General features: G+C 37.5%; 1 protein-coding gene across 1 annotated transcript; it reads left to right on the forward strand.

Moving 5' to 3' along the window:
- Positions 1-6811: 6811 nt before the first annotated feature.
- ZFYVE28 (zinc finger, FYVE domain containing 28) lies at positions 6812-54384 on the forward strand. Its single transcript, XM_010148393.1, has 8 exons — positions 6812-6946; positions 25798-25935; positions 28801-29003; positions 30716-30805; positions 32781-32870; positions 36092-36193; positions 43548-44912; positions 54276-54384. Exons 2-8 carry the CDS (start codon positions 25828-25830, stop codon positions 54382-54384), a joined length of 2067 nt encoding a protein of 688 aa, XP_010146695.1. The 5' UTR covers positions 6812-6946; positions 25798-25827.
- Positions 54385-67371: the final 12987 nt, after the last annotated feature.

Below are 67371 nucleotides of genomic sequence, written 5' to 3' on the forward strand. Positions count from 1 at the left end.
TCGGTTTAATTGACTTAAACCTAGTTACAAGCAACATCAGTTGTAAACTTTAAAAATAGTATGTTGCCTCATCACTGGCTATATTTAAAATGCGTAGGACCTAATTCTGCCTTGTGGTGCACAGGGCATGTTGTCATCTCATGTGAGTAGTTTTCTGAAATGTTCGGTGGTGTTTTCTGCATGCTGCAGAGTAGGGGCGAGTTCTTAACCTCTAGCTTTTCCCAATTCCCATCTCAAATGGTATGTGCTTTCACTTAAAGAAGTCCCTTTTCTGGTTTCTGTGCTATGCAGTCATTCTTTGTGTTTGGCACTAATAGCAGCATTTATTTCAGAATGGGAAGTTTGGGGTTGATCCTTTGTCTGGGTATATAACAATGTACTTCTTTGCTTTCTCTGATAATACAGCAGACAATGGATTTGGACTGAGAACAACTGGGCCCTCAGTAGTAGACGTATTTATACCACGTTTTCCATCACAAAAAGGGGAGTCAAAGAAGCTACATAATTCCAGTGAAGTGAATGCCACAGGCTTTTTCTAAAACTTTTCGCTCTGTTGGTTAGAGTTGTAGCATCAGTTGTATCAGAATGGAAATTGTTGAGCAGGCAGTTGATGTTTGTAAACCTTTGTGGCTAATGAAGAGTAGCATCATGGGACACCTATAGCAATGGAAACTACCACACATAAAATATCACCCAATATGGTCCCGTGATTGATTGTTGATGCAGCTGCTGCAGAATGTAATAAAGTATGTGTACTTGGCAGTGGTTAAAGGTGTATTTTTTATACAAGTACTACTTGAAAAGTTACCCAATGGATGTAGGTTTACTTTGTTCCTTTGTCAAAAAGCAATTGGGATTTACCACTGGCAAAATGCATATAATTAATGCTTTTCTGTATAGTTTCTTTCCATAGGGATCAAGTTGGGTTTTCTGAACATGTGGGAGAGATGTAAATGCTTAGTGCTGGAAAAGTGCCAGTGAACAAGGGAGATCTTGAGCCTTTCATCTTGGGTCCATGGATTTTATTTTAAGCAGTGTTGGGGTTTAGCTGTTGTTCTGAAGCCTTTAGATCAGCAATTCAAAAATGGTGAATATTTTCCAGAGGATAACTGACAGGCATCAGAAGATAATTATATCACTCGCTGGGATCTTGCTCATCTGTATGGTTCCCTTGCTTCAGTCTATTCTTTGACTCATATGGGATGATGATGTCCTCTGTCTTTTCTTTTTTGGGGGGGTGGGGTGGGGGTGGGGGTGTTAGGGTGTGTGTGTCAGCGTGGCACACTGTTCTTGTTATGTTAGTAGAAGAAAAAGCCTGAACAACATCTTTGCTTTTCTACAAAGGGTCACAGAAAAGAGAAGGGTTCCCTTTGGTGTTCAAATTATGGGCTGCTGTCACTTATCTTTATAGACGCATATTTTATGTGTTAGTTGAAAAAGGGGCAGTATTGATACTTGAAAGCTGTTGTTGAAAATCACACAGAAGACACTTGTGATTTTGCTTCAAAATGAGAAAATCCTCTCCGAAAAGAGTATTTCTGCAAGTGTGATTTTTCAAGACAATCCTTAAATTCCAGAATTACTGAACTGTTTGAGATGCTGGCTTCTCCTTCTAACATCATTTTTTGGTGTAGCTGTTTGCTTCTGTGCTAGAATTCCTTTTTCTCCCAGTTAGTTGATGCTGTTTTTTAATGACAGCTTCTGGTTTTGAAACACCACTTTGCTTCCAAGATGTGAGAAGAACATCTTTTCATCTGTTAACATGTAATAAGTCATATTATAGGCCTGTTGCTTATTTAATAACCTGTAACTAACAAATGTCTTAAGATGTTTTCCTTTTAACATTTTGTATAGTCCATATAAATCCTGATTGAAAAGTCAAATTGGAATTATGTTATGAAGGGAACTAACCTAATCCTGGTCACTATTCACTGGTAGGACTTCATGGGCAAAAAACGTGCGTAACTGGTTCAATAATAAATACAACCTTTTCCACGTGGACAGTTTTATACTGACTTTTGGATGGCAGCTAATAGTCTTCTGATTTTGATCTCTGACCTACTAAGAGTGGTACCTAATAAAAAGTAAAAGTCATTAAAAGAAATATTCAGTGAGCTATCTTTCATAAAAAAGATATGAACAATGTGGGATTACCTGACATGACTAAATTAACTGTGTGGTATGTTGTTTCCTGGTTTTGTACTGACTGGAGTGATAGTGTATATCACACAAATGGGCATAGTAAGTTATGACCCACGCATGAAGTGGTGATTTTAAATCTGTGGACAATGTGCTCCAGTGGTATGGTAAATTATGTGGTGGCAGTATAACTACACAGCATAACCCAGACCATTTGGTGGGCTGAATCCTTTTGAATGTCAGATGTGGAATATAAAGAAACATCAGACAGAACTGTGGAGTGTTCTCATAGAATGAGACTTAGATAACTATAATGAGACTACCTGGACAGCTCACATGCAGGAGGGTGTTGGGATGATAACGGTTTTAAAATAACAGCATTGCCACACACAATCTTCCACACTCACCTCAAAACCCCAACCAAACAAAAACCTTCTCAAAAATCCCAAAACCATGTGTGCAATCTGCAGTGATGATATGGTTAAAGCGGCTGCTGCAGTCTGTGGATACAGGGTAGGCAAACAGAAGTAACATTTAGTATTCAATGTTTTAGAGGGAATGGGCAGAATGAGCAATATCTAGAAGTTGAAGTCTAGCAAATTAAAGCAATAGATGCATTAATTGGGTAAATGTGATCAATTCCTGAAACAGACTACCAGGATAAGCAGTAGGTTCTCTGTTATGTGCTTTCATATGAAGTATTTCTAGTAATTTGAGCAGCTGAGGATGGGAATTACTAATTCTTATTCTGCCAAAGAATAATAAATAATTTGGGTGGTATTATTTGAACCATATTTTGCATAACCTGAAAGTAAAAATTGGTGCTGACCATGGTGCTATCTCTTTTTTTGCTACAAATTGGAACAAACTGTTTAAAGTTGTGCCTATTTGCTTTAAATGGTCCCCTGCTAAGAGATTGAGTTTCATGCAGATTTAGGTTGCTGGGGACCATGTATGATTGACACAATTAATCAAAGATCGTGCTCCTAATCCACACCAAACATAACACAGTTGAGAGAACTCAATTAAAACTTTTGTTCCTCCAATTTAAAAGATCAGCCACGTGGGAGCAAAGTATCTCAGCCTTACTTGTTTAGCTCAAGACCAGTCTTAATAAATTGCCTTATTTTCCTTTGCAGTGCAATTTAGATGCTTATAAATCAGCAGTCATGGTTCACCAGAATTCCACGCGTGAACTCCTGCATCTTTGTTTAACAACTTTACCTAGAATGTTTTAATGGATGTAGTTGAATGCTGAAAGAAAATGTAAAAATCTGAAATGATAAAAACAGAGCAGGGGAAAAAGGTAAAAGTGCGTTACTAACCCTTACTTAATAAATACAGAAATTGAGAAGTAAACAAAATTAAATTTAGTAGTTAAATTATAGGCGCTCTCTCTTCTTAGCATTCATTTTGAATTTTGTTTGTTACCCTGACCATATATCACAAGCTTTATCCTTCTTCCTGGGCACCTTTATATCAAGGCTACAGTGAAGACATTATTCAAGACTGTAAACTTTTGACAGCTTACACTTAGGGTACTACAACTGCTTAATAAAAGACAACATCGAAAGGATTAAGAGGAAGAAGCTTGTGATTGCAAGGGTTCTCAATTTTGTAGAAAGGGGCTGTTTAAATAAGAAAAAAAACACGGAGAGTTTTGTTACTGCCTGAAAAGGTGTTTCATTACTGACTTGAGAATTTGGGTGGTGTGAAGTAGTGATGTAGGAAGCTGTGGGGCAGTGTCATGGCTTACAGCAGTGTTAAAGGTAGCCTTAAATTCACGGTGTTCATGCACAAGTAAGGCATGCAGGAACAGGAGTCAGTGTCTGTTTTCAGGGAGGAATGTTGTTGACTGGTTAAACTGCTGCCTGAAAACCAATCCAGCACTAACACTGAGGCAGCATTTAGCATCACTTATAAGAATAAATCTTTTTCTCTAAGTCTTACAGCAATAATATGCTTGCAGTAGATAGCTCCTTGATCTCATGTGGAAGATGTATACTGTTCTCTTCAGAAGGTGTAATACTTGGTTTTTCCTTCTCAGGGACAAAGCTGTGCAGGTTTTAATGCTGTTGTACTATGAAGGCCTGAAAGGTTTTTCTGAGGCATATGTGTCTTGTGGAGATTGAAATAGGGAGTTTCACAATATGTTGTGGTACTTTCTGTTCTAAAAAAATTTTTGGGGGTTAGTAGAGAACAAAAATAACTGGTTTATTTCCAAGTATTCCTGATGGACATTTATTATGCTCCCACCACTTCTGAACCTGTGTTGCAGTAGGCAGATGTTTGCCACTATGTATGTGAATCTTAATGCTTTAAACATATGGTTTGCTAGCGGCAGCATTTGTGATCCCACTGCATCTGTATGCCCATCCTATAAGAATGTTGATTTTTTTTTTTTTTTATCCTTTTATGGTAGTGGAACTGTTTTGTTTCAAATAGGAAATGTTAATGGTACACAACATATACTTCCTCGTTGTGTCCTTAGTGGTTTTGTCTTCTGCCACTTGCTGCATTTGTTGAGGTTGTCTTTTAGGATGATGTTATCTTCTGGTTTGCTGTTGACTAATTTCTTCACTGTATTACACTTGTTGGTACATGTTTTTGCTCTAATGTACTTATCTTGTACCTCTTCATTAGTCCTCAGTTAAGATGTGTTGCTTCTTGGTAACTTCTAAGCTTTTTACACAATGGTTTTCCTCACCTGGAAGTTCTTCCTTAGGTTGATTTCTTCTTGTCTGCACCACGCCCCGCCCCTGCCCCAATGTTTGTCTTACGTAAATTGCTTCTGTGCAACCCGGTCTTTATTTTTGCTGTTTGTATACATAGTCTAGCCCTTCCAAAAGTATTTTTGTGTTGTTTCTTTCTTCAGCGCATTAAGAATCAATTTCAGATACTGGGCAGCTACTTGTTTTCTGTAGTATCAGGCATCTTTTCTTTAATGACAACTAATTGTAATTCCCAGTCAAGAGTTAATATAGTCTTAATGTTTCTTACACTGTGTTTAAAACCAGTTGTTCTCATTTTATACACATTTCCTTGTATGTTTTACTGATGACTACTGTAAAATAAGAGGATGTTGTTCTTATCCAAGCCCATGAATCTTTTACCAAGTTGCTGGTACCCACAAAAAGCTACTCCCTCACTCCTCCCACTTGTATCTCCCCTCTCTTTTAGCAGTCAAAATTCTAATCTCCCCCTGCACTGATCTATGTTGTTTTTCCAATATTTTGATGAAAGCTTTCATAGGGATCAGGATTTCCAGTTGTTAGTACAGAATTTTCTTTTTACACAATGGTTTTCTTCACCTGGAAGTTCTTCCTTAGGTTGATTTCTTCTTGTCTGCACCACGCCCCGCCCCTGCCCCAATGTTTGTCTTACGTAAATTGCTTCTGTGCAACCCGGTCTTTATTTTTGCTGTTTGTATACATAGTCTAGCCCTTCCAAAAGTATTTTTGTGTTGTTTCTTTCTTCAGCGCATTAAGAATCAATTTCAGATACTGGGCAGCTACTTGTTTTCTGTAGTATCAGGCATCTTTTCTTTAATGACAACTAATTGTAATTCCCAGTCAAGAGTTAATATAGTCTTAATGTTTCTTACACTGTGTTTAAAACCAGTTGTTCTCATTTTATACACATTTCCTTGTATGTTTTACTGATGACTACTGTAAAATAAGAGGATGTTGTTCTTATCCAAGCCCATGAATCTTTTACCAAGTTGCTGGTACCCACAAAAAGCTACTCCCTCACTCCTCCCACTTGTATCTCCCCTCTCTTTTAGCAGTCAAAATTCTAATCTCCCCCTGCACTGATCTATGTTGTTTTTCCAATATTTTGATGAAAGCTTTCATAGGGATCAGGATTTCCAGTTGTTAGTATTTCAAAAAGAAAAAAAGAAAACGCAACACATCTATAGGGTAAACTTTTGTTGCTATTTCTCACTGTTTTTTCACTGTGTTTCTTCATTCTTCTGTTCCATTATAAATTGCGGGTTTGTTTTAATATGGCCAGAAATTCATTGTGCCAATTCTGTTCACTGCCACTTGGAAGACTTGTGGTGTGGTTTTCTCCCTGTAATGCTTTGTTTAGTCATATTATTTGCTCTGTGAAATCTTTACCTATATTTGGACCTGATAAACCTAGTAGATTCAGTACTGTTGCCCTTCTGTGACTTGATTCTTGTGATCCTCAGAGTGAGAATTCTGACCAGATAGCACTATGCACCGTTTCGCAGGAGTTGCCGAAGTGCTTGATTGGCTGCCACATTGCTTGGTAGATTTTTGGCATTTTGTTTGCTTGTTTTAACTTGGGAAGCAACTTGGTCTTGTCTTGCCTAGAACTGAAGTGTACTTCTGTTTAGCAATCAAAACTTACGATTCAGTTTTTTGCTCCACCAGATGATTATGCCACAAGTATTAAGAATGCTGGGATGGTTTTAGAGATACTGATAACTGAGTAATGTCCCAAGTTTGTTACATGAGATTTGTTTTCAAGGTCAAAAACATCTGTAGTGTGCGCAGATATCTCAAGAGCATTCTCTTCTGTTACCACACTAGTCATCTACCTTAAATGTAAAGAAAAACTTCAGTGCATATAATTACTTGAAGGGGGTTTTATTTGCAAAAATAATGTGATGTTGTGTATGTGTCTGTTTTCAATGCAGAGAACAGACCCACAGCTCCTTGCTCAGTTCTACTATGCTGATGAAGAACTAAATCAAGTAGCAGCTGAACTGGACAGTTTGGATGGAAGGAAAGACCCACAGAGATGCACGCTGCTAGTCAACCAGTTTCGCTCTTGTCAGGTAATCAAAAGAGCACCTTCCTGATTTCACTGACATTTTTTTGTATGTTACATCTAGTATGTTATTTCTTGTGTTAATCAGTTTTTATTGTCAAATCCCTTAAAAATAAATCTTTGTGTGTATGTGCCTTTCCTTTGTGTAAAGGGTACATTTTTGAAATCACTATTCATGAAGTAAATCTACTACATCTGATTTAAGTGTGTTGATGCTTTACCTTAAATAAGAACATATATTGAAGACTTTAAAATAAACATACAGATCTTACTAGAACATGAGAAGTATTTCAACATTTCAGGCAGTATAATGTAGCTATGTTATTTGTAGATGCTCAGCTTTCATATCTCATGAATCTGATAGCTTTTCATTATTAAATTAACTGTGTGAAGACAGCTGGTAGCTTTGATTTTTTGGAAAATATATTGTCTGCTTCATGTAAGTAGTCTTGAAGATGAGAGGAACTGCTGAGGAACCACGCAACAGGGGTTTTATGTGTAAATTACTGCCAAGTATGCATCTGTTTCCAAGTCCTGTTGTATAATCTAGCTCACCTAAAAAGAAGATTCCTTTGAATATTTGCTGAAACTATGGTTATACTTTGAGTGAGACTTGAAGGGAGAAGAACCGGAGACTGCCAGGATCAGTTCAGCTAAATCTAGCACCCTGACTTGGATGGTTTTGTGATTTGATTTATTGAGGAAAAGCAAATCAGAAATTCAAAACAATTGAGAAAACATAACCTTCTCTGTCACTTTTTGCCATTCCAGACCAGGTTTTTCAGTAATAATTCAAATTTGTGGAGGTAAAAAATACTTTTGTGGTACTCCTTGTACTTGCACGAGCACTTTTATACCTACCCTCCTAGTCACACCCAAGAAAACCACTTTAAACCAAAGTAGGCTCAAGTCCAGAATACACCATGCTCAGGTGGTAGGAGTATTTTTGTGTGAAAAGTGAACACTTGCTGTCAACTCAGGAGAATTATAAGTGAAAATACCATAGTAATAAAGATTCCCCTACTTCTCCACCAAGTGAAAAATGGCAGTGAAGTGTAAAGGATGTGTTTTCATTCACCCCTTGCGAGAATTTCTTACTGTTGCTAATGGTGAAATGTACCAAACTTCATTATGTGGAAAACTTTCATAACAAATCAAGTTGAGTTAAGAACAGTGCCCTGATCATCCTAGCAAATGTTTGCATTAAGTTAGCTGGGTCTCTTGAAAAGTGTCAGTTTGCTTGCAAGCAAACTGAATGTTAAGACTGCAGTTTTTCTGATGACTGCTTTCAGAGAAAGTGGTGACAGTCAATATATTGTTTGGTCAGTAACAATTTTAATACTTCTGTCTACTTTTAATATCTTCAGTTTCCTGCTCTAGTGTCACTAGAGAAAAATGCCTAGTTTAAGGGTTTACCAGAGTGGAAACTGAGTTTAGTAACAGTCAAAATTCAGTGACTTGGAGGGGAAAAAAATAGCAGTGACAGTTATCCTGAAAGGTCATCACTCTTCACAAGGATTTCTGGCTTGTTACTATAATCTTCCAGTAATGGACATTCCACAAACTTTCTAAGCAGTCTCTTTTCAGACTGTTTGTTAGGAAAGGTTTTCTGATAATAATGTGGTGAAAGCTAATCTCCTTGTTGATTGTTTTATCCCTGGAGGTGACAACTTATTCCCTGTTTCTCTGCAGGTGCACACCCTTTCTGATTTCTTGCTTGTAGCCTAGGCAGACCTGAGGAGCTGTTCTTTTAAAAAAATAGCTTCTGGGAATGTTTCATCTGTAGGAATGCAAGAAATGCAGGCTCAGATAGCTCCTTGGTCATTTTGCTGGGTTTCTGTAGTGACTCACCACCTTGTGACTCTTAATATCTTCTGATGCCTCTTAATTTCTTCTTTTCATTTGTCAAACAGATTGCTGTTACTAAAACAATCTGTTGCTGGAGCTGAAAGAGATGGAGATGGCTTTATTTTTTCCTGTAGCTATTTTTGTCATTTCTAATTTACAAAGTTCTGCAGATTAGGTCAGATCATTGTCAAATGTGTCAAAAATGGCTTTGCTAATTAGGATTTATATTGTTTTGTTGTTGTTTATGTAAAAGCAATGGGTTTTGTGTTTCTTTCCTTCCAAGAATATCATGTCAATGCCAAACAAGAGAAGGAGCAGTATTTTAGTAATGATTTGGAATGTAGACGTTCACTAATCAAATATTGCATGGTAAGAGGGGAAATCGGTTTTAGCTTAAGGTGTGGTGGAGATTGAGGAAGATGGAGAACCAACAGCCAGCCTGGGCTCAAAATGATTGTCAGGGAAGATTGTGCATGTGGAATTAGGATAGCAGTTGCATTGTGCATACCTCTGATGTGACTGCTGTTGCAGATAATTTTGAGGCCTTTTTTTTAAGGAATGTGTTCTTTTTGGCTCTTGAAGCCATCCTTTTGAAAAGGAACATGACCACACAACATAGTTAACCAGACTCGCAGTCTTTGTTTGATTCCTTTTTTTTCCCCATTTTGTCCTTGTTTTTCCTTGGTTATTCCCGATTTTTTTTTTATAAAATTTACAGAGGCATAGTCTTTCCATCAGATTTTAGTGTTTTCGAAGGACAAAGATTTCTAACAACTATTGACCTTCTGCCTTTTCATCTGTTTTTTAAATTAATTCATGGTTCCTGTGTTAGTTTATTTTCAGATAATTTTACTGATAGTGTCAGCTTGCTTAACAGGTGATGCTTTGAAATTTTATTTTGATGTATTGACTAGAGGAGAGACATGTCTTTTTCCAGAAGACCAACAAATCTTACAAACTGTCATTCTTTTTAGAGAGCGGTTTTGTATCTGTATTTTCAACTTCTGGTAGTATTGTTAGAGCTCCAAGTTTGCTACAGTATGTGAACAGATTCAGACAGAATGAAAGGACTCTGCCTAAAGCATGGCATGTTTTGTAGTGGAAATACTTAATGTTTTCTAGCTTAACCAAAGCAGCAGTGTTAATCAAGGCAAGTTGAAGGTACAGCGCAATGTGGTGTTTCCATGGATATGCAGATAACTTCAATCTTCAGGACTACTCATGCTTCCTTAGTAAAGAACTGCACCTCTCAATGTTGTCTTATAGTGGTGTGCCTTAGTACTATTTAATGATCAAGATCAAACTTTTTGTAGTAAATTAACTTTTCAAAACTTTTGAAGACCTTGCAACTTGGATTTTATATGCTCTGTGGGGACTGTATAGCATGATGCTGAGTAGCATGTCTTTTGAGTAAGAAGCAAGGTAATGGCTTTCAAAAGTTCACTTTTCATTTGCACATTAATGTAATTTAACACTTTCTTCCACTTATGGTAGCCTGTTAGAAAAATGATATCCCTTGTTTTGCTTTGAAGTTTGCATGTCACTGGTAGAGTATTATAAAGAATGTAATATATCTAATAGTAGTGTATCCTGCATGTATTGTGTGGCTGGTACCTATCCAACAGAATGTACCACCTCCTCTAATAGTTTCTCTGAAAATTAACATTATCATAAGTGTGCAGAAATGCATGATAAGCTATGTAATCTTTTCTTAAATGAAAAAGAAAGGGTCGGTAAGATGTCATACTTTGGTTTGAACTTGATTGATGGTAATACAAGGAAAGTACTTTTTTCTTAAAAACATGTTTGCATCTGTGAATCTTCACTGATGTGCAATGCTGGTTCATCTGAGTTTTTCCTGCAACACAAATGATTAATTGAAGTATTTTTATATTATGGTTATAATAAGGTGTCCTTTTCTGTGCTGTTCCCAGCACCAGACAGTATTGAATTTCCTAAGAAGTAATGGTATTTTGTGTTTTAATTAATCACTCATGCATTTGCAATCATTCTTTAAATTAATTTACCTTGATCATTACTATTTTCACATTGATTAGTATCTTGTTACTTAAATTGGACAACTGGTTTAAAACAATTTCCCAGCCAATTAGATGGATTTAAGTTTAATCTTACATGTTACAGAACTTCATTAGTTTTGTTTAAGAGTAAAAGTAAAAAAAACCCCTTTGTTTCTAACCCAGAGATGTTGTGAGGACTTCATAGGTAAACACTGAACCTGTGTCTAACCTATATATCACTTTACACTGTAAAAGTGTTTTCAGCATCACAGCACTTGCATGCTGTTTCAGTAGGCTGAGAATTATTTATCCGTATACAGTAGCGAGATCTCGGAATAGCATATGAGTCAGTTCCCAGCATGGCTTTATCAAAATTATTCCTTGAACTGCAGATTGTGTCTCAGCATTGTGTAATATGATCTGCCAAAGTGCACTAGGAAGGATTTTGCCCCTGTCAGGCCACTGACTTGAAGCAAACCATCGACTTGCCTGGCTGTCTTACCCCTTGTGCCATGCCACAGAATAGTAAAATGGAGAATTTATGGTATTTGTGAAACATGGCAGTTTCTGGCTTAGTGATAGGAGTGATTGACTCTGCACTGACTGGCAGAATAATATACTGGCTCTTTGCTCTTTCTCTGCCATCTGCCTCTTGGGGAAGCACCTCTTGAATAACTGGAATTGGCAGTCCAGCATTTTAAAGTTAGCGATCAGCAGTCTGTTTGCTGTAACATTACATATTTAAAATGTAGCCTTTAGTGGGCTGCTTCATACACAGGTCACTCCTCCGTATAGTGGGTGAGAAGCAGATGCCTATGAATCTGCACCTCATTATCTATCACAGTATAGGTTAATCTTGCTGAGGAATCTGAGCCCTTAGAGAAAGCTGAAGCATATTTCAGTGTTGTGTTGTTATCGCTTGTCTGTCTCAACTTCTGTAGCCATATAAAATATGTGGTAAATGTTGTTTAAAAGAAAAAAAGCTATTTTAACCAGACATAACTCTGTATTTCTTCCAAATCAATTTAAAAACTGAAAGCATCGTTGAGATGAGTTGAGATTCAAGTGGCAATGAAAACAAAGCTTTGCCCTTATCATTCAGGAGTTTGTGTTAGAGTGGTTTGAAGCTACAGTCTGAAGGAGCTTACTGTAGAGTGTGTAAAGAAGGTAAAAATGGGCTGCGGGAAACAGTGAGTAGTAAGATGGTAGAGGGCAAAATGCTGCTGCTGTGAGCCCATCCTGGGATTTTTCTTTGTCAGAGTGGCATGCTAAAAGCATAGAATCATGGAATGGTTAGGGTTGGAAGGGACTTCAAAGACCATCTAGTTCCAACCCCCCTGCCATGGGCAGGGACACCTTCCACTAGACCAGGTTGCTCAAAGCCTCATCCAGCCTGGCCTTGAACACTTCCAGGGATGGGGCATCCACAGCTTCTCTGGGCAATCTGTGCCAGTGCTTTACCACCCTCTCCAGTAAGAATTTCTGATGTCCAATCTAAGTCTGCCCTCTTTAAGGGGTTTGTAAAATGCCTAGTACAATGTCCTGAGTGGAGAAGAATCATGACTGAGCTGCACTGAACTCTGTCATAGAACATGTGTGGATTTTCCTGAAGTGGGAAATAGAAAGGATCTTCAGAGTGTGTTTTGAATTTTAATACATTTATATTTTAAAATTAAAGTTGGTGTAGTGTGAAATGATAACACAGGTAGTAATCAGTAATGTACAAGGGTGAAACTGAAACTAGGTTGACAAATTGCTAAATAATTAACTTAACTTTGTATACAAAATACATACCATTTTTTATCAGTGAAAATAGGGACGTGATTATATTAAATAGTGTGTGCTGGGGAAGCCATAGGTGGTTATTGAAGGAACTGTGATACACAGTTACGCTGCACCGTCTGCTGACAGTGACCACATTCATTGCATGCCAAGTCCTACAGAAAAATATTGTCTTTAGATGGAGGTAGTCATTCATTTAAAACATGAGGAGATAACAAGAGAGCAAGATTAATATTTTATGTGTACTACAATTAAAATGGTATTCTTTTTTTTTTTGGCCAGATGTCACAAGTTGTGTTCAAATTAAAAAAAGATGGTGTTTTTGTTCTTTGTGATTTATTCTTTGTGAAAAAGAATCTGTCTACAGAAGGCTCTTAATTTCTGAGGTTAGGAAGTCATCTAACACTTTATTTGAAAAGCTAAGATGATGTTTTGTTACTTAATGCATGATTATCTGCCTTAGATCATACTTCTTATATTAAGAACAGCTGACATGTTGGTATCTTGACTGAATATTGACATAGTGAGCCTGAGACACACTGATGTAATTCCCAGAGCATTTGAAGGCTAAATGAGGTTGGTGGACCCAGGTAATTTTAAAACTGACATTTCTCAGCTTTTATTAAGTATGAGACTATACCAGATCCACTTCTGTAGGAATTAATGTAATGTGACATGTCTGACTATCAGGGGCTTTATAGTTCTTCCAAATTCTTCAACGGTGCCATCAGAGGATTCCTGTCAGCTCTGCTATATTTCCCCTTCTTTTTTTTTTTTTTTACTGATGCAAAGAAAGAAACAATTAAGTGGCTTATACTAGAATTTAGATCTAGCCTTTTGACTTAGATATGCTGCAGTTTGCCTTCTTACCTCCATATGCACGTGGTGGCACCATCCTCGCAAGATTAACAATACATGCAAATAATTTATTTGGTGTTATACTTGGGGATTAAGTCTGGTTTCTTCTGTTAGAAGCTTTTTCACTTGATCATATAAGAAAAAAAACCCTTTCTTTGATTTAATTTTTCTTTAATACTGGGTAAGTAGGGTAAGAAAGACAAGAAGGCAAATAATTTTTTAAAGACAGTTCTTAAAGTGCAATTTAACTTTCACTGTGACCTTAACATACTTAAAAGTCAAAATAATGACTGACTCTTTCTATACTAAATTAATAAACGCTTAACTATTTTATCTATTTTCAAGGGATAAAACACCAACACCATAACACTATGTGTATACATGTGTTTCAGATATGAATAATGAATTATTATGAAGAATATTTTGTGGGATGTTGTGCAACCTTGTTTTCTCATGTGTCAAGTAGTCATAAGTAAGTTTATATTGAACAAAAGGAAGCCTTTAAATGTTTACCTACATATATTATGCATTGGGTGCAATAAAGAATTCTACATACTAGAAGGAGGGATTGCAAAATATTCTGGAGATTCAGAGAATATATGAATTTCAGGCTGCCCCATTGTAACTATTAGTGTATAATTTAACAATAAACTATCAGCAGAGTGGCTGGAGTTCAAGGTGATGGGAAGAAAATAAACTGTTAAATATTAGGATAACTTTTTCAGCCACTCTAACTTTATAATTCTACAAGTAAAGGAGAAGATTAAATAATTCAGTCATAACTCCAAATTACTTCTGTGGTATAAAGATACAGTGACTGTCTTTTGCCACAAACTCACTCTTCGGAAAGAAGTTGTGTTAGCTCATTGCAGCACAATGTTCTTGGTGGAAAAAAACACACAGTTTAAGACAGGAATTAAAAAGAAAAGTTCATTTTTGGAAGAATTACATGTATTAAGTTAGAATTGCTTCAGAGAAGTTTGAAATGGTTGATATGAAACCAGCATGTGCGAAGGAAACGCTTGATGTGGGAGAGCAGGCATCGGCTAGTAGGGTTTGTTACTACATGCTTTTGCATGACTTGTACACTAACACTTCCCATTTTAAAGGCTTTGGGAAATAAATACTTGTGTGAAATGAATTATGCAGAAAGTGTGCTGTGTTGGTTAAGCATGCCTATCTTATTGCTTATGCCATCTACTCTCTCCTGCTGGATTTTCAGTTTTTATAGAGTAGTGCTATTTTTAAAACACTTTTGAAAATAGCGTTGAGATGAACAGCAGCAGTATTACCCTAAGTACACGGTGATTTCAGCTCTGAAGCAAATAAAGCTAACTTTTATATGCTGATACTGCTCCTTGTTCCATAGTTCAGAAAGAAGCCCAGACTTTCATTTATAAAATGTAGTGCTCTTGATACTGCCTTATGATGTACAGTTCTTTGGTTTTGCCCTGAGAATACATTTCAGTTTTCAAGGTTTCTGTGAAGGATGATTACTTAAGCAAATACCAAGCAACAGATATTTGTGTTCTTTGATTTCTCATGTACAGGGTATCTGTAACTACTAGTAAAATTGTTGTTCCACTTATATAGTGCTTATAATAAAACAGCTTAGTAGCTCATGTAGAAGCATAAATGCTCATCTTTAGGCTACAAAGCTTGTTGAATTGATTTGTGCAACTGAGGCACTGAGATAAACTGTCTTATTGATGTGAGCTCTTGTAATTTTTACTTTAGAATTGTTCTGGTACTGTGAGAGGGTTGTCTTTGTTGTTTTTCTTTGTGGTTTGGTTTTTGGTTTTTGGGTTTTTTTTTCCTGGTTAGGTCTGGTGTAGTCTCATAAATAAACAAGGGTGAATTCTAGCACATTTAGTCATGGCTATTTTGACTTATGTGATAACTGCAATTAAAAAGTGTTCTTTTCACATATTCCTACAAACATTTGGCCTCAGTGTCAGCCCTGTTTATTATTTGCGCTATTGTCCTCCATAGAGATTTTAGCAAATTTGACTGGAAAAATAATTTAACCCTATAGCTGGAACGTGAAGAGTTCTCTCAGTAGCTCTAATAAACATCGTTGTGGTTGTGTTTCTTATTCTGCAATGCAAATAAGAGTCTAAAAGTACGTTATATTTTATAATATACATTATACTTAAATCATGCAGTAGATTTATTTTCTCAATTATAAAATATAAACTTTGAGGATGTTCCTCAAAAAGGAAGACAGCATTATCGTCATACAGATTTTTTAGGAGATCCTGAAATCACTCATTTAAAATGTACATATACTAGAAATGATCCTAGGCCTGAACACTGTTAGAATAGAAGTCTCCAAAGGTTAGGGCTCTGCAGTTTTGAGTTGAATTGTTGGTGGTGATATAGCACCATATTGGCCCTTCTTTTTTTTACCTACAGCTGCAGAACTTCAACATACCTCTCCCAATTAACTGTGTTCTGTGACATCAGATTTGCCATTGTTTTCTAAGGCAAAGTGTGTTCTTTCTGTCTGAGCACGTACAGGCTTTTAAATCTACCAGTGCCATGGATTAACACTGCTAGGTTTTATAACTATAATGATGGAAATGATCTCAGAAAAAGAGTATCTACATAGATATGGGTGATTGTTGTGGTTTAACCTGTCAGGCAGCTAAACACCACATAGCTTTTCACTCACTCTCCCTCCCAGTGGGATCATGGAATGGATTGGAAAAAAGGTAGAACACGTGGGTTGAGGTGGAGATGGTTTAATAGGACAGAAGAGGAAGGCAAAATAAGTGTAATATCAAAAAAGTGATGCACAATGCAGTTGCTCATGACCTGCTGACCAATTCCCAGCCAGTCCCTGAGCAGCAACTGCCCACCCTCCCAGTTAACTCCCCCCAGTTTATATGTATACATTCAGCATGAAGCCATGTGGTGTGGACTGTCCCTTTGGTTAGTTGGGGTCAGCTGACTGGGTTGTGTGCCCTTCCCAGTGTTTCACAAAGAAGAAGCCAGGAACACAGTTGCAGCATCAGAAACTGAAAATGTCCTTGATGTGTTGCAAAGCAGTGTTTACATTAATACATGTGTGTTATAAACTTATCGGTCATCATCTCATCCCAAATCCAAAACATGGCACTGTGCCAGATACCAAGAAGGAAATAAAGTTAATTTTAGCTGAAACCAGGACAGTGGTTTTGGTCAGAGCCCTAGGAGAACTTTAGCAGCTGTGCATGTGAATTGCAGAGTTTTTGATTCAAGCAAGCCCTTAGGCACTCCATAGAAATGTTATCAATGTCTTGGTTTCAGTAAATCTCTTAGCTTTATTGCTTGGATATGTGGTTGAGTATGGGCAAACACGATAAACTTTGATTTTTATAGAAAAACAACTTCACGCACATGTCTGTTATCACAGTTTGTCAGGTGTAATTCCATGCTCTATTGTCAGTGTCAATTTAAAGGTTTTCCATTCCCAATTTACACTATTCTAGTTCCTATACCCACACTTCATTACAGCATACAAACACACACCCCCACCCCCACCCCAAAAGCACAGCTTTCCAGTAGCCTAAACCAATGTGAGACTGTGCTGCCTTCAGAAGAAGCTTTGTTGTCCATCCTTCCAGCACCAGCCTGTGTACTCCAGGAACCTGGCTCATGTTCCAGAAGTGAGTGAACAGCAATGGTGTGGGTGGGATCACCTGGAAGCCTGGCTGTAGAGGGCTTTGGTGGGGTTGCTATATCTCAGCCAAATGGTGACACTGATTTACTGTCTGTGTGGATGCAGGATGACATGGAGGCACAGTCGTACAGCTAGTGTGGTGTCCACAGATAGGAGCAGAGAGAGAGGCATCAGTGGATAGATCCTTATCCATAGCTAGATTAAATAAGCTGTGCTCAGCTTCAGACCACATCCTCAGCTATACTGGCATGAATATAAGGATTTGCTAGGAAAAAAAAAACCTGTACCCTTTTCTCTATGTTGTATCGTGATTGTATCTATGCTGAAAAGTCAGCATTAATGAGCATCCCTTGATAAAGAAGGTGTCTGTGAAGAGCTGTTAAATAACTCGTAGGACAATGCTGGTGTCATAGTGGATTGGCAGTGAGTTATCTAAGAAATACTGATTGAATTCATTAACATCCTTGACAAGAGCAAGCAGGGAGTATGTGCCATAATCACTGTGAACAATGAGGCAGTTCAGAGGTGCAGTGTTTTCATGTTTCATTGCATCTGTCCATCGAAGAATGCTTTCTTGTAGAATTAGGCAGAAATAGATCTCATTAAACAAGTTAGACTAAAGCTATAAGAAACTCCCTGTTGGATTCTGAAACCTAATGATTGGTTAGAAGTTGTCAAGAATCTACTCCTGATGTTATTTTGTTAATTGATATAAAGGTTAAACAGTGTGGATTGAGCCAGGAGTGCTTTTACTAAAAGTAATGGCCAGGCCTTTCTAGCCTGCTTGATGTGCAACCCTGGAGACATTATATTATTTATGTTAGTGGAGGTCAATGAAGGAGGCAGCAGGGTGTAATTACTGAAATTGAGGGAAGAAGTTGGCTGAAAGAAGCCTTTGTGTTCCAAAAAGTTTAGAAACTGTAGTAAAAATATTTAACAGTAGAGGGAAGAAGTAGGAACCAAAAGCAGGTCTCCAGCCTATTCAATTGTGTTGGAACACTTGGGTGTTGCTCATTGATCTGTGGGAAGGGTGGGAATCATGTCTGTTTTCTGAATTGTACCTGTTTGTGAGGCTTTTTCTAAAATACAACAGAGCTGGTGGGCTGATAAGGTCTGTATTTAAGAGACTTGATGTAGATGTAGGAAATCCAGAAGTTTGTGCCAGAAGGATTGGTAAGTTGACTGAGGGAGAGTGAGCCAAGCTGTGTTCGAAGAAAATCATTATCTTTTATACAATCTCTTCCACTTTAATTAAAGTGGAGACAGGGCCAGTTTAAGCAAGAAAGTGAAACTGAGGAATAAAAGCAAGCATTTTTTATTTAAGTGGTGATGTTAGGGTTGACCTTAAATTCCAGACAATGCCCACTTCTGTTCTACTGTTCATCTGCGATAGTAGAGCTTTTAAGGGTTCCCCCCTCCCCTATAATTTCATTTCTATTTCAGTTGTTTTATAATTGATTACACCATTTGTCATGTCATTGCTCCTGGTTGTGTGAGTTGCATTGTTCCAACAGATGTCTTCTCTGTGCTGTGTGACATCTTCAAACTGTTTGTCAGGTACCTCTTTGCTGTTTGGGTATGCAACTGAGTGAAAGCTTGTAATGTTTCTTTTGAAAACATGCAGGCTTGTCAACCCTTTCGTATGTTTTTACTGTGCTTTGAAGCACAGTGAATGAAGAAAAAACTTACTGTGCGAAGTATGTGAAACAGCCTTTATCAGGAAAGCTGTGTTTTCTTCTGTTAGGACTCAGACTACAACTGCAGCTTTAAATTTATCTTTTTTCCCCCAGTAATTTTCAGTGATAAATGGAATTATGTAGCTAAGTAGAAAACATATGTGCAGCAATAAACATTTCAAATAAGCAAATAAAATAATTGTGCTTTTTTTAAAATCTTGTGTAGTTAACCAATTTTTGTCTTTGTTGTGAAACTTTTGGTCAGTTTTGTATTGTTTTTCATCAGTCTTATTTTTCATTATAGAATGGTTAGCATAATGGCTAGAAAATACAAAATGCTTGGCCATGAGTAAAACTTCTTTCTGAGTTCTGATTAATATTTGATCTTGTGTAGGGAGTGATTAATATTGTAAGACTTTTTTTTTCTTTGAAAAAAGGGTTGTAGTAGTGTGGAGTAGTGTAGTCTTAAATTGTAGTTTCCCATGTTAAGCTTTCATGTGTTTCCTCTTGCTCATATGGATCACCTAGGTCATTTGGTGAAACTGCCTATTATGTAAGACTGTGGGCAGAGAGGATTGAAAATGCTGTGCATTGCAGGTCAGGGCATGAATTTGCAGCAGAGGACCATAGAGAGGAAAGCTGGCTTCACACCAGCTCAGCACGGAACGTGTTGGGGATGCAGAATGCTTTCACTCTGCAGTAGGGGAAGGCCAAACCAAGGCAACAGTAGGTCACGGTTACATTGCTTATGTTCTGTTGGTGGCCTCAGCTGCAGGGCAGCTTTGGAGTGATATGAAGAAGATGCTGCCAGTTCTGTGCCAGGCTGGAATTCTTTTGTGTTTGGGAATCTTGACTTTTTTAGGGCAATTTTGGGATCACTGTACTGTGGTAGGAAGGCAGTTGTCTGGTACTGGTTGAGAACAAAGCACTCTTTGTGTGTAGTTCAGTAGATACCCATGTTCAAAGCAAGTATCTCTTATTTCTCTGTTGCTGTGAAAGTATGTAAAAGGGCATGTACCAGGTTACTTACTATATTATTTTCTAACTTCTTTATAAGACAAACATGTTAGGGTCTTTATAGACAAGTATGTCTACACTGCTGTAAGAGCACAGGTGTATCCACAACGTTTATATAGTCCTATTTTGATTTTCTGTGGACCAAGTTCTTAACTTATCCCTCACTGATAAAGGGAGGCTTGGCTGAAAAGCTCTGTACTGAGAACAGTTTCAGTACAAGTTTGGGTATACATCGTTTCAGTAAATACACTCATGTCTAATAATTGTTATTGGTTTTTTGATGTGGAGGAGTAAAATAGCTTTTTATTTTTCCCTTATGGTAGCATCAGGAACACTGCAATTTTTTTTGAGATCTGAAAATCCTCTTTTCTGCAGGGAGGGCATGATGCCCTGTAAGGATGCTGTACTTAACGTAGACTCTCAAGTTGGTGTTAGTTAGAAACACCCTATCTGTAAATGGGGATTCCTCTTTTATTTATTGAGAGCTGTATTTGGGTGGGTAGTAACAAAAGAGGGAAATTAATTCCAATATTAGGTCTTTGTGTCAGAGACAGAGACGCTCAGAACAGACATAAGTTACTTAAATGTAATTTGTCAAAAGAACACACTGGCTTAGTGAAAGATGTCATTTTAGTTAATAAATGCTGCTTCTTTGTTAAAGAACCATTTTTATTGGAAGCTGTGCCCAAATATCCGTGACCTTTTTTGTTTGAAGGTTGGTGGGCCATTGTTCACCACGTCATATGGCTCCACGTGGGGAGATGTAATTGTTCAGTGTATACATAATAGTTTTTGAACATATGCAGGATGTAAGATCAAAATTTCCAGTAATAAATCCATGATATTTGGAGTGTGTAGTGCCATGGTGAGAGTATACTAGCAAGAGAGTTCATGAAGAGAAGCTGTAACGTTGCAGTTCAGCACAGACCGCAACAGTTGTTGTTGTGGGTCTGCGGTGATACAGAATTTACATCGCTAGAGATCCAAGTTGCCTTTATTCATGATGAATTTTGGTAGTGCCCTATAGCAGGCTGGTAGGAGCTGCTGCCCAAAGGTCATACACAGAAGAATCTTTAGAAAGTTACTTTTAGAAAGTGGAGCCTGTAGAAGTTGACAGTGGGGAATAGTCAAATAGCTGATCAGGCCAAAAAGAGACTGAAAGCATGACCTTGAGGATCTGTGCAAGGGAAGCTTGCTGTCTGGAGAGAGACTTTAGGTCTTGAATGGGTGAAACACATGTCTGTACAGACCCTGCTGGGTCATGAAGCCGGGACTTTTGGGTGTCCTGTTACTTACATCAGAATACATCACCTTATTAATGATGTCTTCTGTTAATGAAGTAACCCATAAAAACCTCAAACCTCACTACTAACTAATTGCTTTAATTACAACAAAATCTTCCTTTATGTTTGACCTTAATTTGTGTTCATCAGTTGCTTGTGTATGTCATAAATGTGATGTTGAAGGAGGTCTGCAGCAGAACATCAAGCCAGAAAAAGAAATGAAAGATGTGAAAGATATATTTAAACATAGAGGCTGAAATGCCATCTATGAAGCCGATGGTGATATCATCAGAGGCTGCTGTACTTTGGCTACATTTTACTGATAATTCAAAAAATAGATATTGAAGAGGTACTGGACAACATAAGAAATTATCTTGCTCTGAAGAAATCTTGTAGAAGACCTTAAGAAGGTCATGTTAAATTTAACAGCATGGAAAAGCAGCATACACTTGTATCAAGGACATGTACAAAAGGGTAGATAAGTCTGCCTTTTGTTGACCTAAACATATGTTTTAGATTGCGAGTATGGTGAAGTGACTAGCTTTTCTTTTTGTACATTTTCAGAAAGCTAATGCAGCAGTCACTGTTAGCATGATGTTCTGATTATGGAATATATCGGCAATTACTGCTGGGCCAAAAATAAACCAACTTTTTGTTCTCTACTGTGGCTAGCTACGTATGTTGTCTGACTACCACTCATTATCTTACCTATCAAAATAAAACGTAAGTGCTCTTTGTTAAATGAAACATTGAGCTCTGTTTTCCAGGAAATGAGGAACTTGGAGTAAATCCCAAAGCAGAATCTCTGCAGCGGCTGCCTTTTGTGCATCTGGAAGGCCTAAACAGAGCAGCTGAAACAACACTGTGATCATCCTGGTATGCAAATGAACCAAAAGAGAACAGATTAAGCCACCAAAGGATACATTAAAATCCAGAGGCTTTTATGTAGAAAGATGGATCAAGTGCAAGATTTACTACTTCAATTTCATCTAATTGATTTCTGTTGCTTAAATTAGAGCAAAACCTCAATGCTACCATGTATCCAAACCCATTCGTTCTTAGCTTACAAAGCAGAATACTGTAATTAACTAAATTGAATGTTTCTTGAAGCTCTTTTAAAGGAAAGACTAATTTGCTTACAATGCATTGGATAGCCTGTCTAAATTGGCTGGCATCCTTCCAGTTTTGGAGCAGCTGAAATTTGAAATCATTATGGGAGCAAGTATTCCACATTTCCTATTTAGGTTACTCTGTGTGTCATAAGAAGGGGGAATGGAAGAGGTAAGGAAAATTATGGGGAATTGTTTGGTTTGTGTTTGGTTTGTTGTTGTGTGGGGGTTTTTTGTTTGTTTTTTTCTGTAGTAGGTTAAAATAAACACTGTAGAAAATCAGAGAATTTCGGAAACTGCACATCCTGAAACAGCAAAAACAATTGATACTGTAGAAATCTTTTGGCATTTATACACTAAATGGCAAAGTTCCATTGACTATTCTTTCCTTAACCTTCCAGTATCACCACTTGGGTGTGCAAGAAAAGATGCTCAGCTTTTTAATTGACTTTTCCACTTAGCTTTTTGGCAGAATGACCAGCTGTCTATGTGAAGGCATACAAAAACTTTACAAAACCTGCTACTAGTCCGGAGGCTGAGCTTTATCTCCATTGGGAATATATATTAGAATTCTAATTAACTACATTTTAGCTTATTTGTAACTTGTGCAGTACTAGTAACTTTTTTTAAAACTGATTCAGGAAGTTTGGCACATGTGGAGTTGTGTTGACAGATCTTGGGTGCCCTGGAGCAGAAGCATCTGGAGATTATAGGAATACTGAAGAAATAAGGAAGAATATTAAATGTAATTTAGATGGTAAAAAAATTACATAGGAAAATTAATATTACACTTGCATTGTAAAAAGTTAAATTCTTTTATATCCAGTATTTAAGTGCATTAAGGTACAGTATTTCATGATGCCTAATAATTATCTCCTGATATTGTTTAGACAGTATCTCAGTACTTTTTTACAAGTATAACGATTACAAAACCAGAACAAAAACACTTAACAGTTGCATGGCCAGGTGGGAGTCCTGTTGCTTTATTCTGTTTGCTTAAAACGTTCTTTTGATATATCAGGAGTTTGAGTATGTATGAAGGTGATTATAAACGGGGAATGGAATTCAATCTGTCTTGTCACTGATGTAAAATAAGATCACATTTGAAAAAGAACGCATAAAGTAAATAAAAAAAAGGAAAGCTTTTCAATATGGGTCTTATCCTATTCTGTATAGCTTTTTAGAAAAAAAATCAAAAAAGCCAGAGATTGAAAATCGTGTTTTTCCATATTCAAGTTTGGTGGCAAGTCAAATAAATTGGAATATCATTTCCTACAGTAAAATGTAATTGGGTTTCGAATATAATTCTTTTCAGAGTTCCCTGCCTTAGTATTTCTTTGTGTTTCCTGCAGCTTTTGTAAGATTTAACTAGTAGGGTTACTTTTTAGCACTGTATCTCTCTAATGCTTGAAGATCTTTACAAACTTTTATTAATTTCCTGAAGACAGGAATCTGGCTTTTTCATCCTAATGTGCCAGCCTGTATTGCTCTGGTGGTCAAGTGGGAGCTACAGGCAAAGCATCTGGTCTCAAAATAGATCACTAACAACTCATTAAAAATATGTTATCAGTGACTTGGGCCCTACAATTTAAATGCTTTAATCCTCAGTTTCCTTCTTTGCTCTGTAACTTTGGATGGGAACTAAGTGGTTTAGGAGTTTTATTTCCTTATGGGACCTACTTTTGAAATATTTGGGTTCCTCAGCTAGGTCTAGCTAAATAATCATGAGAAGTGTTCTCATTACTGGGAATTAAGAAATGGAAGGAAGGAAAATAGGAAACTTGCTATTAGTCTGCTTTTTTCTCACCCCTAAAGCATCATACAAATTTGGACATGATTCCTTGACTATCCATTCTACCTTGGAGAGAGGAGGTGGTGGAAGTCTGGCTTGTTCTTCAGCCAGAGGTTGAGGATGGTGGTGCTGACAGAGGGCTTTGGAATCTTTGCTCTGTTTAGTTGTCTTCTATGATTTGAACTTAAATTTTCCTTGCATTTACACATGGGAATATTGAGGTTGGTTTCTCCCTCAATTTCTACAGTGGGCATCTCATTGGATACCTGGGGACCCAAGCTGCACACCCATCCTTGCAGTTTGTTATATCCAGCAGAGTCTCTAAAATTTTATACATTGGTGAATGTAGCTTTTTCTTGCCTCTTGTATGTGCTGTCATCATCTGTCCATCCATGTGATGTCAGCCCTTGGAAGAACTATGGAGCATTTGGTTTTCAGATTTGTTTCTAGAGAGGTTGGATGAATATTATGTGTGCCAATGTGCGCTAAGTGTTTGGGACTTTGTTTTCAACAACTTTATTAAAATGAAATTTGTTACATTGCAAAATAATACATTGATGTAAAAATGTTTCAACTATTAACACAAAGTACCTTATACCAGTGTGTCATAAATATTGCCAATTGTTAGTTTATTTACATATTTTGCATGAAGTCAACTGTGATTACGGCATGAATGTTAAGATTATTTTTTGGCTACAGCAGTCTCCACTGAAATTACAGAAGATGTGAAGGGGTTTTTTTGTACCTGAAGAAGGTTTTGTCTTTCTCAGTGGGGGACATACAAAAGGGGCAGGTTTCTTCAAAAATCCTGTCTCCTATTATTTTTTTAAGTGCAGAGGAAATTAAAACAGTGAATTATAGACTTAAAGCAATCCTGTCTGGTGAACACTTCTATAAAGACAGGTTTAGTTTTGTTTGTTTGAAAAAGCATTTTAAAGAGAACATGAACTCTGTAAATAGTGGAAGAACCCGGAGACAGACAAAACATCTTTGATGAAAGCAGTCAGCCTTTTCCATGTTCTGAATCTACCTTTATTATGTTAATCAAATTCCACACAGTTCCCAGCAGGGCCATGTGAAAATTATCTTTTCAAATAAATGAATACAGATTATTTGCTGCATATCAAGAAGCTGGTTAGAGGTCTTTGATCTTTGTCCTGGTGCAGACATAGATCAGAGCAGTTATTAAGACTCTCTAACTTGTGCAGTGTCCCCTTATCCTCTGGGATGGCCTAGGGGATGAGATGGCAGGCAGGTATGCATGCCAACCCTTTCCTGCTGTGGACTTCTATGGAAATCACCTGCTTGAGATTCCCAGGATGAGATGAAGTCTATTCAGCTCTGGTCCTAATATAACTGTTTCTAATGCCTCCAGGGTACTCTGTCAGGCCTTCTTTTTTGGGAAGGAAGAAATACATATTTGGGCTGGTGAGAAGAAACGGGAGTGGGAGAAGTCTAATTTACTTGTGCTTCATTTACTGATATTTCACAGATAGATAGCCAGAGGAAACAAGCTCTTAAGATATTGCCTCCTCATCAGAAGTCCCACTAAAGTACTCAGTGCTGAGTGCAGCAAATCTGAGAAACTGTCTCCATGAAAACCAGAAAAAGTGAAGTTTGCCACCCTTCTTTCTATGCAATATTCTCCTCTTTGTTCTCTCTGTGGGTGCGATGATCAGAAGAGTTAAATATTGCATGTTTTCCATGTTACTTAATTAGTTGGTGCCTCACTAATAAATAATGTTAAAAGTTTAAAATTTCATGGTATATCTGTGAGAACAGTATATATGCTCTCCTATATTTTGCTTCAGGATAATGTTTTGAACATCATAAATCAAATCATGGATGAATGCATTCCACACGAACGGGCCAACCGAGACTTCTGTGTTAAGTTTCCAGAGGAAATACGCCATGACAACCTTGCAGGACAGCTTTGGTTTGGAGCAGAAGTAAGTCTCATGTGTCTGTTACCTGGGGTTAAGGGACAGTTTTTTTGGTGGCATAAAGCCCGAAGCTTAAAGTACATCTTGAGATTTTGCTGAAAAGGGTACATACAATTGCAGAGCCAGGTAAACATCTTTGAGGACTTGCTCTGGATGCTCAGTGGAAGGGAATTCTTTTGCTATGGTTTTGGTGGTGATTGGGTTAACAGTACACAGATTTATTTTCACAGTTGTCTGCTGTCACTATGATGGCCTTTTAAAAACTATTTTTATGTGAACTAGCATCTGATTGATTTTTCTTGATTTGTTTTTTGGTTTTTATCCTGATGAGCCACCTCAAATCTCATGCTTTGAAACTCTTAAAAACAAAGATAAATAAGGGAATTAGAAGATGAAAGTTTATTTCCAACAAATGTAAGTGTATGGTGTCACTTTATTTTAATGGCTATGCTGTAACTCATATTAAACGTATGTAACTTTGCTGAGCTGACATTTGTTATACTTAACTCACTTGTTCGTGTGTGCTAAAAATACAGTGGTTTCTGTGCAAATCACTGAAGTTCATTTCTCTTTTCTGGTTCATCTCTAAGACCTGCTTCTTCAGCAACCTGTAGGAACAATGGATTTTCGTAGTGAATAAGCTTTAATTATTTCAACCAAGGGAAGCCTAAAGTGTCAGAAAAAGTTGTGGTGTTTAAGATACTTAATCAGGAATACTGATATCTGTTGGTTTAAAAAAAAGTAAATCATTGTGGCATATGTAACGATAAACTGAATGTTTTCAGGTCTGTTGGCCTGCAGGTCACTTTAAGCACTATGCATTTATTGACCGTTGGGAGGGAGAATAGTCTAGACATCCTACCCCACAGCAACATGATGGGTGGTTGTTTTTAGCTTTGCCTCTGCCATATTTGAAGCAATCTTTCTGCTCCTGTTGTGACCTGTTCTTTTCTCTACCAGCTCCTGTTTTCTTTTTAAAGTGCATGCTCTCTGCCAGTCGTTCCTGTGTTGTTCAGTCCAATATGACTCTGTGTTCCATGTCTGAAACTGCCTTGGCGGTTGCTAGTTGCAGACTCCTCTGAGTTGGGCAAGTCCCAGGCAGAATTTACAAAATTTATTCAATCTGTCCATGCTTTATAATCCTGTCCTTGGCAAAACCAGCAGTTTTTCTGCTTGTTACTGTGTCATCTTTGCTGCTGTCATCCAGGTGACACCATGCTCTGTTGTAAAATGCTGGGAGTCGGATATGATGCGGCTGCCTTGGTAGTTAGGTAGGAGAGGATGGGGTAATTATTTCTGTAGCCATCCATAATGCATCGCTGTAAATCTTGTTATCCTTTCTTACTGTTAGGGACTAATGAACTGGGATTACAGCAACGGACAGGTAAAATGCCAGGCAATGTAGGAACTTCTCCTTGTATTGTGGAAAATGGTTGACAGTATCACTGAGACATCCAGTAACTTTTTAGGAGAAACAGCCAGTCTCCCTTTATTCACTGTTTGTGTTACTTAAGACAGTGTTTATACTCTTTTCAAATCAAACTTTTGCTGTCTCCAAATCACACCAACAGGCTGGAGAGACCTTTTAGTTTCAGATCAAGTAACATGTGCAGTGGTGAATAATGCTAATTCAGGCTTCTGTACGCACTGTCCTGTAAATTCCTGTAGTAAGGAAGACCGTATGGACTGTTATGAATATATGCACTTGTGTGTTCTTGTAAGTGCAGTTGCTCTGAGTTAGCAGACTAAGAGTACCTTCCAACAGGTAAGACTTCCCCTATCTGTCCTTTCCCACACATACTGCTTTGGCTGATAAGAGGTAAGCACATGCTCTTCTGAGTGCCCTTAAAATACAAATTAGTGCATGAGGCTGCTCAGCAAGGGCTGGGATTGCAGGTCCCCCATACAGGAGCTGCAGAAATGCTTCCCATCCAGGGGAGTGCAGGGGAGAGGGAGGGACACAGAGTTGCAAATGGAGATTTAAAAAAAAAAAAAAAAAACCACCTTTGAGACTAGAACATCTTTGTATATTTTTAGTGAATGAAAATATTTCTACTAATACAGCAAGTATGATTTATTAGTGCTTGTCTTCAAATGTATCCATAAAGGATTACTAAGTATCCTGGTTTTAGTAGTGAGATCTTTAAAAAGTTTTATTAACGTGTTATAGTAAAAAAAATACTTCTAATGTCTCCGTGAGCTGGTCAGAGGGAATCCTTGTATAACTCGAGGCAAAGCGTCTCTTAAATAGCTGCTTTACAGAAACTGAAAGGGAAGAATCACTGTGTGACCTGGTTTTTATGTTCTTTCCTATAAATTATATTCATATCTTCTGTGGGAGGCAGGATACTGGTCTAGCTGGATCCCTGGTCTGATAGTCAGTGACCAGTTTTTCTGCAAACGGTACCACGGTTGCAGAATTTCTGTTCTTTTTGTAAGGAATAATTTATTTTACAAAATTAAGCAGTCCAGCCTTCATCAAAACACTCCATCGATCTTACTCTAGCTGGATTCACATAGCTTTTATGGAAGCAGTCCTTGCTTATGTATTTAGAGTATATATCCTACCAATGAGTATTGCCTAACTAGTGTGAGAAGAGCTTTAAGTTATCCTGTCAGCTCTGTGGTTCTTACAATTGAACCTCCCCCGTGTTCTCATGTTTCCTTGACTGAGCTGCTCCCTAAATTTTTATGAGAAGGCTTATGACTCTCCGTGCATCAGTCTTAAATCTTTCACTTGTTCAGTGATTTACAACAGATTGGGGCTAAGCACCGCCTGTGTTCACAGTATTAAATATTGCATCTTGTGCTTTTCTTAAACATGAAACTGACTTTGTAAAAATTAATATTTTCTCTCAATGTATTTCATAGTGTTTGGCTGCTGGTTCAATAATTATGAATCGTGAAATTGAGAGTATGGCTATGAAGCCATTGGCCAAGGATCTGACCCGAAGCCTAGAGGAAGTCAGAAATATAATTCGTGACCAGGCCTTAAGGGATTTGAACCTCTACACAGAAAAAATGAAAGATTCACTCAAGCATTTTGATGTCCTTTTTGCTGAATTTGAATTAAGGTAAAAGATCCGAAGCAAATGCATTGTGAGCATTGGCTTGGCTGTTACAGCTGTTGTGTGCTTTGTTGCATTTTGGAAGTTGGCTGTTTTGTTCTGGTTTCGTGTTATGGGAAAAGTATGTAATTTTTTTATCATGGTATTTGAATTCTTCAGTGATTTGTTGTGTTGTTAGATCTTTCCTTCCAGTGTAGCAATAACAAAAAGAAAATTAAAGAGCGTTTTGAAATCAACATTTGCTCTTGTCAACTAAACTATAATCTTCCATTTGCATACCGGCATATGGCATTTGTGGGAGGTTTTCCAAGGCACAAAGGGAAGCCATAAATCTTTCCTTAATGTTTTCTTTGTCAGAGAAAAGGCAACAAATAAGAGATATTATTTATCTTTTTTTTTTGGTGTCTAGAGATGATGGGGTTTTGTTCTCTTGTGCTTAGAGATAGAAGCAAGATGCACCCAATGAGCTTAAGAAGGCACATTGAAATCTGATGAAGAAAGTGCTTTTACATAAGCCATAATTAACCATAGGAACTCACTGATTTAAAAATGTGATTGAAAAATGGCATGGAGTTTTATAGCAAAAATAAAAATAACTGATTTGGGGATGAGAAAAGTAACTGCCTATTGCATCAAAGGTCACACTGACCAAGTCTTGCATTGTGCCTCAGAATTTAAGCCAGTTTCCTGTGTGTCTGTTAGATGTTTATGGTGCTGGGCCTAGTTGCAGACAGGATGCTGCACAACATGATCTATGTATTTAATATAATACAGCCGTCTCTACCTTCAGCAGCACAGTTTTCTTAGAAGTGGATAGTGTTTGAAATATTTCTTGGGAATAATCCGTAGATGGGTTTGTCTCCCATTACTGTTTGCCCTTCCTCAGTATTAATATTCTCTGTATTATACTCAGATGAGCAATTTTTTCTGATTCAAAGAAATAATCATTATACTGTTGCATTGAAAACCTTGACTGAAAATGTGTTTTGAAGTGTGGCTCTGAGTGCAGGCACCGATGGCAATCAGTAACTGGTTCTTGGCAGTGCCTGTGCACAGTTTGTGGCTTCTCCATACCAACCTGACGTATAGCGTTTTTCTTTGCCTTTGTTTTGCAAACAACTTTTTCCCTTCCTGTGTTACCTGTAGTCCACAAATGACTTACTAAGTAATAAGATGACAAGTAACCACTTCTTCTAGTGTTTCTTGCCTTTTGAACTACTGCTTTTACATGTAATTCCACATAGAAACAAGACCAACTCCTAAGTCTCTTAAATTGTCTCTGCTGGCTAACTGAATTTCCCTGTTACAACTTCAGGTAAAACCTTTCTAGATAAAATGTGCATTTTAGTCAAGTTTGTTTTGTTTTCTTAGACTATTTTTCTCTGCATTTCTTTATATTCAAGATGCAGCAATAAATATCCTTCTAGGACCTACCTCCCTGTGCCACACAGTGTGGAGTTCCGATTGCTAAATGTATGTAATTATACTTGTAAATGAGGCAGTGGAACTCAGTGGTAAATCTGCAATAGCTAAATCAGCTGCATTTCTTGTAGATTTTTACACTGTACAATTTTCATAGGGATTGCTGTCAAAATAAATACAGAAAGGTATAGGAAAGGTTATGTTTCTGAGATGATTGGTCCTAAGCTTATTTTTCTTTATAATCTGATGTGTTAAATCATGAAATATAATAGCATACTATTTTATTATCTTTGTAGTTATGTGTCAGCCATGGTACCAGTGAAGTCTCCAAAAGAGTATTATGTACAGCAAGAGGTAATAGTACTTTTCTGTGAAACTGTGGAGAGGTAAGCATTTCAGTTAAGTACTGGCTTTTCATTTCTGTGTTTACTTTGTCTGAGCTTTTGTAGAAGTACTTTAACTGTAGTCTTTAAGAAGCATTGTAAAACACCAGGTATTTTGCTTTTCTAGTAAGTATCCAAGTACAAAGTTAAAAAGCATTAAGCATGCTTGCTAGGCACAAGCCTATGCTTTTTTGGCTTCTAGACCAAAAAAAAAAACCAAACCTATAAGTTAATAATACAGGAATAACAGTGGTGTTGGTATGCTTAGGTATAGATGTGCAAATGAAGACTAAGTATTTACAGGAGCTTAATCCATTTAAGGCATCAAAACTTAATGATATTTCATGCAAGAATACATGGGGAGATGTTCCGAATCATCTAGTGATTATCATAAAGAACTTGTAAAGACTCCTTAAAATCTTAAGCTTGACCCTGTATGTATGAAGAGGTGATTAAAAAAAACACCACCACCACCTAACAAACAAACAAACCCCAGCCAAATCCAACCATCTAGCAATTTATAATCTCAGGAGTATAAGGTGAAAATAAAATTATGAACTTGTTTGGTATGTACTGTGTTGAACAACTTTCTTTTGTGTTTTTGTTTTTCCCTGTGACAGAGTAACTAGCCAGGCAGGTGGGCAGTAGAGGGGAACAGCATGTGAAGTACCCAATTTTAGTGAAGTTCTGAGCATTGCAACATTGTTCTCAAAAGAAAACTAATGAAGTGTGGTCTGGGTAAAATTAAAAGACCAATTGTCTGTAAAACGCACTTGGAATAAGTCTTGGTTTTACTGTCATATTAGGACAACTTGTGAAGTAGGACGTGAGTCTGCTGGGGTTGATACTTTCATTTGAGGAATGAAGGAGCACAGAGAACACTGCCACAACTCATAGAAACCACCATGATCAGAGGTGTTTCAAGTGCTTTAAAGGACAGGATTATGACTCAAAATGGTCACAACAAGCAGGAGGAATTCTCTTCCATCAGTTGGAGAGCTACTACATATGCACATATTTGCCTTTGAAAGGAAAAAGGTGGTTTCTCACTTGCAGCTTTGGATAATCTGGCAGTGGACTGTAGAAAAGAACAGGGGGTGAAAGCGGGCCACACAATGGTGGGTTTTTCTACCATTAGTATGAAGCAGTGCTTGCTTTGTGGTTGCGTTCTTGTTCACCACCAGCAGTATTGGCAAAATAAGCATTGACAAGGAATAAATACCAAAAAGTTAATTCTGTTTTTTTCAGCACCTGTCAGGTCTCAGTGGGACTAGTGTGCAGTTTGAGCGTTATCTTACGTGCTGGTACCGACACATGGTAGAAGAAATTTGAGGAAGTTATGAAACGTATGAGGAAATTAAGAAATTGTGAAGGAACTTGGAAAATATAGCCAAGTGAAAAGCCCAAACAAATTGGGCTTTAGTCTGAAAGGGGCTTAAGATACTGATAAAGTTTATTAGAGGACAATGAAGTGTCCCCCAGATATTAAATCCTTAGACTTCAAGAATAATGGCTGTATTGAACTGTGGGCTTATGGGGTTTGGTTTAAGGGGAATTAGTTTAAGGGGAGTTGACCTAGAAGATTGTAGTAAGTGTTACTTGAAAATGAAACCAAGTGCTTTCCCCTATTACTTTAAAAGTTTCTCTTAGCTGAAAAATGCTAAGTGCTGGTGATTTTCGGTAACAAGCTGAAGCTTGGCAAGAAATAGTAAATAAAAAGGGAAAGTGGCATAAAAATTATTTTGGTTGGATGGCTATAAAAGCTTTAAGCATTTAAAAATTTTATTTTCCTTGTATTAGCATTCTTTCGAGCAGAGACTACAGCAGTCAGTTATATACATAGCGATTGAGATTTTAACTCATAAACTGGTTTTGTACATACTATCAACTTGGTCTGCTTTCGAACTATTTTTTCAAAGTTTTTCCTTTTGAAATGTGTTCTTCGAGCGTTACTAAATGATTTTATTTTTCTGCTTAGAGCCTTAAGGCTTGGATACCTCACTCAAGATATGATAGATGACTATGAGCCAGCTTTAATGTTTACAATTCCAAGATTAGCCATTGTATGGTAAGTAGTTTTTGTAACTACTCTTCACTTTCTCACTTAAAGGTTTATTGAAAATTTCAGTGAATTTGTTCAGAATTCTGGCAGATTTTCTTTCAGTTGAGTTTGCTTGAACTTTCTTAAAAAAAAATCAAAAAAGGAGGCTTGTCTTAGTTTTTTATTTGTTGTTGTTGGTTTTAATCATTACCAGTTTCATGTAGAATATCAAGAAGAAAACATGGAGAGAGGTAGAACTCTAAATGTAGAAGGCAAGAGCCTGGAACAATTGATCAGTCATCCTCCAGAAAGAAATTACAAAGTTAAGAACGTCAGGCTGTAGACTGTCACATTGTCAAATATTTTTTGAAAACACATATTTTATGTCACTCAAAATAATATGACCTAAAGGTACAAGTCATGACAACTAAAAATTTGCAGTAGGAATTGTGTATTTTTCTTAATGACTCTAGGTTCAAAAGGAATTGTCATGACCAACTGCATCATGACCACGGAGTTAAACTTAAATCTTTTTCAGGGAAAATAACTTGCATTTAGATTTGTGCCTTATATTGACCAGTCAAGACAACTAAATTAAAACACATTTTTTCTTCATACAGTTTTTGCAATATTGAATGCATTTTTTCCTAATGAGTCTTCATGACTTAAGACCGCAGTTTCTCTGGAGTAAAGGCAGCATATTTTTTAATATTTTACCATTCTGAGTGGTTTAAAGTTAGCTAATATAAGTAGTATAATTGAGGGAAATAAGAAACCTCAAATCCCGAGTGTAATGTGCTTCTCCTCAGGAAATCCCTGTGGCCCATTGTTCCTGTTAAATAAGATATTGTCCGTAACTGTCATACTAAAAATAGTAACAGTAATAATCTGATTATGAAAAGACAACGGGAATGTGAGAACTTGGTTTGAAGCTGCTGGAAGACACAATGAAGAAGTATGCAGTAACTGAAAAAACAGGGGCTCTCTGGAAAATACACCATGTCAATCCCAAATTACAAAGAACATAAAGGGAGAAGACAAAGTTTAACTGCTCTGTAGTATCTGGTGATTTGAAAATAAATCACTGCCATGTGAAATTCCACAGAAAAACAGCAGCATCCAGACATAGTGTTGTCTGAAAGAGATGCAAGCCTTTTATTTGGATGGTGAAAGGAGCAGCCTTTAAATGCAAGACAGGTGCAGCTCAAAGTTGCCATGCTCTTGCTCTGTGTCTTAGTGAGAAGGATGAGTCTGGAGCATTAAGTGCTGGATCCCTTCAGTCTACTGATAGCACAGCTTCAAGTAATACACAAAAATTACTCTTCAGAGTAAGCTTTCCATTCAGACATCACGTTACCATACATGGTATACAGGGTGACGTTGGCTAGCATGTTAACTGGTGCCAGTGAACTTTGAACCTAGTAGGAAATATTAAGACACACTTTCTTCCAATTTTTTAATTCTTTCCATGGTACAACTATATTCAGGCTTGGATTCAGAACGCTTTCAAAGGTCATATATGCAGAGGCCATTTCATAATTGGTTTTTCTGGAGTTGTCTAGCCCTCTTCCTTTTTTTTTTTCCAATTCTTCTGATAGTTAAACCCTATAGAAAGCTATACCTGGAAATTGCCAAAGGAATGTTGATTTTTGGATCATTTATGAGTGTGGTGAGAGCAGCCTCAAGCTTCCACTCAGCAAAGTAACACTTATTTAGGCAGAGCATTAGTACATGAGTCATAGGTAACTATTTTGCTTTGTGGCAGCCTGCTAGTTGAAGCTCAGAAAGATTAGAAAAAAAGGAAAGTATGTAACCTTGGTAACAGGATAATTGGTCTTAAACTGCCAAAAGAAGTGACTTGTAAAAGGAGCAACTTTTACTTCCCTCCCCACTTCTCCCCTTTCCCTGTTCCTGCCCTCAAAAGCCCAAGTCCCCAGAGCAGTGTTGGTAAGTTTAAGAGTAGGATTTCTTGGAACATTTGTTACCTTGAGAATTCTGAACTTCTGGAGAGCCGTTTTCCAACGTGGTGAGAGAGCACAGTACTATTCTGGTGCCAGGGCAGGAGCCACACTCTGGGTCTGTAAACAGAAGAAGGAGCAGTATTTCCCAGATGGTAACAGAGTGTAAGAGGTCCTTTTTGTGATATTTCGTGTAACTGATGCCATCCGCCTTGCTGCTGTGTCTGCGAGCCTTCGGTGGTCACACAGGGTGCTTGCTAGGGAACAGCTGGTGAGCAAACGACATGAATGGTTCTGGTGGTCATCCGAGGGTCCCCATTACTCTGGGTGATTTGGATGCAGAGTAGCTAGAAAGCTCTCTGAAGCAACTTGTAACTTGGGTGTAAGAAAAGGAAGATACCTTTGAAATACCTTGGGGACTGGGAACATACCTGAAGACTGATTGTAAGGGCAGGAGGGGAAAAACGGCCTGGGTGTTATCTTGAGTGTGAGAATGCCTGATCCATTTGCCTTTGAGAAGCACACGTCGTTTTTGCAGTAGGCAGACTAGTAAAGGGGTTTAAACAGTGGTGCCTAGTGTGGGTGGCATCCACTTTCAGACAGCATGGTATGATGCAGCGGAATAGGGTGAAAGAAGTGAATTTTGTTTTATCTCTAACACACAGACAGGTTTTGGGCAGTAGTGATACAGTCAGGAGGAACTATTGAGATGTCTACAGTGAAGTACACGGAGGCTTTCAGGACCATAAATTGACCTCTTTCCAGGGAAATTTCTACAAGAGATGAGTTTTATAGAAGCATGGTGTTGTCAAAATGTGTTTTATGTGACTTAGCAAATGTGTTTTCTTTTTTACCACATGTTAATACCAGATGGTATTTATCTTAGAGGTAGAAAAATAGGCGCTCAGGAGTCAACTATCTTACCTAGCAGTTATGTATATTGGAAAGAAAAAGCTATTTGCAATCTCTTAGGTCAGTGGACTTGCCCCAGTTTATTTTTTTGGGGTCAGACTCAGTAATGAAATCAATGTTCTTCCCCTTATGCTTTCCCTGCTTTTTCTCCCATGTTTAAGGTGAAGTGGACAGAGGGAAAGGGAATCTTTTAACCTATTGCTTTAAACAGCATTTAATCCTGATTGTTGGTGAATAAGACAAAAATAAGATAATTTGTAACTTGAGTGTAGTTCTAGTGTTTATATACAATTGCCTTTCTGACTCCTTATCCAGTAGTTGCTTTGTGTAATGGAATTTTCATTTCTGTGTGTATTCATGCATGTGTTTGAATTGCAGTGGCCTTGTTGTCTACTCCGAGGGACCATTAAACTTGGACCATAAACCAGAAGATATGTCTGAACTATTCAGACCTTTCCACACTTTGCTAAGAAAAATAAGGCAAGTAATAAAAGATGGTTGTAACTGCTGCTTTTCTGAAGTGAAAGTCAGAGTCCTAAAAAATGCACATAAATGCTAGAAAAGTGCTTCTGTTTGCTATGTTAACCATTAACTGCATTTTCCTCTCATCTGCTTCATATACCCATGAAATAACTAAACATACTTTCTCATTTCATTGGAGTTTTCAAACTTTGCTTCTCCCTGTGATAGTTTCTTTTTTTTATATATGATTTTATTACATTTCAGATTTTCCTTATGGTTGGAAGATGCCTGAAATACTAAAGTTGCAGTTTATTTTTGGAAGATCCTGTTTCTAATTAGCATCAATGTTCCTGTTTAACTAGCCTTATTATATTTTCTTAGCATGTTATGATGCAATACTAAAATCGTCCTTAATCTAATAGAAATGACTTACTGAGTTTTCATATTGTGGATCTGGTTTTTTACAGGATGGATCTTCTTATATGTACATCTTTTTCCTGTGCTTCTGTCTTGATAACCATTGGATATGTGGGCTTTGGCTCAACTTCAGTATAAAGGGCACTAAAATATTTTTTTCTTAGTTGAGATCTTTAGAAGACTGATCTGTTACTTTGGAGAAGTGAAGCTGTATCTTTAAGGCATCTTTATAGTCAGTTTTTTTTCTGTTCACCATTAATGTATTTTATCTGGGTGTTAAACCTCAGGTTTTTAAATCCATAAGCCGTATTATTTTCTTAGAATTCAAATTTACATGCCAACTGCAAATTTTGTTCCTAGAAATCCCTAGAGATAATTTTGGCCGAAGTTTTTCTTTCCTGTGTCTAGTTTTCACATGCTTGGTGACTTCCCTGTATGTCATGATGATGGTTTGATGTAAGAGCAGTTTTCACGTAGGTAAGCTTCTACAGACAAATCTCCCCTCACCCCTTAGAGCTGAGGCATCCCCTGAGGGAGAGGGCAAGCTCTGCAAGGGGTGGTTCAGAAGGGAGCCTATTTCTGAATTTAGCTTTTATGAATATCCAGACCACCTCCTTTTGTGTCCCATGAAGATTTGCTAGTATTTCTCTCTAGAAGTGCTGTAGTTTTATTTTTAAGTACATAAATGATATTCATGTTGAAATGTCAAAAATAAAATTGGAAAATTTAAATATGGGGGTTGGGGGGCTGGAGTTGAGTGATTATGGCTTTATAGAACACTGAGTAAAGAACAAAAACATGAATTGAGGAGCAAAACTTAAGGGGAGGGGTGGGGGGAGCAAACAGCTTTAATGGTACTGAGGCTTAAAAAGTCTGTGAAGATTACATTAAAGTACCTTGTTTGTAATACATGGCTATCAGAAATTTTCACCAGCGTTCCACTGGCTGAATAAAGCCAAAAGAATATTTAAAATCTAATATACTTCTCATAATCTCGGTTTTCTGCTTACTCCTTATATTTCACAACACAGAAAATGAAAATCAATGAAGTCAGTTTATTGCTTAGTCCATTTGATTTTCAGTTACTTTGAACTTAATGTCTGGGTTGAAAACACATTAGTAAAATGCTTGTTTGTTCAATAACTACAATTTTCAATGCCAACTGCAAAAAATGAAGACTTTCAGATTAGTTCTTGAAAAAAATTGATATACTTTAAGACACTTATTTTGTTATATCAAGTGAGCATTAAGAAATGTCACTTTAGTTGTCTAGCAGGCACAGTTTGGAAGGCACTCTTAGTGAGATAGCAAAAATTTACTCAAGTAATGTGAAATTTTATCTCTGGCAGTCTCTGAATTGAAGGAATTTCAAGGAACTTGAACATTTGAAAGAACTGGGCTAAGAAAGATCCCATAGTAGTGTTCTTGGATGAAAAATACATTGAAGGAAAATAAGATTGAGATACGACGAAGTGTGCTGTTCATGCAGGGTAATTAAATGACTTCGTTTAAAAAACACCTAAGCTGTCTAGATTTTTGTGGTGGTGGTTGTTATCACAGATTTTTTTTAACTCATCAGGCAATTCCTCTTCAGTGAGAATGCTCACAGAAACCTGTGAGGGAAGGTTGAATGAGAGATTTGAGTAAAAAGGGAGCATTTTTTTCCAGGAGTCTTCCTCCAGTCTCCATCATCAATAGTTAAAGTATGAAAGTGGATTCAAGTAGTCTTCTGTTAAAATAGTTGCATCTTGTATTGCAACTGTTTTGTATGTATTGCAGTTGTAGGAGTATGGAACAACACCTAACTGCAGAATATGATCACATCCCAGTAAATTTCTCCATAAAGTTCTATAACTTTGTAGCCAGCTAAATATTTTAATTCACAGAACACCACCAAATACACAGCTGATTATTTTGTAGAATTACAGGTAATTTTTAACATGTATTCTCCTAAAACTTCTTTTCTGTTGAAGGCAGTGATAATCACTGTATTTGTGTGGATCTACATAATTAGGATTAGCAGAGAAAAATATCTATTAGCTAGGAAAATTTTTGCTATTTTGTTGGTGGTTAGCAGCTTTGAAAACAATAGAGATTGTGGAGAGTCTCTGAGCAAAAGCAATAAGGGTTCTTGTTTGTTTTTTGTTAAGATTGAGCAGCAAACAATAATGTAGAATGTTTTAATACCTAAGTCAGGTGCTTAGGGTTGATTTTTATTTTAGATGCAAAACATCAGCATTGGTATACCCATGCATAATTATATAGTAGTGTTATCTCTGTTCCTTTGAACTAGGACATTTGAACCATTTCTGCCAAACGACTGTAACCTACCTAGTAAGTATACAAAGTGTATCATCTGGTATATGCACAGATATTTAATGTAGATGCCTATGACGCTGAACTTTCTTCTGATAAAATATTACCTGTATTATATATACATTTGAGGCTGCTATATGAAGATTTTTAGAGGTGAGCAAACTTGGGGTTTTTCAGTGCTTCTGAAATCTGCCCTTTTCTCAGAGCCCTCTACTTGCCTGGTGCTTCTTTTGGGCCATTGCAGTTGATGGCAGGGTCCCTATGGATTTTGGTGTTGCAGAATCAAGCAGATTGGAGACCAAGTGGTGCAGAATCAGAGGATCATACCATTTTAAGTACACAGAAACCTTTCTGTATCGCAGGCTAGAAATCAGATGCAGTATATGTGTTGTCAGTGTGTTAAAGAATGGGGTGGGAGGGGGTGTGAAACATATGCTTTTAAAGTGTGCGCAGTGATTGGGGCAAAACTGGTAAAATTTTCTAAGACGGCTGTGTCTGAAACTTAGACTTGATGTAAAACTTTTGCAGTAAAGGAGTAGCAGTGATATCTGCTATATATCTGCGTTGGTTTCTCAGTGTTTGGGTGAGAGCAGATCTGCCGACCTCGGTGTGCTGAACTCAGCTCAGGACTGTGGAAGCAGGAGGGTGCAAATTGCCTCCCTGTACCTGTATCATATTCTTACTGTGGCAGCTGCATGGACAGCTGTTTATGCTCTGTTCAGACCATGAACACGTTCAGAGGATGAAGCACAGACTGGCAATTACAACATCCTGTTCTCTGAAAACAGACAATTTAAAATTCTAGTTAGAATAGGAGTAAAGTTAATGAAGGAGACTTGGAGAACATGAGAGATCAGTGTGCTTAGGTTTTTGTGGCCGTGTCCTCTATTTAGCCAAATATGTCTTTAAATGGACATCTGGCCTCAGGTCTTTTAAGAAGTAATTTCTGCACCCTGGATATTGGCAAGTAGAGTAAAATATGTTATTGGTTTTGCACAGGTAGAGTAAATTTCTACTACTGCTTGTAACAACCCAAATATGTCTTAAGAACTTGTGTTGTTTTTTTCCATCAGTGGCAGTAGCCACTGCAAGAAAATGTTCCTTGATTTTCCAAGGCTAGGTTGCCTTCCTATGATACTACATCACAAAGAGTAAAAACAGGTAAAACCTCAACATGCACCTTTTTTAAACTCAGTGCTTTCTAAAGCCTCTGTGTCAGGGTGGATTGCAGCAGCTCTCTTTACCTGAGGCTTCTTGAATAATGAAAGCAGAGGGAGAAATTTCCATATGAACACACACTTGCTTGGATCCATTGACAAGTTACAGATGCTTCAGCAGCAAGGAAATGAACTGTGGAAGTAGCTACAGCTTAATTAAACTTTATGGTTTAATAATGATGCCTGATCTTTAGTTTTAAACTTTCAGCAGTGAGATTTAACTTTTTTTTTCCATATACTGGGTGACATGGATTTTATTCTCAATATCTACCTAAGCATTTTAAAACATGCTGTGTTCCTAATGTTGGCAGTGAATGCTGTATGATCTTACATGCAGTGTCAAAAAGATAACTGTTGATGAAACATTTGTCACCCTCCAAGTAAACTTGTACTTAAAACAGCCCAGTGTGTATAGGGCTGTTTTGCTGGGGGTTTTGGGGTTTTTTTGGTGTTTTTTTTGGTGTTTTTGTTTTTTTTTTTTTAATGCAGAGAAGTGAAGATAACTGTCTGGACCTCTTTTAGAACAAGCAGTATTTGCTGATAGAAAAATTTCTGGTGTTTGAATTGGGAAAATGAGCATATTTTCTTTGAATTTAAAGCAGGTTTATTTCTCTACTAAAATAGCTGGGCTGGTGGACTACCACCCACGCGTAACCCAGCTGATAATGTATAGCACTTCTTGCAAGGCAGCATGGATGGGACTCACCTCAAAAGACACAAGGACAGTCAGCTATTTTAATTGATTTTTTTTTTTAAATAAAGCTTTATTTACTTCAAAACTGTGCACAATTGTTCTTAAATTTTGAGGTGTTCTTATTGGCAGAAACAGAGTTCATGACTCAAGCCAATGAAGCTAGACAGCATAAAGAAAATACCTATTTCTAGCACTTACTTTACTGTGCCTACATGAAACCTTTATCGGGTAGGACTGAGTAGTCAGGCTCTCTGTGCCTTCAGAGAGGAAGCAGAGCAGCTCTGGGTGACCAAACATCCAGGAATCCCAGGCACTGCCATGCAATGTTCTGGACACTGAATAAAACCACTGACAAGATGTTGAAAGTCAAAGATTCAATCTTAGTTTTTCCCTGCGCCCATTTCATGCCCAGTTATGTTCATGAGCTTGGATGGAAAGCAGATTCCTTTGAATGTTGCTGGTGTAGGCTCGTTTTGAACAAGTTGCTAACTCTCATCGCATATGCTTTGAGGTGTGCTTTGTGGTGTACGGAGAAGCATAGCTGATGTTTAAGCAGTTGTCCGTTGATCAATTCCTGGCATGCACATTTTCATCCATGCAAGAAAAGTTCACTGAGGATTATTGAACACAAAGATGCCACCTTGGTTTGGAAATCCCTGAGCTGCAGGCTGCTGGAAGCCAGTAGGATGCACTCAGCAGAGATCACTATGTCCTGTTCTTAGCCTTTTCAAGGCCAAGACAGTTGGGCTTGTTCAGCCTGGAGAAGAGAAGGCTCCGGGGAGACCTTATTGCAGCCTTCCAGTACCTGAAGGAGACCTACAAGAATGTTTGGGGGAGGATGCGGGACGAGTCACAACTTTTTACAAGGGCCTGTAGTGACAGGCCAAGGGATAACAGGTTTAAATTGAAAACAGGGAGATTTAGATTGGATATCAGGAAGAAGTTCTTCCCAGAGAGGGTGGTGAGGCCCTGGAACGGGTTGCCCAGAGAAACTGTGGATGCCCCATCCCTGGAAGTGTTCAAGGCCAGGCTGGATGAGGCTTTGAGCAACCTGGTCTAGTGGAAGGTGTCCCTGCCCATGGCAGGGGGGTTGGAACTAGATGATCTTTAAGGTCCCTTCCAACCCAAACCATTCTATGTTTATGCTATTACTGAGAATCTGTTATCAGGCATGAGCTTCACTACTTTTCTGGGCCAGGCTGGGTCCATAATATCTTCTGATTTTAATAACTTTGCATAGATGAGCAATAAGCTTAAACCCTTCACTGTTCCATTTGTGTGCTTACTCTCTTTTTTTAAAAATCAAAAACCCAACTGCTTCTAAACCCCCATATTACTTTGTTTCTGCTTATAAAATCCTACATCACAGCATTCCTGTAAAAACTGAAAAACTGAAAATCCATAATACAAAACCTTGTGGCAAAACCCATGTTATTCTATGTTTTTATAGTTTATATTTATATAGTTCTTTTTAAAACAATATTAATATAGCTACATTTGTGTTGACTTTAAAACTTAAACTGTTGTTGGTCAGTTTGTTTTTAGGGTGATGTTGAAGTGCTTAATCTTTTACAGACACTGTTAGCTGTTCAAATAAAAGGTCTGAGTAATGAGGTGGTATAATTATGTACTGTTTAGACAAAAGAAATGAATGTGTAGGTATTTTAAAATGATCCAGTGTGCCAGATAACACAATTGGTTTATAGTTCTCTAAGTGGGTTAAATAAAAATTGCCCAGTCTTTTAGTTAAACAGTGCCCATTTCCCTTTCTGTCTCATTTATGTCTGGAAGAATTTTCAAACTTCAGATTCACAGATTTAGTGATTTTTATGGAATCATTTGAAGAAATGACAACTTCTGTATTAGAGAATGTGGAAACAAGTGAAAAGAGGAGATTACAATGGTGCAATGTTCTTCCATAGGCTTAAAACTTTTTGTGGGGTCTTTAAACTCTTGTATAAAACCATGATTTAAAAGAAGAGGTAAATCAAACACTTGTTGGTCTTTGAAAATGTTGATAGCAGTTCTGTCATTTCATCGAACACTGAAGATGCTGCATATCGCTACAAAACATAGTTTAGTAAATATCTAAATGTTTGCTTTTATGCCTGCCTGATTGTTAACATCATGCAGAAACTTAACTCCACGATGACTATTACATGTTTGAGGCTGCAGAATGCCAAATTCCCATCCCTGTTTCAGTGAAAAGGCTTCCAAGACTTTAGTGTTGCATAAGTGATATTACTATTTTTAATTAATTATCTGACAGTGTCATGGTGTGAAACTTGTGCAATACTCTTTTGCAGAAGAATTTTCATAATCTAGTAAGAAGGATGGGTAATCGGTTTGCTAATCCAAGTAAAATTTGTGAATTAAAAAAAATTAAATGACAAAACATATCTTATTGTGGGTAACACTTTCACTATAGCTAGCTGGGGAGGGGAAGATCCTTTTTTGCCTGTGTTCTGATTTATTTTGGAGGTTCATTGCAAGGATGTAAGTAATTTGGTACCCTGTATTTGCATGAGTAATCTCAAATTCAAGCATCAGCAATCACATGTTCTGAATACGAATGCCAAATGCACTTTGAGTTACGCAGCTGAAAGTACCCTGTGTCCCCAGGTTCTGGATTTCTGTACTACCAGTAAAAGCTTTTTCTGAAATCTAACATCAGTGCTTCCTATGATTGTAAATGCCAAGTGATGATATGTATATTTTTAATTTTCAGGGATCTACTTCAGACATTAACTGAGGATGAACTGCACACACTGGAACGTAACCTCTGCATCTCTCAAGATGTTGATTTTCCTGTCAGACCGGATCCTGAAGTACCTTCTGTCATTACACCAGGCATAACTGCAACTTTGCCTGCTAAGGAGCTTTCAGCAAAAGCTGAAAACACAGAGGCTGAGCTGGCTTGTTCTATGCAGTATGATGAACAGGAGCTGGAACAGCTGAACAGAATGGTACACAGAGTCGGAGATGAAATGTCTTCGCTGCTTTCCCCTCCAAGCATCTGTCAGTCTCCAGCTCACAGACCTAGCCTAAGAAATAGTTCTAGCACAGAAGCTTCACCAACAAGACACCATCTTGACAATTTAACTGATGAAGAGGACAGAGTGTTTTTTATGGATGACCTAGATGGAGCAGGAGAAGCTCTTGCTGGGTTGGATTCAGTAAGTGATACTCTTGCTTGGGTGAATAACCCTTGCCACGATTCAGAACAGAACCTGCAATATAGAGATGCTTTGCTGTATGAGAATGGCCATCAGACTGAGGAAACTTTGCTTTTAAAAGATGCTGAAAGTGACTTAAGCAATAATAACAATATTGAAGATAGCAAACAGATGTCTGGCATTTCAGTCCAGAATTCATGCAGCTGTCTAGAAGGTCCAGACTCACAGTTATACCTCAATGGCTGGGATGCCTATGCTGATGATGCAGAAATGGCAGAAGTGATAGCTCACAGGACAGGAGGAATGAAAATATCTGCTACTGTAATATTCAATCCTAAATCTCCCTCTAGCTCAGAATCCCCAGTAACCACTCCAGAAGCAGCTATTAGTTGTGTTCCTGGATCTGCTAATCCATTAGCAAATGAGGAGGAGGATGAATCCCATAAACTCAGCATAGCTGCCACAAACTGTCTAATTAATTCCTGTGTGTGTTGTGGCAGCTGTGAAGACAGCAGGGAGGACAGCGTTGAAGGTTTAAAGACTAAACATTCTGCAGGAGGTGTTGTAAATGCTTCGTACACATTAATAAAGTCTAAGGAAATGGACCATGTAGATAACTTGGACAATTCAGTCCCTGCACAGGAAACATTAAAACCTGAAACTTCCACTTTGTTAGCAGAAAGAGACTTTAGCAGAGAAGAGCCAAAACTGCCAATCTCCTCTAAGTGCCTGGCACATTCCTCAGGTTCACAGGTAGGAGCAGAAAATGAGTCTCAAGGAGAAGCAGAAAGCATCTCAAACCAGCAGAAGAAGTGGGAGAAGAGAAAACAACAATGTGAGAAAAAGCTGGACAACAGTGAAGATGCTCGTAGTGAAAGGACAGCAAAGGAAGATGTGAAGTCAAGATCTAGTTCAAGGTAAGAGCAATGTGCACTTTAGTGATTGGTGTATAATTAATGTTGATTTTGAAGAAAATAGTGTGTTGCAGGATTAAGGAATTTCTCAATATATGTTTTTTTTTAATGCAGGTAACTTTTTATTGGACTTGATCAGCTTTTTTGGAAAACATTTCAAGAACACCTGCATTTTAATTGTATAATGTTTCTGTATTATTGAAATCAAGTACGCTAGTCTTACCAGTTTAATGTAACAGTGCATTGCTGCTGAACATTACCTGGGTCATTACCTCTGTACTCTGCTGTTTTGCAGAAGTGTATCTGACAGATACTAAAAAGTCTAACTTCTGCATCAGTGCACAGGATTAAATTGGGATCCCAACCCATCTTACCTTAGCTTCATTTGAGAGAATGGGGTTGATCTGATCGTGTTTCCTGTGGCCATGAGTGTATTTGGGAATGTCTGTGTGCTGAAGGAGCCTCCTATAATGCAGAAGCAGCTTTTAAACCTATTGGACCGTTTCAACCACAGCTGATAGAACAATAGAGGTCACGGATTAAGGTTCTACATATTTAATGAAAATAAGGAACTAGATAACAGGTAGAGACCATAATAGTTATGTTAAAGAAAATGCTGTGCTTCAGCTCAATTTTGATTAGCAATTAGGGATCCTCCACACATCAGTAGGAAATCAGGCTTCATTTTGGTTTACTTTTAGAGGATAACTTGTTTTGTGGTCAGTAATGTCATTGGTTTCCTTGAACTATTAATATCATAAAGATGGAATAAATTAAATAAAGTTACTGTTTTCTGTGTTTCTGTAGACAGCTTTCTTCCTTTGTGCCTTACTGCATCAGTACTGTGCAAATTGTGCGCAGGATCTTTGTTACATGTGTATAGGGCGCAGAATAACACAGCGGGGTAGCTTGAGCGATGAAAGCATTGCACCAATATAAAGGCTACAGAAATCAACGTTTATTTAATAACATACCAATTGAACTATGACATATTTTACTGGTAGTGGAAATAGAATCAAGATTTCTTTGTGTTGGAATTAATTTCTCTCACATTATGGTAAAGCACAACTAGTGTGCACAAAACTCTACTTTTGAGAAAGTTATTTTATCTTCCTCATTGTTCTGAGTATTTGCAATCTTAGTCTTGAACATATGATCATATTCAAGGCATTACAATAGGGTTTCTGAATGGACTTAATTTTAACTAATTCACATAATCCCTTTAACATTTCCTGCTTTTGCAACACTTCAAGTGGAATATTGCTTGAAAGTGATTACTGTATATTTAACTAGTGTCCTGATAAATCGTACATTGTTTACAGAACTCAGACAATTTGTCTACTGATTCTTGCCATGGGTAGGTTAAGTGAAATTCGTGAGAATGAGTCTTCAAAATATAATAAGATTATATATATAACGTTTTTTCAGCCTCTCATGTTTTATGGATGTAATAACCTCTTCTCTGCATACTTGTCCATTGTTAATACTGTGTAAAAACTTTGTATAAGACTTGTCCTTTTACAGAGGGTTCTGTAGGTCCCTGTTCCTCTGTGTCCTTTTGTTTGCTCTGGACATGGCTCAAAACAGCTTCACTGAATGGTTCCTAGTTCCTGCCTGGCCTCCACAGTTGTGATTTTGTAGATGTCTTCACTCCACCTACATGGTTTCTTCTTCAGGTTGGAAGAGCAACAGCCTGCTTGATTGGAAGTTGTCCATAGCTTTGATCATTGTTTTTGTCTTGCTCTAAAATTTTTCTAATTATACTATTTCCTCTTAGCAATAAGTGAATCAGAACTGCACTTAAGATATGAGCAAACCATGGATTTGCATAGTGGCATAGTTATTTTCTGTTGTTTTTTTTTCAATGGCTCCCAATATTTTACTCTGGATTTTTTTTGCTAAGTGGTGAGTTGATGTGTTTTTCCAGATGTTTGCCAAAGCCCCAAGATCCTGCTTGTGATCTCACAGGCTGTCATTCTTTGTCTGATGCTAAAATTGTTCTCCCTGAATTTGCTAGTTGAATATCATCTTTTTACCTGTTACTCAGATTTCTAAGATCCTGTGCAGTTCTTCAGTCTGTACTTGTTATTACCCTGAAAAAATCTGCACCAGTAGCAACCTTTCAGACATCACTGCTCTCCCCATTTTTGCAGACTTTATGTGAAAGCAAAACCTTGCGAGGTCCTGAAGAACTTATTCTGCTCTTCTCAGAAGTGCTTGTTTAACAGCCCCTCCCTGTTTATGGTTAAGAATTATTTATCCATTTTGGGTCCCTTCCTCTTATGCTATAGCTCCTCAGTTTTCTTAAAAGCCCTTAGTGAGGTATATTGACAGAACCTATTTGAAAATCTAGAGGCAGTAGTCTCACCATTCTTCACAAGCTTCTTGACCCCTTCAGAGAGCTCCCAAGAGGTTCCCTCTGCAGAAGCCATGTTACCGCTTCACGGATAGGCCTTCTCATTAGTGTCTACCTATTTTAGCTTTTGGTATATTCTGTTAAGTTGCTTGTTATGAACATCAGGCCCACAGAACTAGTTGTTTGAATCCCCTTGGAGTCCTTTTTATTTTTAGAGATTGCCACTGTTAAATGCAAGGAAGTTTTAAATGTGAGGTTAATAATTCATCTGATTCATTCTTGAGATCTAAAACTCCTGGGTGAATATTTTTGAGTACTTAGTTAACATGTTAGTGGATTTTCTTTGTGTTCACCGTTGCCTTTTCCACAGTTACTTTGCTGATTACATCTAATTCTTTCTATTTGTTACTGAGACTATGGTACATCTCTTATTACTTGGCAAATATTCTATCTTTGCAGAATTGGAGAAACAGGGATGAAGGTATTTTGTTACTAGATTGTTGCTCCTTTATTTGGTAAAATTGTAATTTTAAACTCTTTAAGTATATTCTGTGAGAGATTGAGATGCTGGGAATCTACTGAGAACTAGATTAAAAATGTATGTGTAAAGTCTTAGTTTTCTCATCCATCTATATATAGATTTGGTTCTTGCCTCTGAATCACTAGTCATGTTAACGGTAAAAGAGAGAATTCAGTTACAAAACAGAACTTTCTGGACCTTTTCTTACTCATGCTGCCTGGGTGGTGACTAATCACTGCTTTTCAATGGTATTTTTAAATTGGAAGATCATGTTAGGCTTCTGTGACTGCTTGCTATTGCATGCTTGTGAATGCCAGCCATAGGGGAAACGTTGGAGACAGTAGATTATTGTCAGAATGATGGACCCATTAGCTAGAACAATATGCGGTCTAATATTTGTGGAATAGCTGCAGGACGTGTTCATTCATCAAATTGAAAAGCGTATTTACCTTCTAGTTACTGTCAGTCACCAACTAGAAAATTTTATTTCCCCTGTCTGAACCGAGCAGCTGTCGAATGTGTACATTATAACACAAAGTGTTTCTTTTAGTCAATCAGTTCTTATACTGTGCAACATGACATTATAGGTATAATTTCAATGATCCAGTCAGGTTTACTGTAATTAATCCTTAAATCTGATATACTTGGTATTTCAGGCTTCCCCATCTAGCCTCAATATTAAGTGGAATTTAAAATACAGATTAATTTCTACTTAAGATTTGGGTATTGACATCTCTTTACTGCACTGGGTTTTAAGTCGTAGCTGATATTGTCTTTTTTCCATTATTTGCTTCTAAGTATCTCAAAGACAAAACACCATGGACACTGAGGGTCTTGGGCAGCAAATACAAGAAAGGCTGTAGCAAAGATACAGTCAGTATCTGATCTGCTGAAGGGCCGATGTGATAACTAAAGGCTGTCACAGCAAAACAAACTGATAAATGGGGGAAATAATCTAAGAATAGTACAGAAGAGGATAAAACTATGACAAAGAAGCATTTGGTGATTTGAGGTAAAAAAGGACATAAATTAACACAAAAACCAAGCTCTAGACCTGTATCTTATGTTCCTCCTTTTCAACTGGAAGCAAGCTATAGAGATTTTTAAAATACTCGTTCTCTCATAGCATTCTGCCTGTTTATTCCAAGGTGAAAGAAAATTACTAAAATATCATGTTTAACTTGGTGTTTGGGAAATGCTTGACTTTCTCTTCTTTCTAGAGTTGAAGAGCCCTTGTAAAACGGTTTGGCAGTATGTTTTGTATTGCCATACAGTGCTAGTGTTTTCATGTTTTAGTCTGAAATATCTGGGTCTGTTGTGTATTGTTTATCTACGTACTGACCTTAAACCAATTCTGATGTAAAAAAGCATTCTTAACTGTTATTTCTCTCCTTTTGGCTGCAGGTTAATTATGTCTAGCTTAAATTATACTTTTTTTGCCATTTTCCTTGTTCTGTTTGGTGAGTGTACGCTTGATGAAGCCTTTTACAGTGCACCTGAGAATTGGCAAAAGGAGCGGAAATTGGTAGCAAGGAGAACTTTTTGCTTTCACAATTTCTGCAAGCTCTAGCTGTGTCCATCGGCTGTTAGATGCTGGCACTGCTCACGTTTATTTGTGGGGGCTTAAAAAATAGAATATTTTGCCATATGCTTTTGCTGTGTAAGGAGGAGGAATGAGGCATCCTTGGAAAAGCATGTTTTGCTGTTTGCTAATCTGTGTTGCAGTTCTAGAGTCAGATGAATAATTTATTCTTCTGCAGCTTGGTATTCAAGTTGTCCCAATTCTTAGTGTTGCAACTCTGTAGTCTAAAATTGTATATTTTATGTTTACATATTACAAGAGTCTATATTGTAACATTTTAAATCTTATATCTTCCTTATATTAGAATGACTTTGAAGAGATGAACACCTGTTTTATATTACACAGTTGGTTTCTAAATTTGATTTTTCTGCCTCTGTTTTATTTTATTCACTCCTTAGCAACATCTGACGTGTGCATATTTTCAGTACACCAACTTTAAGATAAGTCTTTCCACCTTTATAAATGCATGGAGAAGAAGCATTTGTATTTTGGGGAAGGGTAGCATTTACATTTAAAAAACCAAACCCACACAAATTACTTCTCTAGCTTGTCTTTTAGTTTATAGCATTGGATACTGCAAGTGCTCCTTTATCGAAACTAGATTCATTGATATTGCAGTGCAAATTAACTTGAAAAAATGTCTTAAACTCCTGCTTTCCCTGTAATAGTCACGTCACAGTAAGACTTAAAATTGTGGGTGTCTTTACATGACAAAGTTTCCTTTTCTATAGAAGTTGATGGCCAGCTGTACATGTTCATGTGAACAACAGCGTGGCAGCTGGGTGTCCTGTATCGATTAGTCTTGTAACTAGTTACTCAGGAGTAAGAAAGCTTTTTGGCAAGAAGGAAACAGCAGTTAATTAGAAATAAAATATCAGCCTTTCAACTGCAGAACTTTCTTTAAGTAATCCTTTATCTGGCTGTTGATGGAAATACCTCTGCAACTGACCAAATTCAGGTTCAGTACAAATTAAGGTGTTTTATTTTTAATGCCTCTTCCCTTTTTTTTTTTTAAATCAGTGCAAGTCTCAGAATTGGGAGTGTTTGCCCTTGTCTGTTGAACACTGATTTTGTGAGGTAACCAGAAACATGACTGCTCTTACAAAGCCTTAACGTACAAATGAAAGGCGTCAGTGGTTTGTACCACCTTCCTTTTTACTATGTCCACGTATTGAATGCGGCAACAGTAAACTGTTTTGACTCTCAGCATAGATTCCTGAAATGAGTATAGCAGGTAAACCAGAGTTTTAAAAGTGTTATTTTGAGTGGATTTGGTATAGCTGACGTGAGGCTTTGGAGTTGTCTCTCATGTAGTATGAGAGACAAAGAAGAGATCTGTGCAAATTAACTAATGTAACATGGAATGTAATTGTGACTCAAGTAATAATATTCACGAAGAAACTCTCCCTTGAAACAACCAAGAAGTTTAATTCAAAGTTAAAGGCAAGAAACACATTCCTGTAGGAATGAGCACAGAAACCAGCATAAAGGTAGTTTTCAGTTTGTTTTATACTTAGAATAGTTACAAAAAGTAGCCAACAGCTTTAAATGGATGGGTGTCTGCCAGTGTTCCATGAAAAGATGCAGCCACATCACCCCATGTCACTTTGCTCTGTCACCTCAGATCTTTATATTTTTATCAGAAGTGCTGAAGAATTCAGTTTTGAGCATAGATGGTGTTTTTCATCCCCTGCTACAACTTAATTTTTGAAACGGCACTGTAGGCATTTAAGATCTCACAAATGAAACGAACTTTTGCCACTTTGGACAGTTTAAACAGTCCTGTGTATCCCAATCCAACACAGATGTGATTTCCAATGAGCATGAGATGCGGTGAGGTTCATGTCACCTGTGGGCTGCTGTGGGAAGAAATGGTTAGTTGCTATCAACTACCTCTTCATATAGTTGTGCTAATGAATGCGTTTGCTGAGCTACCAGCAGCTGGTAACAGGAATCCTGAGTTGGGAAATGCAGGTCAATTCGCCTCAGGATTTACCAGTGTCTTAGAAAAGCTGAGCAAATCTTCATGCAGACTCTAATGAGAAGGAAAATTCTACAAAGTGGTATCCTGAGTCTGTGTGTACTGAGAAAAAATGCATAATGTCAGGAGTGGGGTTTATTTTTGTTGGTTTTGTTTAGAGGGGGGAAAAAAAGCTACTTGTTATAACACTGAGAAGGTATAAAACTAACTTCATTATTGGATTCTTATTTCTTTATACTAAATAAACACAGAATTTCTTATCTGAAGTTCTACAGCCTGAATATGAGCCAGAAATAAACATTGTAAATAATAAATATTATTTCTGGTACATAAATTCAATCTGTATTGATAGCTGGGAGTGAGAACTGTTTACACATAGTAATTGTCAAAACTGCACATCCTTTACTACAACAAACTAACCTCTGTGAGCATGGTTTGTGTCAGGCCTGTCCAAGCAATTCACATAGCCAAATAATGACTGATCAGATGGATATCTAATCGTGAAATCGGCAGATGGCTCAGCATGGCCAGGTTTGTGCACGAAGTAAAAGATGGAGTACTGGAAAACGAAGGCATTTATGAAACCGTTTAGAATGGCAAATGGTGTTAAGGCTTAAAAAGAGATGAGAGATAGTGGAGCTGATGAGAAAAAGTTATGCTGATAGGGACTGGTTAGAGATGAGAGAGAATTCAAATGGGGGAGCAGGAGAAGTATGGGCAGGAGGTGTGAGCTGAGGCTTGTAAGCTGATCAGAGAAACATGGATGAAGATGAAACTAATGATAGCATTGAGGTCTTTGATAAGGTGGGAAGCCGGTCGTGTGCCATTATGTTCTGAGGTTACTCATCCAGTTACTTGCTGTCAAGGTCTAGCACTTTATGCCTTCTCTGTTTTGCCTTCTGGCTTGGACTGGCCACTCCACAAAGTTACCTTAGGATAGAAAATGGTTTTGTGTCTTGGGACAGTGTTGACAATAAATATTATCTACTCTTGAGACATGTTTTGATTGGTTTTCAAATACATCGGGCAGAACTTCACAGAAAGCACTGAAGGATGGCAATGCTGACATCTTTCAGAAAACTACCCAAATCAGCTGGCAGGATTTGTTACACTGGAAAAATCTGAAAATGATGGGGAGGTGGGAGAGAGTAAAAGTGCAGAATTTGCTAGTAGTTCCTGGTTCTGCCATTCAAAGATTGCTTTATTCTGAACAATACATTTCATCTTTGCAAGACAGCTTCTCCTGCTCAAGCATGCTGTAAAATCACATGCTAATGGTTTTTTAATATCTTTTAGCTGCCATAAAACAGATAGTAAAAGTACATTTTAGTAGCATGACCATATTGTAAGATTGGATGGGTAAAGGTGATGGGCTATAAAAGAGTAAGCCTTTGTTTAAATGCATTTATCTCTTCATAATGAGCAGAATTAGCAAGGGAAATTATATAAAACGAATGAAAGTTAAATAGATTTTTGTTCAAGTCTGATAAAATTATTTTCCAGTTATGACGTCTCTCCTTTCAACTAAAGCATAGTGTACTTGGGATTTATTTTCAAATTGGCAATCAGAAATGAGGAACACGAAGGGGTACATTTTCCAAGCGATTAGTGGGAGGTATGCAAACAAATCCTATTATTTCTTAGTGGGATTAGAGCACATACCTTCTGTACACTGCTTTGAAGAATTCCCCTTAAGCATTCTTCCAGACATCTAGCTGCAAAAATAGCTACAACAATAAATTTGGTAGAAGAATAGAATTTGAAACCTAGCTGGCTTGAATATGTACCTCACATATGCCTACAAATCAAAAGAGCATAAAAAAAAAAGTCAGTAATTGTGAAGAACTAAGGTAAAATAATCCTGACCTATATAATTACATCTCTTTAGCTAAATATATTTCTTCAATTTCTCTCTGCATTGTCCAAAGATGACTGTTGACTGAACATTTGAGTTCAGTAGGCTCAAATGATTCTTCTGCACTGCCTACAACCAATACAGCTTTAATACCTCTGCTCAAGATCACGTATTTTCTTATCTACTATAATTTAATTGTTTTCAGCTTGTGGAATTTCTAGTAGCTGAGCACTAAATTGTTACTGAAACAAAAAATTGGTCTTTCCAAGATAGTTTTGTAGTGCTCGTCGTGCTCATGAAACTTTTATATCTTGTAATCCTAGTTGAAAATATGATGCAAGATCTAAAATGATGTTATTTAATGGCTAAAAAAAAAGAGACAAGTTGTGTACTGTTCGTTTAAATTATTCACATCCTTTTACTTGGTAGCTTGTGGATTATCTCTAATGAATTGTCAGTGGTTTGCCATGGCACTGTTCCTTCCTGCTCACCTCTTGTGTAAAGTACAAAATTTGAGGTATGCATATGGCAGTTATAGGGACTGAGCAAATTTAGGGGTAGGTGTGTTATCTTCATCTCCTTCACTAAAGAGTCAGCTTTCTGCTTTCTCACAGAATTTTTCCTTCTTTTTGGAAGGGACCTTAGATCAAACTTGTCATGGTATTTCACAAGTTCTTGAAACTTACCGTTTAGGCTTTCTGACACACAGTGACTTTCTGAACTTCAGTATTGTTATAACACTAAACCACCCTTAGCAGCATGGGCATGCTATTCCCTCTCTACCCTGTGCAAGTGTAAGATCCGCTGTTCTCCTCTGTATGTTCTAACTGTATGACATGAATTAAATTGAAGACTTTTATAAAATGTGTGCCCCCTGACTTGGCAAAATTGTCTGTCCTTTTGGGGAAAAAAAGCAGAATAGGTTTGTGTCATTTTCTGAAGAGCAGAAATATAATTGCCAGTTTATTCTTATTTCTGTATAATCAGTGACAAGCCATGAGTTATCACACTGCTCTGTTTTTTTACCTTTGTTTGCTTCAGCAGTTCATTTTGTTTCCGTATGTTTTTTCAGTTCTCAGGATGGCTTACGTGATTCCCCCCTCAGCTCCATCTCCAGCAGTGACTATGAGAGTGTTTCTGTCACTACATGTAGTCTCTCCAGCATATACGCTCTGAGGTAATAACATCACTTCGCAGTCAGATTTGACGAATGGTATTGGGTTTATGCTTGGTTAAAAAACTTTATTGAATTAACAGTCAAGTGACAGCAACACTTCTGCGTATACTTCCTTTTGAACAGCAGATGCTTTTGTTTTCCTAGCAGTTTTCTTCAGTGCCCTGACAACTATTTACAGATAAATTTTAAAGCAATGAATTATGTACATCCATGGTCTCCCTTTTATTTGTCCATATAGCATTTCTTAAGAGAGACTTCAGGTTTTGGGTTGAAAAGTTCCAAATGTTTGTCTTAGCTACGTCTTGGCTTTCTAGGAAACGCATACTTTTCCATTTTATTTCACTTAGTAAAATGAGGGAGGGTTCCAGTTAACAATAATTAAACTCCCACAGTATTGTTGGCCAGAGTCAGTAAGAATACTAGTTTATATCCTCTTCTGAAACTGCATTAGAGTTTTTAACTTTAGTTTTGTTCTGAGCACTTAATGACAATAACAGAGGAATAAAGTTCAGGGTAGAAAAGTGTAACTAAGGCAGAACTGAGCTATTTGCTCTTTTTAGGGTATGCATAACATATACGTATGTGATATATTGCATACATGGTGTGATATATAACATTATTACTCTGGTACAGGCAGATTGAAATACCACTATTTCTGTTGAGGTAGATCTTTTTCTACTTCTGCTTGTCCTCCCTTTTCCATTTGTTTCCATCTGTCCAGCTCTTCATTTGGACTTTAGGAATTCCCAATTTTGTCAAGGTTTGGGGATAGAAAAAAAGAGGTTAAAAGATTTTTTGGGGTTTTTTTTGGTTTTTTGTTTGTTTTTTCTAGCAGTGATAGAAGAAATAATATATATATAATGATATGTATTTTCTTAGGAAGTGCACATCCTCAGGCTCAATTTTTTGAGTTCCATATTTTTAAAATAAAGGCAGAAAGATGCAACTAAAGCTCTTTTTCACGGTTTTAATTTTGAAATACATTTCCTCTTGACTGTTCTTCAAACAAACCCCAATTTGCCTGCATGCAGCAGTGGCACTCCTCTAAATAGAGCATACATCAAAGTGTTTCACACAGTGCTGTCTGGGCAGACAATAGAAATAACCTCAGTTATTCTTCAGGAGTAACTGGAGCTGTGAAAGTAAGTCAGTCTTTGGTGCACCACCTCTTTTCAAGACCTTACTGTACTGCCTTCCTGTGTTAGTATTGTAGTTGCCACTGCATTGATGCTTAGGTAAATTATATCTGTATTTTTCCTTTTTTCGCATTTTGTTTTGCTTGGAGTTTGATTTCTAAGGCAGTATTTGTACATGTGCACTCTTGCTTTTGACCATTGAACTGCAGCATTGTATCATCCCTGGGTTTCATGCAAGAAATCTAAGCTGCCTATTTTCCTGCATCTTATTGATATTACTACAGATCTGGCCTCTGTAGTTAATGCTCCAGTAAAAAAAAAAAAAGTGCCTCCCTGACTATACTGATATGAATTTCCCCTTTTGAAATACTTAGTTTAAAAAGAAGTTTAAAATCCTTTTAACAACATAATTTAAGAAAATAAAAGAAAATCCAAGTGCAGAAGTCTTGACTACTTCACAGTATTATGTTCCTAGATCTCTGTGCATAGAAATGTAATATTCAGTACATCTATTTGTATTATGGTTTAGAATACATTTTTAAGAGGCTCCCCTGTTCTTTTGTATTACCTAAAGAGTTTTATTTGGCTATTAAACAACTTCTAATAAACAACTTGTTTAGTACAACAAGCATATTCCTTGCAAAGACCATTTCTACAAAATGTTCTTTTCTGAAGTAATTCTCCCTGATGTCATGTGCATATCTACATTAATCCCTAAACTTTTTTTATTGGTACTCTTTTCCCCTGAAACATGCAATTTTAATGTACTTAATTTCTTGCTGTTTTCACTTAACAGTTACAAATTTTAAATGTAACATTTGAAATTTTCTGGAAAATAATTAGTGAAACATTAAATTATTGAAATGCATTTATTTGGCCTTTCAACCTCCCCTGAATTATAAAGAATTCCTTTGTGCTGTTAGATGGCCAATGCTGAGGCTGATAGCTCTGTTGTCAGATTGTGGTGTGGTTTGGAAATACCCAAGTGCCTTCAAAACAATTCTGCTCTGGTAGCAAGGCCATCCTAGCTAGAACAGCAGAGTGTTGAATGAACTACTGGTATATTAAATAGCGTAGACTGAATGGATTTGAAACAATTAAGTATTGTGTATGTGGAATTCTATATATGTGTGTGTTCCTTATTTTCTGGATGGAGAACCAGGGGGAAAATTCCTGCTCCTTGCATCCCAGAGCACTGTTGAACCTACAGGTCATTGTTTGCTGTTTTGGTTTTTATTGGAAGAAAAAAGCTGTTAAGACTGTAGGAACCATTTGGGACCTGTTAAAGAAGGCTGCTTGAAATCAGGCTGTGATTTACTGCCTTAGAATTTTTCCATCATCAACCAGTGCTATGTAATTTTTTTGAGCTATATTCATCCCACCTAATTTTATGCACCAAAGTGATATATCTCAATTAGGAGTTTTGCTGCTGCAGGTACCCTGTTTAGTCAATGGAGAAAAGTGGAAACCTTGGTTAAACGTGTAATTTGTTGAAATGTGTCTGGGCCAAAGATTTTTTTGGTCTTCAATCAGAACGGTGATTGCATGCTGTGATTACTTTACTGTGTTAGCACAGTAATTTGAAAAACATTTTAAAACCTTGCTGAAGGTTTCTAGAGCACAAATTGGGGGGAAAAAAAAAGGTACAGAGGACTTCTCAAATGGTTTTGCCTAAGGAAAAGGTTGATTATTTCGTTGGTACTGAATCTGTGTAGAAGGTTTCTCCTAGTCTCAGAGGTCTGATGGTCAAGAGGTTAAATGTTCAGCCCAGTTTGGAAGATGATTGTTCATTAAGCAGTATCTAGACTTGAGATTGATCAGTAGGCAACATTCTCAGCAAAGAATAAATGTGTTTAATTTGTTTCAGAAGGTTTCAGAGAAACTGTGTCTTTATTCATACTCACCAGAGCATGCAGAATTTTTTTGTTACATCATTGTGACTGTGAAATTATACTGCTGACTTGAGTGAAAATGAGATGTTTATGACTACAGCAGGGAAGTGGCAATGGGTCCATTACTTATATTAGCTCCAGGAAACAATCCATCCAGTTTTTCATTTTTAATGGCTTCTTTTTCATAAATGTAATTTTTAGAACTATTTTTAATATAACTACAACTTACTGAATTGTAAATAGGCAGCTAATAAAATACACTGCTGGAATCATCCATTTCGGTGCTGGAAGTAGTAAAGTCAGTAGCTTTTAAACATAAACTGTTCATGGGAATTTGTCTGTCAGCTTTCAACATGCATTAGAATTATTGGGCAAGATCCTGAAAGAGCCATTAATTTGTGTGGAAACCTAAGTGAAGGCCGTTCATATGTGAGAGAATGAGATGAATTGATATGCTTAAAGCCAAGAATGAACATAAGTACGTTGAAAGACTGGAGCTAGAAAAAGGCAAGAAAAGTGGTGTTTTGACAATAATGAGGAAAAAATAGGTGAGACAACAGAAGAAAGTAGTTATAATTAGCTGATTTTCAAGCGTCATTGGAGTTTTTGGTGTAAGACATTGCAAGAGAGGGAAAAATACTGATGAATCTGTATTAAAGCATTTGCCTGCCTATAAGACATGGTAAAGCCTACTTCTTCATTCTAAGATTGTGGTGAGCCAATAAATGACATTTAAATATAGGTAACTTGTAAAAGTAACCTTAATGGTACAATAGATGCCTTCCCTGGTCAGCATTCACTTTTTATAGATTTATTGTTGCTTAAATATTGGCGTTTTCTCATATATTTTTGTACAGTTCTAGGCATTTACAAAAAGTGGTGGTGAAGTTTTAGCCTATGTTATTTACACTTTGTAAAAGGAGGTATCTGAAGTGTGTTGTGACTCAAGTCTATGCCGAAGCAATAAGAGTCTGGCAGCAATTTGAGTGGAATTTTTATCTGGCTATTTCTGTTAGTATATCTGTAAGTGCGTACTTGTGGGCAGAGCCCAAAGTCCTTGGCTTGCTGGATGTTGTTGAAGAGTGTCACTCTATTGCGTGTTTCAAGTGTATCCCTGTTAGTATAAACACACATGTGAAACATGGCAGGGAAGGTTATCTTAGTATATAAATGAGCTGAAGTTTTAATTACCTGTTTCAGAAACAGAGGGTGTTTTGCAGGAGACTGAAGCTACCTTGCCAGGCAGGTCACAGAATCATAGAATAGCCTAGGTTGGATGTGGTCCAGCCTCTCATGGGAAGGGAAGCCTAGGTGAGATCATCTAGCACCCTGTCCAATCGCATCAACACCTCCAGTGCTGAGGACTCTACCATGTCTCTGGCAAGGATGTTCCAGGGATTGATTCTTAGTGTAAAATACTTCTTTCTTCTTTCCTACATCCTCTTTGTAGCCACCCTTTACACACTGGAATGCTGCAACGAGCTCCCCCCAAACCTTCTCTTTCTTCTCCAGGGGGAAAAGGCCTGACACCTGCAGTCTCTCCTTGTAAGACAGTTTCTCAATCATCTTCATCACGTGCCTTGTGCCCTTTCCTGTCTGTCTGTCTGTGTCTCTTCTTGAATTGTGGAGACCAGACCTGGACACAGCATCCCAGGAGTGGCTTGGCAAGCACTTGGTAGAGTGGGATGATCACATCTCTGTCTCCAGTAGTGATGTCCCTGGCGATGCAACCCAGGGTCCAGTTTGTCTTCATTGCTGCATTGGTGCCGTGCTGACTCCTGTTCATATCTTGTCCCCCAGGTCCCTTTCAGCAAGACAGCCCCCAGCCCCACGGATCCCAGCCTACACCAGGCTCTTTGGTTGTGCTGTCCCCAGTGCAGACCTTGCACTTGTCTCTGCAAATTCCATGCTGTTCTTGTTAGCTCGCTCTTCCAGCCTGTCCAGATCTCTGTAAGATGGCTTTCCACCTCAGCACCCAGCGTGGTGTCATCAGCCAACTTGGGGATGCTGCTCTGTCCCTTCATCCAGATCATTTAGGAAGTTGTTGAACAGTGTGGGGCCCAGTATCAATACCTGGGGGACCCCACTTGTGACAGGCTGCCAGCCTGAATGAAAACCATTCACTGCCACATTCTGAGTGTGACCTCTAAGGCAGCTTCCTGCCCATCCCACAGACCTAATGAAGTTCTTGTGGGTGGACAGTTTCTTAATAAACCAGTTCTTTTACTGTGCTTTTTCATTAGTAGAATTCAGTGCCTTGCAAAGTTGAAGGAAGGAAAAATAACTTGGTCATTGAGCAGGACTGTGAATTACACTAGGAGAATTCAGTTCTTTCATCTCACGCTCCAGAGCTGTGCGTTTCTCTGTGCCATCAAAGCTACAGCCCAAATTACACACCCACAAGTATTAATGAAGAGATCATAACTACTCTGGAGATCTTGTAGATAATAGTGTGGAGGACAACATATACATTACAAATGTCTTTTAACTGATGTGTCATGGTGTACCTCATCAGCTGTGTCTCCAGCTCTCCTCTCTTGCAGTTTTACCATTGTTATCCTCATCAGGTTATGTTTGTTTAAGCTAGGCAAAATGACATTAATTTTGCATTTATGTAGGCCATTGGCATTTTTCTTTTGATTCATGCATTACTATAGATTTTGTTTCCTTGTTTTTCTCTGCTGACCTCTTCTTTATGGAAAGACTGCTCATCACCAGAAAAAGGCTGGTGATAATGTACTGTACTGGCATCATGGAAATAGCCCAGTGAGGAGAGCTGTGGGAAGAGAATGGGGTTTACACCTTGACCAAATCAGAATGACTTCTACAATAGATGCTATCCCTGCCTAATGATTTTGATCTGCAAACTGTCTGTGTGGTTTAGGCACTGTGAGTCTGTCCTGTTTTCTACAGCTCTGTCACTCAAGCAGTGTGAGTGCAATTAATATGTATATTAATTCAGTCATAAACAGGCTGCTGTGTACAATCCTCTTGCTTTGCTGCTAAATCCCTTGCCCCAACAACCAGCTGAGCAGTACCAGCAAAACAAAAAAGTCGGCGTTGGTGAGGTCTGTCAGCCTTTGCTTATGACTTTAGTCAGAGAGACATATGTGACTGAAGCAGATGTCTCTCATTTTTCACTGCCAGGATTCTTTTGAAGTATTTCATGCCCATTTTGTTCTTCACCCTGCAAGACCAAAAAAAAAAAAAATCAAGTCTCCAAATGGTGCAGCGTTTTCTAAGCTATAGTGTTCCCTTTTAGGAAATACCTCAAGGTATTTTGGGGTGTATTATATACGTATCTTTGTCTTCAGTAGCAAGTCACTGATGCAGATTTTCTTTTCTCAAGGAGTAACCCAGTCAGTTTCTGTGAACTACTTGTTAACAAGTGGTTGTTACAGTGGGAAGATGAAAATTCAGTTGTTTGAAGATTTTTTGGGTTTTCCCTATTAAAATGATAAACCATATTTTAGTGATGTTAAAATATCCAGTATGACTGAAGTACATTAAATATAAAATGTGTTCTTATCAGCAAATCAAGTTAAATAGGGCAGTATTTTAAGCTGACTTGCATCAGTGGCAGAGGCAATAAATCTGTCCTAATTTGTAGACGCCCCAAAATTTGCTGTTTGGGGGCTGTATTCCAGGTGGCATGTCATCTGACTGGAGACTGACAGAAGCCATCATAATGGGTTTGTGTTCGTGTTACTACATACCTTGATTGTAATTTTTATTTTTAGTAATTTGGCCACGTTTGTAGTCATGTTCATTTTAATATCGTGTAAAAATCTTTTGTTGAATGTCACTTGGGGTTCCCTGTGCTACTAATAGAACAAGAATTGCTCGCTTTCAGAAATTAGATTTCACTTTGCAGATTGGGGTTTTTTTCCCCAGAATAACCCTTAGAATAGCATGTTTGGGAGTTTTGAGATTATGTGTAATTAACTAAAATCACTATAGTAACTGCAGTTTTTCCGGGGTTTTTGGCAATGCCTAAAACCAAGATATGTTGTAAAATCACAATTATATTGGAGGAAAAAAAGAAAGGGTTTCATCAGAATTTACAGCAGCATTGAAGGTGAGAAGAAAGCTTTCCTTTCTAATTAAAATTTTAAGGCTCCACCTAATACTTTAATTAGCTTTTCTCAGCTTTGACTCCCACGGCTGGATACTGAGTTCCTGCGGGATTCTCCTAGACCCTAGGATGCATTAATGCTTTGGCTAATTTTTCTGTATTATTTTTTTAGGGAATTGATGGAGGTGGTATGAAAACGTTGTGCTGATTAAGTTTCCCTATCCCTCAGAGTTCCTTTTGCTGGAAAATGTTTTCAGTGTTGCTTCTCCGTCTCATTCTACCACACACAGGAGTTGCAACTCAGGAGAGTATCTGCTGGAACGGATGCTAAATTTATTAATATTTTAGTATACCATACAGAATAGTTGCTTGCATATCGCAGAGGACGTCGCTGAGAAGGGATATGAAATGCCTCTTTGCCCTTGGAAATATTATATCTGGCATCAGGTATCCAGGTGCTGTCTCCTATGTTAAATTCTGGATGAGGCATAAAAGCTGGGACTGATGTGTTTCTATCCCTGTATCAGATACCAGGGTTGATACTACGTACCACTTCATAAGTTCTTGTACTATTTTGGACCAGGGTTGATACTACGTACCACTTCATAAGTTCTTGTACTATTTTGGTTTTTCACTTTGTTTTTGCAGTTCAGGATTACTTGTGAAGTTTAAATATTTCTGTGCTCTAATTACATATTACTTGTTCCTTTGCAGTGTGAGTGAATGTTTGAGAGCTTTAAATGCATGTTTGATTACAATGAAGTGCTAGAAAAAAAGTCATGGTGGAACTGAGAAAATCTTAGTAGAACCTAAGCAGTTCTAACTTACTATATTTTCACTTCTATTTTTTTTTCTTGAATTTCACAATATCCTTATCTTGCAGGTTTTATCCCTTTTTGGTTTAAATTTGAAAACAAACTGTGTATGTATTACGTTGCAAGTATCTGACATTAAACATGATCATTAGAAAGCAACCCCTGTTGATGACTCTATTGCTCCAAGTTACTTGTTCATACTCCCTTTCGTAGACGTTTTATCTGTAATGAACCAAAAAGCTCTTTGGGAGCGAGCACTGGTAAAGTTGCTAAAACCTGCGGTGGCAATGTTGTTTAATTCCCATTTGAAATACTGTACTCTACGTTCTTCTGAAAAGCCAGGCCAGAGTGGTGATGAGTTTGAATAATCCACTTGTGTAGGTAGAGTTCTTATGGTCATTCTATTTGGCAACATGCTGCTTCAACAGCTGTGTGTTTTAAGTTTGACATGGTAAGTACAAGAATGCTCTTCAGTTTTGAGGTTTGAAGAGCTGAGGAAGGATTGGAGAAGATGTTCTTGCAACAGAGTGGGTAGCTGCAGGAGCTGCTGGAGTGTGGGGCAGGAGCTGTTGCTGTTCACTTCAAGTTCAGTAGTCTTCAATGCTCAGGAATTATTTCTGATTGAAGATATCACTTAAGACACATGACTAATCCTATCAGCCAAATTACTTATTTTAATCAGCCCTCCTCTACTGGGGCAAAAGATGCTAAAAAGGGGCTTCTGCAACCTTGCAGCGTATGATAAATAATTCCCCTACTGTGGCATTCAAAAGGTTGACAGCAGATGGGGCTTCTAGCACATGCCCTACCATGTATGGAGCTGGCCTTTGCTAATACATGTGATACTGCTGCGGTGTAAAGTCCACCCCTAGTGGTATCTGCCTGGATTGTTCCTGGCAGAGGGATTTGCGTTCAGTTGTATTTGTTTCTCAAGGCAAAGCTTTGAAGCCTTGGGAACACTGTATGGGTGGTTTGGTTTTTTTCTCCTTTTTAGCCTTTTCTCTTAAAATAGAGGGAAAATACCTAAGGGATTTACAAAAACTCTCTTGACTTAGTGAAGTATTAGGGTAAAAGGTCAATAAATAGAATTCTGAATTAAAGGGGGTTTTAGTCTGCTTTAAATGTGGCTTCTGGGGTCATTCCTTAAAATACAGTCCTTAGCTAAATAACTATATGCTATTACCCAAATAATAAGATATGCTCTGGGTTTGGTTTAAATTACCCTAACATTGTGTAGCCACCCCCTTCTCTTAAAATAATTTTAATAAGCGATTAATCTGATAGTTTTTCTCTCAACCATATCAAAATTAGTGCATGTTAGAAACCAAAGGGTTTTAACCTGCTGTGTACTGTTTCTTGTGAGTGTCTAAAAAGTAACACCAGAGGTACTGCAAAAAGCAGAATGAGAAGTAGTAATTTTTTTTGTCATACTGACATTGAGTTATAGTTCTTTTCCAAACCTCTGTCATGTTCCTCTTGTCATTCCTCATGTATGCAACACTTGTCTTTTCCAACTACTGTATCTGATCCTTTACATGGTCTTTGGAGGAGGAGTTTGTTCTTTTTTGAAGATTGGAACCCAGAGTTGACTGCAGCCTTATGAAGTATAAGAGAGTAATAAAAGTAAGAATAATAGCTTAGGAAAGACAGGTTGACAGGTTAGCGGTGGGATTTTCAGTAACAGCCTACACAAATATCAGTGGGATGAATGTACCACTTACACAAGTAGTTTTAGAAAATTTTGTGCAGACTATAATATAGATTTACCTGCAAAAGTTTTGAGTTTGGGGTTTTTTATTTACCGAAACTAGGAAAAAAATCAAATAGCAGAGAAAACTAAATATCGTAGATTGGATCAAAAGTGTGCTATTGATATGTTACATGGAGCCTAAGGTGGCCGTTGTGCTGAATTCTGTATGAACAAAAATGAAAGCCAGGGAGCACGTGATAATGTTTTTTGAGAGATATTGTAACAACTAGAATATTCAAAATATATATGAAAGAGAGGGAAATTTATGTATATGATATAGCTATACATGTATGTATCTTAATTCTTTGATATGTGACATGTTAAGTAATGGACATGAGAGATTTGTTAAGGCCAACTAGTGCAATGGAATTGATGTCTAAGGAACTGCACTGTTTTATAATTTTTGGGCGCTCTCATCAATCTTTATAGTGAACTATAATTGATATTTAAGAATTGGATGACTGTTCCTTCATGAAAGCTTTCAGCATGGTTAATTTGCCATGTCCTTCTATGTAAATAGGAATGTGTGAAATCACAGAAAACCTCTTGCAAAGTGTTCACATCTCCTTACTGGTAGGAGGTGAGACCCCTTCTACCTATAACGTATGAAATTGTCCTGAAAAGCTACTTTGTCTGAAAAAGGATTGCTCTGGTTTTGCAAAGTGGGTGAACCTCTGCATCAGAATAGCACCATTTAATGCATGGATTTTGAATTTGCCATGAAGTGGATTCACAAGCTTTGCATTCACACTGCAGCAGGAAGGTCTTACCTGTTTTGTTGCTAGTAACTGCATCCTGCTTCTACCTATGCTTGTGTGGCATGCTGGAGACTTCCGGAGCAAGTGAATTGTTATGACTGATGTAGCAGGTATTTGTATAACACAAATGGTGTGAGGATCGTCACCGAGTTATGTCATAACACTTTCCTACTAAACATTTGCAGTATTGTTCATAGAACCTTTACGTGGTTTGCTCTTAGACTTAACTGGGATGAGTTTGTCGTGCTGGAACTTGAGCCCTCTTGGTTTAAAGGCACCACTGAGTGTCTTCTAACATCTGTATACCTGCAAATTAGTTGTAATCAACAACCTTCCCTGAATTCAGAGACTTAGAGGGGGGTCTTCCTTTTCTTTTAAATTCAGTGACGTGATTGCATCATATGTAGTAGAATAGGAATGTTGGGTTTGCAAGTAGTGTCCACCTATTGCTTTTGATCTAAGATTTATAAAGATAAAGAAACAAAACCAAACCACTTCTTTAAATTTTTTTGTGCTTCTTTTGAAAACATAATTCAGTTAATTTCATTATATTTGATACAGTGAGCTTTTAAGTTCTTCTTATCTGCTACTGTTATATATTTAATGCATACTTTGGATACTCTGAAGGTTTGTTTGTGGCTAATGAGAAATTCTTTCAGAGAATGTCATACATTCTGCATTCATTTCAGAGCAGATTCAGGTTTAATGAACCAAGCACCTCTAGACAGATTTAGAAGGAAACATCTATGGTGACAGATTTATACTGCTGTTGAATGTTTTTTGATCACAAATACAAAATATTTATATCTGGACCAACTTTGAATCAGTTGTCTTTGCTTGCTTGGTTTCAGACTTGGCTGCTTTCACTAGTTTTGATGAGTGTCAGTGCCCAACAAATACATGACACAAAGCCTATGGTATCACAGGTGGCTACCTAAAATGACTGACCACTTCTCAAAGTGTCAGTAATTGCCTACCTGTTTCACAGTCCTGTATTCCATTATGTATGGATACTACTGCTTAACCTGGTGCACAAGTATCCTTTGGAGCTTAAAAGCTGTAAAGCAGTTTGGTTTCACAGGTGAAAGGTGATGTTGTGTACCATTACAATATTGGCTTTTGTTTGCTTGTACTTATTTGACTAAATTTCACAGTCAGGCCTTGAAACCAGGCAACTGTTCCAGAGATAAATCTTTGAAGTGTTAAAAGAGTCTTGCTACTCTTCTAACATGATGAATGGAGACTAACTTGGCTAGCGTTTATGTAGCAATTTTAAAATTACGTAAAAAGCTTATACATTGTATCTGCCAAAGGGTATTTGTTCCTTTATAATGTATAAGCAGGTTTACTGTCTGAAATCAAGTTTTGATACAACATCTTGTTTCTTGATAGTCACTTTCTGATGTGTTTGCAGAGTTGTTACAGTCTGAAAAATAAATACATGATAAGTATTGTTTATATGATAAACATTTCACAAGGGGACTTCCATGCTTATTTTGGCCATATCTCTTCTTAATCTGACTTCTTGGGTAAGGCAGGGTTCCCTTTAACCAGTAAGTTGAGAAAATGAGGACTTGTCTCTAGCTATTTATTATGGCTGTTTGTGTTCTGCAGTGATACTTGATTCTGCAGATACCAGCAGTGAAACATTCCAGATCTGAGTGTAGTCTGACATTAATAAAATGCTTCCCACGCATCTGCTATCAGTTGAGGATTTTGAGCCAAATCATGCTTGTTAGATAAGACAAGTAGGAAAGGTATTCCTTACAGAACTAAAAAGTTAACTTGTTTGAAAGAGTAATTTGAATTCTGTAGCTCAAAATTCAGGTTTATTTTCTGTAATATCAATTTAAAAAAAATCAAGAGAATATGTAATATTAGCATAGATGCTGTTTGGCATATAGGAAAAGCTGTCTCTTTTGCTGTTTATCTGAAACAATTGCAGTGTTTCTGTTCTTACATTATTTCTGACTGCCTCTACAATGTTAATTTTCTGGCTGTGTTCTTGAACAATAAGATGTATTTTGAAATAAAGAACAGACAGTCATTAGTCATTCTTTGAGAATCCTTCTTGTCTAAATCTGACTTGGTCCTGTTGGTAAAGACAGAGTAATTGTTTCTAACTCCATGGTGATTCTTAGGTCCAGTTTTAAATTATTCTGGAGCATTCACTTTTCCCTTTGCAGTTTCGCAAGCAATACTGAAAGCAAAATATCCTCTTTTCTGAACCCTTTGTATATGGATTTTTTTACTTTGCATGTGACTGTGCATGTGAAGTATGTTACAAATATGAGTGTACGTACATCCTGATCCTCCATCCCACAGTGCTGAAGCAATTCATACGTGCCCTGTGCTAAGGATTTTTAGGACAAAAAGTTCCAGCCAGTCTTGTCGTGTGACATGACCAGTCTTAATGACAACACCACACAATTTAACGAAGAATAGCCTGGAACAGAAGTATGTCAAACCACATTCCTTGAAGGAATTAGGAAGTAGGTAAAACTGTGTTCCATCCCGCTGTAGAAGACTCAGAAAGGAAAACCATTATTATTATTATTATTATTA

Source organism: Eurypyga helias, unplaced genomic scaffold (assembly GCF_000690775.1).
Source record: "Eurypyga helias isolate BGI_N326 unplaced genomic scaffold, ASM69077v1 scaffold1073, whole genome shotgun sequence".
In the NCBI taxonomy this organism is placed as follows: Eukaryota; Metazoa; Chordata; class Aves; order Eurypygiformes; family Eurypygidae; genus Eurypyga; species Eurypyga helias.

Excerpts from the sequence above, each read along its gene's own strand:
- ZFYVE28 (XM_010148393.1), top strand. The coding sequence starts at position 25,828 with ATGGATGAATGCATTCCACACGAACGGGCCAACCGAGACTTCTGTGTT. Across the intron at positions 25,936-28,800 it reads AGCTTTGGTTTGGAGCAGAA|TGTTTGGCTGCTGGTTCAAT; the intron begins GTAAGTCTCATG and ends TGTATTTCATAG. Across the intron at positions 29,004-30,715 it reads TTTGCTGAATTTGAATTAAG|TTATGTGTCAGCCATGGTAC; the intron begins GTAAAAGATCCG and ends TTATCTTTGTAG.